Source organism: Oncorhynchus tshawytscha, linkage group LG32, assembly GCF_018296145.1.
Source record: "Oncorhynchus tshawytscha isolate Ot180627B linkage group LG32, Otsh_v2.0, whole genome shotgun sequence".
Classification (NCBI taxonomy): Eukaryota; Metazoa; Chordata; class Actinopteri; order Salmoniformes; family Salmonidae; genus Oncorhynchus; species Oncorhynchus tshawytscha.
The window spans coordinates 1,389,149-1,461,237 of NC_056460.1; the positions used below are offsets into that span (position 1 = coordinate 1,389,149).

Genomic DNA, 72,089 nt, shown 5'->3' on the forward strand with positions numbered 1-72,089 from the left:
TTGCTATAGGGTGTAGGGTATTAGTATTAACTATAGGGTGTATGGTATTAGTATTAGTATTAGTATTATCTATGGGGTGCAGGGTATTAGCTATAGAGTGTATGGTATTAGTCTTAGCTATAGGGTGTAGGGTATTAGTATTAGGTATAGGGTGTATGGTATTAGTATTATTATTAGGATGTAGGGTATTAGTATTAATATTAGGGTGTAGGGTATTGGTATTAGCATTAGGATGTAGGGTATTAGTATTAATATTAGGGTGTATGGTATTAGTATTAGCTAAAGGGTTTATGGTATTAGTATTAGCTATAGGGTATAAGTATTAGTATTAGCTATAGGGTGTGGGGTATTAGCCATGGGGTGTATGGTATTAACATTAGCTATAGGGTGTATGGTATTAGTATTAGTATTATCTATGGGGTGTTGGGTATTAGCTATAGGGTGTGTGGTATTAGTATTAGCTATAGGGTGTAGGGTATTAGTATTAGATATAGTGTGTATGGTATTAGTATTAGCTATGGGGTGTGGGGTATTAGTTTTAGCTATAGGGTGTAGGGTATTAGTATTAGCTATAGGATTTAGGGTATTAGTATTAGCTATAGGGTGTAGGGTATTAGTATTAGCTATAGGATGTAGGGTATTAGTATTAGCTATAGGGTGTAGAGTATTTGTATGAGTATTAGCTATAGGGTGTGGGGTATTAGTATTAGTATTAGCTGTAAGGTGTAGGGTATTAGTATTAGCTGTAGGGTGTACGGTATTCGTATTAGTATTAGCAATATGGTGTAGGGTATTAGCATTAGCTATAGGGTGTAGGGTATTAGTATTAGTATTAGCTATAGGGTGTACGGTATTAGTATTAGTATTATCTATGGGGTGTAGGGTATTAGCTATAGGCTTGTCACGGTGCTGACTTTTGCCCAATACCTGCAGCAAAAGCCTCTACCCCGTCCTCTGGCTAGGCAGAGTACTTTAGGATTTTAGTTACTTCGCTGTGACAAGGGCCTTGCGTGCGGCCCTACCAACCTTCCTATGTATTCGTAATGGCCCTTCGCGTGAGTTGGGTTTGTTCCTTCTTTCACGTTGTCACTCCCTTATTTTCCGGTCTAGTATGAGGCCTTGGATAGATATACTCCTATTTAAATATTCTTAAGCGTTATGGATTCCTCCTATATTTCCTTACCCTCAAGTTATCTTTACCTATGTATATATCAATACCTAATAACAACTCTTAGTAGTTATTATGCTCGTCAGCTAGTAGTCACTCGGAAACTAGTATTGGTATATGTTTTGACTCTCTTAAAAATATATTATTGTCCACACAATGAAATATTCTTTAGTGCAATCACTTTAACCTATAACCAGGGTCACTTTCTGTTCAGTGAGAGTGTCAAAGGCGTTTGCTCTCCAGATCGTTAATCTGGCCTAGTTGTCAAAGTTTCAAGCTTTTATTAATTAAGTCACTCTGTTTTTTGTCTTATACACATCATTACAATTCAATGGTTATACAGTTTCTCAATACAACAATAATGCTCAATCAATCCTTAATGCTTTAAGCTATGCCAGATAATATTGCAAAACTTTAAATGCGTTAACACTTCTAACAATATTGACTAAATAGAAAAAATAGTTCAATTACCTTAAAAGCTCAGCCCCTTGGTCACGTTCCTGTAATCGGTATTCTCGCAGCTACGACGCTAGATTCCGAATTCTAATATCTTAATACACTTACAACTCTGTGTATGGACTCAATATATTGTAACTGGTACTTTGCTGTTTCCTTGTATTGCCAATCACATCTGTACCTGATGTCTCACTGAGTGACTGCCACTTCATCTGTATTCAAGAGGTGTTTAGACCTCTGTGTTTCGTAGACTCAGTCTCGGGATCACCAAATTCAACCAAGTATATTCAGATAGTGATCCAATAAGTATTTAGGCAAAGTAATCCAGTTCTCTAATATTGTTCTAGTCTAACAAAAAGAGTATAGTGCAATAGTAAATTTACCTGTGATGATTCTCCATATGAAGTCTGTCTCATATGTTAACGAGGATCATACTGTCTTATGATCTCTGTTCTCTTTATATATCTTTTTAAAGGGGAAGCTCCCACAGGGGCTGTAGACCTACGTAATCTTAGGCCTGTGTGTTAAACAGAAGCTTCCTATTATTACCATTTAAGGTCATGCACTACTGACTCTCACATTGCTGCTTCCGTGTTACTGTTGGCTGATTCTACTCAATCATACCAGCTGGTTGTTTCTACCACTGGAGGTGGCGTAGGGGGTATGTCAAGCGTCAGCTGGGAGAAGTCTATGATAGGTATCTCCTCTGCTTCCCCCCGTTGTCCAGTTTCTGCAGGTGCTGTCCATGGTTCCATGAGGTCCCATGAATGTCCTGTGTTGTTGTCCCCATTGCTTGATGGAGTGGGCAGATTCTTTTCATCTCTTGTCACAGGCTGTATGGTATTAGTATTAGCTACAGGGTGTAGGGTATTAGTATTACATATAGGGTGTATGGTATTAGTATTAGTATTAGGATGTAGGGTATTAGTATTAATATTAGTGTGTATGGTATTAGTATTAGCTACAGGGTGTAGGGTATTATTATTATCAATAGGATGTAGGGTATTAGTATTAGCTATAGGGTGTAGGTTATTAGTATTAGTATTAGCTATAGGGTGTAGGTTATTAGTATTAGTATTAGCTATAGGGTGTAGGGTATTAGTATTAGCTATAGGGTGGATGGTATTTGTATTAGTATTAGCTATAGGGTGTAGGGTATTAGTATTAGTATTAGCTGTTGGGTGTATGGTATTAGTATTAGCTATATTGTGTATGGTATTAGTATTAGTATTAGCTATATGGTATTAGTATTAGCAATAGGGTGTAGGGTATTAGTATTAGCTATAGGGTGTACTGTATTACGTATTAGCTATAGGGTGTAGGGTATTAGTTTTAGTATTTGCTATAGTGTGTAGGGTATTATATATTAGTGTTAGCTATAGGATGTAGGGTATTAGTGTTAGCTATAGGGTGTAGGGTATTAGCCATGGGGTGTATGGTATTAGCATTAGCTATAGGGTGTATGGTATTAGTATTAGTATTATCTATGGGGTGTAGGGTATTTGCTATAGGGTGTATGGTATTAGTATTAGCTATAGGGTGTAGGGTATTAGTATTAGATATAGGGTGTATGGTATTAGTATTAGTATTAGCCAAAGGGTATAGGGTATTAGTATTAGCATTAGGATGTAGGGTATTAGTATTAATATTAGGGTGTATGGTATTAGTATTAGTATTAGCTACATAGTGTAGGGTATTAGTATTAGTATTAGCCATAGGGTGTAGGGTATTAGTATTAGTATTAGCTACATGGTGTATGGTGTTAGTATTAGTATTAGCTATGGGGTGTAGGGTATTAGTATTAGCTATAGGGTGTAGAGTATTTGTATGAGTATTAGCTATAGGGTGTAGGGTATTAGTATTAGTATTAGCTGTTGGGTGTAGGGTATTAGTATAGTATTAGCTATAAGGTGTATGGTATGAGTATTAGCTATTGGGTGTATGGTATTAGTATTAGCTATAGGGTGTATGGTATTAGTATTAGTATTAGCTATATGGTATTAGTATTAGCAATAGGGTGTAGGGTATTAGTATTTGTATTAGCTATAGGGTGTAGGGTATTAGTATTAGTATTAGCTATTGGGTGTAGGGTATTAGTATTAGCTATAGGGTGTATGGGTTTAGAATTAGTATTAGTTTAACGGTATTAGTATTAGCAATAGGGTGTAGCAATAGTATTAGTTTCAGTATTAGCTATAGGGTGTAGGGTATTAGGTATTAGCTATAGGGTGTAGGGTATTAGTTTTATTATTTTCTATAGTGTGTAGGGTATTATATATTAGTATTAGCTATACGGTTTAGGGCATTGAAGATGAAAGGTGGCTGGGTCTTTCAGCATGACAATGATCCCAAACACACCACCCGGGCAACGAAGGAGTGGCTTCTTCATAAGAACCATTTCAAGGTCCTGGAGTGGCCTAGCCAGTCTCCAGATCTAAACCCCATAGAAAATCTTTGGAGGGAGTTGAAAGTCTGTGTTGCCCAGCAACAGCCCCAAAACATCACTGCTCTAGAAGAGATCTGCATAGAGGAATGGGCCAAAATACCAGCAACAGTGTGTGAAAACCTTGTGAAGACTTACAGAAAACGTTTGACCTCTGTCATTGCCAACAAAGGGTATATAACAAAGTATTGAGATAAACTTTTGTTATTGACCAAATACTTATTTTCCACCATAATTTGCTAATAAATTCATGAAAAATTCTACAATGTGATTTTCTGGATTTTTTTTCTAATTTTCTCTGTCATAGTTTAAGTGTACCTATGATGAAAATTACAGGCCTCTCTCATCTTTTTAAGTAGGAGAACTTGCACAATTGGTGACTGACTAAATACTTTTTTGCCCCACTGTATATACTGTATTCTATCCTATTCGGCTGTATCTTAGTCTATGCATTACTCATCTCATATGTATATACTGTATTCTATTCTACTGTATTTTAGTCTATGCCGCTCTGACATCGCTCGGCCAAATATTTATATATTCTTAATTCCATTCCTTTAGATTGTGTGTATTGTTAGATATTAGTTGTTAGATATTCCTGGACTGTTGGAGCTAGAAACACAAGCATTTCGCTACACCAGCAATAACATCTGCTAAACAAATGTATGTGACAAATAAAATGTGATTTGATGTTTAAACAGTTGAAGTCACAAGTTTACATATACCTCAGCCAAATACATTTAAACTCAGTTTTTCACAATTCCTGACATTTAATCCTAGTAAAAATTCCCTGTTTTAGGGCAGTTAGAATCACCACATTATTTTAAGAATTTGAAATGTCAGAATAATAGTAGAGAGAAGGATTTATTTCAGCTTTTATTTATTTCGTCAGATTCCCAGTGGGTCAGAAGTTTACATACACTTTATTAGTATTTGGTAGCATTGCCATTAAATTGTTTAACTTGGGTAAAACATTTCAGGTAGCCTTCCAAAAGCTTCCCACAATAAGTTGGGTGAATTTTGGCCCATTCCCCCTGACAGAGCTGGTGTAACTGAGTCAGGTTTGTAGGCCTCCTTGCTTGCACATGCTTTTTCAGTTCTTCCCACAAATGTTCTATAGGATTGAGGTCAGGGCTTTGTGATGGCCACTCCAATACCTTGACTTTGTTGTCCTTAAGCCATTTTGCCACAACTTTGGAAGTATGCTTGGGGTCACTGTCCTTTTGGAAGACCCATTTGCGACCAAGCATTAACTTCCTGACTTATCTCTTGAGATGTTGCTTCAATGTATCCACATAATTTCCCTCCTCATGATGCCATCTATTTTGTGAAGTGCACCAGTCCCTCCTGCAGCAAAGCACCCCCACAACATGATGCTGCCACCCCTGTGCTTCACGGTTGGGATGGTTTTCTTCAGCTTGCAAGCCTCCCCCTTTTTCCTTCAAACATAATGATGGTCATTATGGCCAAACAGTTCTATTTTTGTTTCATCAGACCAGAGGACATTTCTCCAAAAAGTATGATCTTTGTCCCCATGTGCAGTTGCAAACCGTAGTCTGGCTTTTTTATGGCGGTTTTGGAGCAGTGGCTTCTTCCTTGCTGAGCGGCCTTTCAGGTTATGTCAATATAGGACTCGTTTTACTGTGGATATAGATACTTTTGTACCTGTTTCCTCCAGCATCTTCACAAGGGCCTTTGCTGTTGTTCTGGGATTGATTTGCTCTTTTCGCACCAAAGTACATTAATCTCTAGGAGACAGAACACGTCTCCTTCCTGAGCGGTTTGACGGCTGCGTGGTCCTGTGGTGTTTATACTTGTGTACTATTCTATTTCTCTTGTGTGTGTTCTCTGGTGTGTTCAGATTAATTGACTGAGTAAAACTCTTCCCCCATTTATTACAGCTATAAGGCTTCTCTCTTGTGTGCAGTCACTGGTGTATTTTAAGTTTTGATGAATATGTGCAATGTTTCCCACAGTCAGAGCAGCAGTTAGATTTCTTCCCTGTGGGTCTCTGCTGGTGTGTCTTGAGGTGTTCTGATCTGGAGAGACTCTTCTCTGCCTCGTCAGCATCATAATGTTGTTGAGGCTCCCCAGAGGACCCACGGTAGTCACGTCTCTCTCCTGTGTGAATGACAAAGTCAGACAGATGGTTAAAGGCCCACAACAGCAGAAATCCACTGTTTATGACAGTCAAGTGAGCAACAATAATCACATTTTGTCTTGTTTTCACATTAGTAGTAACATCAATGAATGTAGGCTAGAAATAAGTTAACATTGTTGAAACTCTAAGCAGTGTGCCAGATTACGTTTGGTCTCCAATATAGACCCCTTTCTGTGTTTGTTAAAATTGTGGCACGTGTGCAATTTGGTCGTAGAAACTCCTCCATGCTAACGAGGAAACCTCTAGCTGCGTACCCCCTCTAGCTCCAGGGTCAGCGCACTCTCAAGTGTTGTTTTTTGCCATTATTGTTAGCCTGCCACAAACACACTATACACTACATTTATTAAACATAAGTTTGTCACAACCCGGGTGGTGGAAATTGACAGAGGACCAGGGCACAAATAACAATATAAATCAATCATTTTGCTCTTTATTTAACCATCTTACAAATAAAATCTTCTTTGTTCATTGAAAATTGTGAATAACTCACCACAGGTTAATGAGAAGGGTGTGCTTGAAAGGATGCACATAACTCTGCAATGTTGGGTTGTATTGGAGAGCCTCAGTCTTAAATCATTTTCCACACACAGTCTGTGCTTATATTTAGTTTCATGCTAGTGAGGGCTGAGAATCCACTCTCACATAGGTATGTAGTTGCAAAGGGCATCAGTGTCTTAACAGTGCAATTTGCCAAGGCAGGATACTCTGAGCGCAGCCCAATCCAGAAATCTGGCAGTGGCTTCTGATTAAATTACATTTTCACAGAACCGCTTGTTGCAATTTCGAAGAGGTTCTCTTGTTAAGATATCGGTAAGTGGACTGGAGGCAGGGCATGAAAGGGATAACGAATCCAGTTGTTTGTGTCATCCGTTTCGGGAAAGTACCTGTGTAATTGCGCACCCAACTCAGGTTCTTCGCTATAACACATTTGACATTGTCCGTAAGCTTGAGTTCAATTGCACACAACAAATCATACAATGATGGAAAGACCTGTGTGTTGTCCATGGTAATGCAGACAGAGAAGAGCTCCTACTTCTTAATAATAGCCTCAACTTTGTCCAGCACATTGTCCAGCACATATAGTTGCGGAGAGTCCCTGTAATCCTAGATTCAGATCATTCAGGTGAGAAAAAACACCACCCAGATAGGCCAGTCGTGTGAGAAACTCGTCATCATGCAAGCGGTCAGACAAGTGAAAGTTGTGGTCAGTAAAGAAAACGTTAAGCTCGTCTCTCAATTTCAAAAAAAGGTGTCAATACTTTGCCCCTTGATAACCAGCACACTTCTGTATGTTGTATGTCTGTATCTTTACATGGTTGCTGCCCATATCATTGCATAGTGCAGAAAATACACGAGAGTTCAGGGGCCTTGCTTTAACAAAGTTAACCATTTTCACTGTAGTGTCTAAAACGTTTTCCAAGCTGTCAGACATTCCCTTGGCAGCAAGAGCCTGTCGGTAGATGCTGCAGTGTACCCAAGTGGCATCGGGAGCAACTGCTTGCACGCGCGTTACCACTCTACTCTGTCTCCCTGCGCCATCAGTACAGATACCAATATGAGCAGCAGCTACGTTTGGCTACATACATTAGTGGAAATCCCGTGAGAGAGTAATGGTTAATGTGATTGGAAGTTAATTATTTGACAAGGCTACCTGTATTTGACATTGTGTTGCTAATTCGCTGAACACTAGATGGTTTAATTTTATTTTTTGCAAAGAAACGAGGCTACTCAGGTGAGAAAAAAACCTCACCCAAATGTATAGCCCCGTTGGAAAATATAAATTGACTGTGAAAATGTGAAGAAAATTTATTATTTGCACATTTAAAAAAATGTGAATCACATTATTACTTGGAGTACCCCTGACGGCATACTCCAGTTTGGGAATACCTGCCATAGACTTACTGTAGGACCTATAACTTCACCTAACAATAACATAGAACTACTGTAGGACCCATAACTTCACCTAACAACAACATAGAGTTACTGTAGGACCCATAACTTCACCTAACATAGACCTACTGTAGGATCCATAACTTCACCTAACAACAACATAGACCTACTCTAGGACCCATAACTTCACCTAACAACAGCATAGACCTACTGTAGGACCCATAACTTCACCTAACAACAACATAAATCTACTGTACGACCCATAACTTCACCTAACAACATAGACCTACTGTAGGACCCATAAATTCACCTAACAACAACATAGACCTACTGTAGAAGCCATAACTTCACCTAACAACAACATAGACCTACTACAGGACCCAAACTTCAACTAACAACATAGACCTACTGTAGGACCCATAACTTTACCTAACAACATAGACCTACTGTCAGACACATAACTTCACCAAAACATAACATAGACCTACTGTAGGACCCATAACTTCACCTAAACAATAACATAGACCTACTGTAGGACCCATAACTTCACCTATTCCCACCTATTCCCACTTAGAAAAATGTAATTCAACAGACATTGAAAACAAGACTATGCCCGACATCCAATATATGTTCGGTTGTAGTTGAAAGTGAAAGTTGAAAATATGTATTTTCGCGTCGTTTTTTCAATGATTTGAAAACAACTTAATTTCAACACACTTGCAGCCTAAACACATGGACGCAGTATAATAAATTGGTCTATAATCAATTTTATTAACTATCTTACATCACTCCAGCATTTCTTTACAACATCCAAGTGCTAATTGTCTTTATTCCTCTACTGAAGAAGCATGACTCAAATCACCTCATATTTCAAACATATTTCAAACATTGGGTAGATTTAGTTGGTCTCATGGTGGGTGTCTTTTAGATCCCAGTTGTTGTTACTAGTCAATTTTCAGTTGATGCCCCCATAGTGTCTTTCAGAGCTCCTCCTAAAAATAAGCTTATATTTTGAAGTTGGATGTTGCATCCAATTAATATTTGAATCAATAGCATTTCCCTAAAATGTTCTTTCATCTTTCAGTTGTTATTCTTCTGTTTTTAATCCTCTTATGTTTGTGTACTAAATATTTATGTTTATTTTCATTGTTTTTTCCCGTGAAGCCATTGTGTTGCATCCATGTCTGAAATGTGCTGTATAAATAAAGCTTGATTTGATATGAACATATTGCAAAACAAATTAACCCAATGACTGACCAATCAACAGACTCTTGGTCCATGAGTCTCTTAGTATGAAAAACAGTATCAATCCCACTCTTCAAGCCTGCTGAAGGCGTGGTGGAGTGGTAAACACCACCCCTGGCTCTACCAGGGGCTTGAGGTGGTCTTCCACAGGTCTGCCTGCTTATGTCATGTTCTGTGGCCTTGCTGTTCCATTTCTTGACTGCCCCTGCAACACAGAAAGAATCTATGGCCTCAGTTACACCTGGCACCTAAATGTGACTTCTGATCACTCCAAACTGCATTAGGTATGGATGCACAAAAGTCACAATGTGCTGCATTAGGTTTAGATCTGCCAGGATGGGCAATGTGTTCAGAATTTCAGTCAGGCCACCGAATATGCACAAGCAATGTAAAGAGATGGGGTGAATGAGTGGGGAAAAGACCATTTGACACAAATTACCTTCATAATATCAAAGAACAAATGTGTGTGCCTGAGTGGAAATTAACTTTCATACAGCCAAATGTGGTGAGAAATTACACCAATATCAGTGGACAATTTGCACTCATGTAAATAAAAATGGATGGAACATATTCCCTTTAGCTAACGTGATGAACCACTAAGAGGACATAAATATTTACCAAAAATAACTGTCATACAGGTGGAAGGGGGGAGAAATTACACCCATATCAGTGGACAATTTGCACTAATGTAAATAAACATAGATGATGGAACATATTCCCTTTTGCTTACGTGATGAACCACTAAGGGGACATAAATATTTACCATCTAAACCATGTGTGACCTCTAGCTTTCTGGCTGTAGAACTGTTCCTCCTAACCAGTCCCTCAACAGCTCTCTGACAGCTCCACCCTCACCGGGTCTTCAGAGGAGAGGAAGGCTAAGGAGCAGTGGCATTTTAGCATGTAAATCTTGGTGGGCAAACGCAGCACTAAACAATACATTAATTGCATGATAACGGTGACAAACGGTGCCCACAGAGTGTTAAGGCCTACATAAAGCTGTCCCGACACCAGTACCAACACCTTACCACTGCTACACCTGGCTATCAGCGGAGCCTTGTCTGGCAGCGAAACAGTTCATTCAGCCTCATTTACTGCCTTTAAAAAAAACACAGCTGATTTGGCTGACTTGCTTAAACAAAATTTCTATTCTATAATTTCGATTAAGACATTAATGAGCGAGCTAGGACGGACATCGTCAATATAACTATTTGTTTAGCACTGTTGAAATGAACAGAAACAGTATTCAGAACATGGGCCGTTCTTACAGTGTCCTCCCTGTACATCAAGTCAGAACCGTAGGATAAATAAAGGGGGTGTATCAGCAGACAATGAACGCTCTTACAATATTCAATGATTACATTTCTCTAAAACAGGTTATAGGCTACATGTGCACCACCAAGTCAGAACTGTAGGCGAAATTAAGAGGGGAAAATAGACCAAATTATTAGGGTGACACATGGGTTAATAACATCTTACTACACAACATACACTTAGTATTACTTTCTTAGCTACAGTATACATACCTCCCTGGCATATTACATAATTTCTGAAGCTGCATGCAATATATTTTTGAACTCACTGTGTTTTTCTGTGTTCACTTGAACAGAAATGTGATACCTGGTATAGAAAAGTCCAATCTTAGGAGAGTACATGGGAGGCACGATACTGTGTGTCTGCAGGTGTCTATCTGGTCAGAACCACTGATACAGGTGCCCCTCCACCCTCTGGTGGGATGGATCATGTCTACAGAGAAATCTAGATTCAAATACTTAGATGTGTGTGTGTTGGGTATAAGTTGTGAAATTGTTAGATATTACTTGTTAGATATTACTGCACTGTTGAAGCTAGAAACACAATCATTTAGCTACACCCGCAATAATGTCTGCTAAACATGTGTATGTGACCAATAAAATGTGATTTTGATTTGTAATAAACATCCTATTTATCAAAGGCACTTTTGGCTGGGGTCAAAATGACTCCAAAGGATTTGAATTTGTTAAAGTCCATTTTGACACAGAAACACTTAACCATGATTTAGATTTATTAAGAACAAGTTGATTGACAAAGTCGTGAAAATTTTGAAGATTGAATAACCCACGTTTTGGCTATGCCTCTGGGGTCAAAATGATGTCAGAAGTATGGTTCAAGGCAAATGTGTAGTGGGTGTAAAGTTTGTTTTAAATTCTCACTCATTAAACACGAATTAATTTACACATGCTTCTCTTCGAACGACTTAATATAACATTAAACTTTTATGAAATAAATGAAAAATAAACGTTTGGTTCCTCAACTGCGTTGCCCACTCCAGTCAGCAGATGGCGATGTGCGTCTTTTAGGTTCAGGCGACACTGCCAGTGTGACGTATAATCTAGTGGACGGGACGCTCCTTCAACAACAACAGCTAGTCAGACACCTCGGTAGCTTTCTAACAAACATAGCTACAACATTCAAGCTCTTTACACTGTTTTGGTGTATATTAGTCGCTGTGTATGAAGTACACTTCTGTCGTATGTACTTGTTGGCCCATTTAATTATATATTTACGTTGTTTGTCAGCTAGCTGGTTTGCTAAGTTAGCTTAGAACTAGGCTAGTCGCTAATGCTAGCTAGCTAACATCCCCGACCATGAGTTCACTAAGCTACTCTCCTCCTGATAAAGAAGAGGGGGTCTACTGGACGGAGGAAGAAGCTCTTGTCAAAGAGGAGGAGGAAGAGGGGGCTGTTACAAATAAAAAACAAGTAGAGGGTGAGGCTGTTACCGTGAAAGAAGAAGATAAATACTTTTCAGTGAAAGAAGAGGAAGACACGTTCAGAGTGAAAGAGGAGGAGGATGTTACAGTAAAGGAAGAGAAAGAGGAGGATGCAGTTTTTGGAGTGAAAGAGGAGGAGGGGGAGATGACTGTCACATTGGAGGAAGAAGAGGAGGTTGGAGATCAGTTTAACACCAGTAAGTACCGTCTCTGCAGTCGTTGAACCAATATGCAGTAAAGGGGTTCTACTCTTTAATGTTGTTCTGTAGGAATGGCTGAAGCTACACTACAAAACTATCAACAAAACGTTAACAATTGATCAAATGCATCCAATGACAATGCCTGAAATACTGAAGTCCTCAATATCTCCTATTAGATTAGCCCAAGATGTAGTCTTAGAGGGGCAATCAGCCGTTGTTACATCCATTTTGGGACTTGTACATTGATGATATGTACCCAATCGGTTTCTTGAAGAATTCTCTTATAGATGCCTCAGGAGCTTAGTTCAACTGTCATACCCCAGCAGAACCCCAAATATAAGCTTTTTTAAATTCTAATGTTTGTCAGTAAATATAAACAAACACTTTATATCCTCAAAACATGGTCAAAACTAGAATGTTGATATCATGGAGGGTTGCAATTTCTCCAGCCCCATCCCTCAGCTTTTTACCGAAACGGGCAGGGTGTATGCTTTGTTATTGTTTCTACTGCTGATTGCTGCCCCCGTTACTCCTCAAGGTCCAAGGACTGTATGTTTTTCAGAGGTAGACTGGCTCTGGCAGGTAAAATGGTCAAATAATCCACCTAAATGTGAATCGATTCTCAATTGTGATACGTTTCTGGAAACATAAATCGTAAATCATAAGTCAACATAAGTTCACACAATACTTAAATATCACATCAAAATAATTTCACACAATACTTTAATATCACATCAAAATAATTCCACACAATACTTTCAAATTACATCAAAATAGGTAACCAGTCGCGAAGCCCCAAAAAGGTAAACCAAATTATTTTCTCGACATTTCTCCTTCCTTCAAGCCTCTTTTTCTTCTTTGGACTTTATATGGCGGTTGGCAACCAACTTTAAGGTACATTACCGCCATCAACTGGACTGGAGTGTGGACCTCAGTTCATCTTTCAATCACCCACGTGGGTATATACCAAAACAGTCATGAAGAGGGCACAACAAAACCTTTTCCCACTCAGGAGACTGAAAAGATTTGGCATGGGTCCTCAGATCCTCGAAAGGTAATACAGCTGCACCATCGAGAGCATCCTGACCGGTTGCATCACCCCCTGTTATGGCAACTGCTCGGCATCTGAACGTAAGGCGCTACAGAGGGTATTGCGAAAGGCCCAGTACATCACTGTTGCCAAGCTTCCTGCCATCCAGGACCTTTTTAATAGGCTGTGTCAGAGGAAACGACAAGCGGTACCGGAGCACCAAGTCTTGGACCAATAGTCTCCTCAACAGCTACTACCCCCTCAAGCCATAAGACTGCTGAACAATTAATAAAATCGCCACTGGACAATTTACATTGACCCCCCCACCCCCTCCCTTTTGTGCACTGCTGATATTCACTAGTTGTTTGTTACCTATGCATAGTCACTACTCCCCCACCTTCATGTACAGTTTACCTCAACTAGCCTGTACCCCCGCACACTGACTCGGTACCGGTTCCCCCTGCATATAGCCTCGTTATTGTTATTCTCATTGTGTTACTTTTTATTACTACTTTTTATTTTAGTCTACTTGGTAAACATTTTCTTCTTGAACTGCACTGTTGGTTAAGGGCTAGTAAGTCAATCATTTCACGGTAAAGTCTAAGTTGGTGTCTTGATGGATTTGTGAAAAACGGTTTATCATAAAACACATATATATATACATACATACATACATACAGTGGGGAGAACAAGTATTTGATACACTGCCGATTTTGCAGGTTTTCCCACTTACAAAGCATGTAGAGGTCTGTAATTTTTATCATAGGTACACTTCAACTGTGAGAGACGGAATCTAAAACAAAAATCCAGAAAATCACATTGTATGATTTTTAAGTAATAATTGCATGACATAAGTATTTGATCACCTACCAACCAGTAAGAATTCCGTCTCTCACAGACCTGTTAGTTTTTCTTTAAGAAGCCCTCCTATTCTCCACTCATTACCTGTATTAACTGCACCTGTTTGAACTCGTTACCTGTATAAAAGACACCTGTCCACACACTCAATCAAACTGACTCCAACCTCTCCACAATGGCCAAGACCAGAGACCTGTGTAAGGACATCAGGGATAAAATTGTAGACCTGCACAAGGCTGGGATGGGCTACAGGACAATTGGCAAGCAGCTTGGTGAGAAGGCAACAACTGTTGGTGCAATTATTAGAAAATGGAAGAAGTTCAAGATGACGGTCAATCACACTCGGTCTGGGGCTCCATGCAATCTCTCACCTTGTGGGGCATCAATGATCATGAGGAAGGTGAGGGATCAGCCTACACGGCAGGACCTGGTCAATGACCTGAAGAGAGCTGGGAACACAGTCTCAAAGACCATTGTGCTTCTAGTTCCGATGCAGTAATAACGAGCAAGTAATCAACTAACAATTCCAAAAAAACTACTGTAGTAACACACTACGCCGTCATGGTTTAAAATCCTGCAGCGCACGCAAGGTCCCCCTGCTCAAGCCAGCGCATGTCCAGGCTCGCCTGAAGTTTGTTAATGACCATCTGGATGATCCAGAAGAAGAATGGGAGAAGGTCATGTGGTCTGATGAGACAAAAATAGAGCTTTTTGGTCTAAACTCCACTCGCCGTGTTTGGAGGAAGAAGAAGGATGAGTACAACCCCAAGAACACCATCCCAACCGTGAAGCATGGAGGTGGAAACATCAATCTTTGGGGATGCTTTTCTGCAAAGGGGAGGGGACGACTGCGCCGTATTGAGGGGAGGATGGATGGGGCCATGTATCGCGAGATCTTGGCCAACAACATCCTTCCCTCAGTAAGAGCATTGAAGATGGGTCGTGGCTGGGTCTTCTAGCATGACAACGACCCCAAACACACAGCCAGGGCAACTAAGGAGTGGCTCCGTAAGAAGCATCTCAAGGTCCTGGAGTGGCCTAGCCAGTCTCCAGACCTGAACCCACTAGAAAATCTTTGAAGGGAGCTGAAAGTCCGTATTGCCCAGCGACAGCCCCGAAACCTGAAGGATCTGGAGAAGGTCTGTATGGAGGAGTGGGCCAAAATCCCTGCTGCAGTGTGTGCAAACCTGGTCAAGAACTACAGGAAACGTATGATCTCTGTAATTGCAAACAAAGGTTTCTGTATCAAATATTAAGTTCTGCTTTTCTGATGTATCAAATACTTATGTCATGCAATAAAATGCAATTGAATTTCTTAAAAATCATACAATGTGGATTTTTGTTTTAGATTCCGTCTCTCACAGTTGAAGTGTACCTATGATAAAAAATTACAGACCTCTACATATTTTGTAAGTAGGAAAACCTGCAAAATCGGCAGTGTATCAAATACTTGTTCTCCCCACTGTATATATATATCTATATTTTTTTTAAATGTTTGACACCCCTCCCCAGAGGTGTCTCATTATTGGGATTCATTGCTGATTTCTACCTGTAGCTCACAGTGAGGTGTCTAGTGATACAGGTTAAGGGCCCTGTTGGAGATTGTTGGTTGGTAGTGGAGTCAAGGGAACAAGCAGGGTTGGACACGGCCACATTATTATCCCCACACAGTCTCTGTGGTTCATATGAACCCCATTCCTGGGAATTAGATTTGATTACAAATCTCCCCTGTCTGTTACTACAGAAGGGTTCCCCCTGTCCCATTCCCAGCTAGGTTAAAAGGCGCTTTGTCGCCAGTACCTATGACTGGTTGATAGGGTAGTGGTTTCCGTCCGGCCACTCTACAATAAAGGTCTGATTGGTGGAGTGCTGCAGAGATGATTGTCCTTCTGGAAGGTTCTCCACAGAGGAACTTTGAAGCTCTGGCAGATTGACCACCAGGTTTTTGGTCACCTCCCTGACCAAGGCCCTTCTCCCCCAATCGCTCAGTTTGGCCAGGTGACCAGCTCTAGGAAGAGTATTCCATTTAAGAATGATGGAGGCCACTGTGTTCTTGGGGATCTTCAATGCGGCAGAATTTTTTTGGGTACCCTTCCCCAGATCTGTGCCTCGACACCATCCTGTCTTGGAGCTCTAAGGACAGTTCCTTCGACCTCATGGCTTGTTTTTTGCCCTGACATGCACTGTCAACTGTGGGACCATATATAGACAGGTGTGTGCCTTCCAAATCATATCCAATCAATTGAATTTACCACAGGTGGACTCTGAACAAGTTGAAAATACATCTCAAGGAAGATTAGTGGAAACAAGATGCACCTGAAAGCAATTTCGAGTCTCATTGCAAAGGGTCTGAATACTTATGTAAATAAGGTATTTCTGTTTATTACCAGTTTTCACTTTGTCATTATGGGCTAGGGTCATTATGGGCTGCTGGCCTTTATAAATTCTGATGTTATGCTCCTATAGTTTCTGGTAATAGACTACACCAGCAGTCGTAATGCTCCTATAGTTTATGGTAATAGGCTACACCAGCAGTCGTTATGCTCCTATAGTTTCTGCTAATAGGCTACACCAGCAGTCAGCAACCTTTTCCATTTGTAGTGCCAATTTATCTGACCATTTCTACTGATCTGGTGCCAGTTATGATTTTCATATTCACATTTTACTGGAACATTTTAATTTAATTTATAATAGTAATAATAATTATAATAGTCTTTGTATCTCAACATCATTCTCTGTGGTTAATCTACTTTCTATTTAAATGAAAATTATGAATACATTTTTTATTTCCATTGCTAAATTTCAATAACCTACATGAAGCTAAAAAATGCTAACATTGCAGCCTGCAGGTTGAAAATATCCTAATAAAAATAAATATCTTATAACTCAAATTGGCTGCACATGTCCTGTCTACAACGAACTTGAAACATTGTATCAATTATCAACTGGGTCGTCCCACAACTCGAGATTGCAAGCTTGCAACATTGTATAAAATATTCTGGGCCCTTAGTTTCCCTTGCCATTGAGTTCGGGACAGACACAGCTGTCGGCTATTTGTGCAAAGGATAAGAAGTATTTTATGGCATTTCCACTGCATCAGAGCACTACATTTTTCCCTTTCATGCTGAGTGGTAATCGAGTGGTAACTGAGTGGTGAGAGCTGGAAATATTTTACGAAAATACTTTGAGGAACTATTGTCATTAGCAATTGATTTTGATTAGACTTTGTTTACTTGCTGTTTGAGGTGTAGAAAGAAATACTTTGAGAAGCTCCACAACTCATTAGTGGTGGTGCGTTAAGACAATCAGAAATACTATAGACATCCCCAAATGTGCACATTTATAAGCCTACATAAGCACGCAGGACAGGTAGTCTAGTCCTACTTCTATATGTGTAATCGGGTGCCCGTCCTTACTCAACATTGACAGGAGTGTTTCAAACAAAAGACAATGAATAAATTGACAAAACTGACGCGCCTTGAAGGGTCAGGTCTGGGTGGTCGGCCAGGGGCCGTTTCGTTTAGTATCTGTTTGGGTCGGCATTGGGAATGATTGTATTTCCCCATAGTATGTTGTAACGAGGTTGACCGACTGAAACGGAGTGTAACTTTGATTATATTTACTCTTCCCTGAAGGAGGGAAATGAGGTACAACACCTGTTTGGCCCTTCCCTTTCCTGAGTCGGTGAAGAGCGGTATTACATTTAAGGAATAAATCCGAGCCTCACGCTCATCACCTGTGGAAGGCGGGGCTTCCAGCGAGGTGTGAATTTAATAGTATGTTGTACCTAGTTTCCCTCCTTCAGGGAACAGTAGTTATAGTCATAACATGTGGATTTAATTGTATGTTGGACCTAGTTTACCTCCTTCAGGGAACAGTAGTTATATTCATAACGTGTGGATTTAATAGTATGTTTTACCTCTTTTCCCTCCTTTTCCCTCCTCTTTTCCCTCCTTCAGGGAACGGTAGTCACAACGTTACGCTTGTCATATGATGAACTTAAACTTAAATACGGGATCTTGCTGTCGGACAGTTTTTTGTATTCTGAAATGCTCTCTAACTATGTAACATTTAGTGGCTCCTTATGTTATGCTGGGAAAACAGTTTTCATGGGCACAGAAATCCTAAATCATTTCAGGATTTGCAAAATCCAATGTTTCTAACCGAGAGTCACCTTAACTTTATTAACAACACCGAAATGGATACGGTCATTTACGCGGTTCTTCAATAATTACACATCATTCAACTCCATACATAATATCCACTGAAACACGGTAAACGTTGTTTAGAATCAATCCTCAACGTGTTTTTCACATATCTCTTCGATGATATATCGTTCGTGGAAGTGTGCGTTCTCCTCTGAATCTCAATGGAAAATGCCTCCAGTTGACGATTACGCACCAATTTAGACAAAGGACACCGGGCGGATCCCTGGCAAATGTAGTCTCTTATGGCCAATCTTCCAATGATATGCCTACAAATACGTCACAATGCTGCAGACACCTTGGAGAAACGATAGAAAGGGCAGGCTCATTCCCGGCGCATTCACAGCCATATAAGGAGACAATGGAAAACAGAGCCTCAAAAATTCTGCCCATTTCCTGGTTCAAGTTTCATCTTGGTTTCGCCTGTAGCATGAGTTCTGTGGCACTCACAGATAATATCTTTGCAGTTTTGGAAACGTTAGAGTGTTTTCTTTCCAAAGCTGCCAATTATATGCATAGTCAAGCATCTTTTCTTCACAAAATATTGCGCTTAAAACAGGCACGTTTTTTTATCCAATAATGAAATACTGCCCCTAGAGTCTCAAGAGGTTTTAACTCATAATGTGTAGAGAACTGTTCCTTGATGGATAGGCTATTACACAACACACAGAGCTATTTTCCTTAATTCAGAACATTTAGAATGACAAAACATTACAGAGTAGCCTAGTGGGATTATTCACAAAATTATCTGGTGATCAAGTTTTGAAGTGTCATGACAAAGACATTTTAGTTTCCATATTTCACCTGAAATATTAAATGATGTATAGTCTGAGGTCTACGTTGTTGTTAGGTGAAGTTATGGGTCCTACAGTAGGTCTATGTTATTGTTAGCTGAAGTTATGGGTCCTACAGTAGGTCTATGTTGTTGTTAGGTGAAGTATGGGTCCTACAGTAGGTCTATGTTGTTCAGTGAAGTTATGGGTCCTATAGTTGATGTATGTTATTGCTAGGTGAAGTTATGGGTCCTACAGTAAGTATATGTTATTGTTAGCTGAAGTTATGGGCCAATTTGCGTACACTTAGTTTACAAACGCTCATTGACAGACTGGTAGCAAAGCTAGCCAAAGAGCATTTTACTGGTGGAAGTGTTTTTTTTAAGTATACAGCAGTTGATTTGCGACAACACATATTATATTAAGCAGGACATTCAAAGGAGCGGTATGTAGTGTGAAAAGTAGTGTGAAATATACTCATAAGCAACCTGGAAATGAAGACTATTTTTGCTGTCAGCCTATGAGAAATCCCCTGAGTTTTCCCCCATGGTGGTGAATTAGTGAATAGACACAGAGTTTAATGTGAGTTTCCTTGAGTAGCACTCATGATCTTGCACTGTAATATTCAGAATACATTGTGAAAAACTAAAATCTTTGCTCACAGGCAGATATATTACATCCATAACTAGTGGTTTCCTCACTACCAGATATACTACATCCATAACTAGTGGCTTCCTCATTACCAGCACGAAGCAGCATAACTAGTGGTTTCCTCATTACCAGATATACTACATCCATAACTAGTGGTTTCCTCATTGCCAGATATACTACATCCATAACTAGTGGTTTCCTCACTAGCAGATATACTACATCCATAACTAGTGGTTTCCTCATTACCAGATGTACTAGATCCATAACTAGTGGTTTCCTCATTACCAGATATGCTACATCCATAACTAGTGGTTTCCTCATTACCAGATATACTAGATCCATAACTAGTGGTTTCCTCATTACCAGATATACTACATCCATAACTAGTGGTTTCCTCATTACCAGATATACTAGATCCATAACTAGTGGTTTCCTCATTACCAGATATACTACATCCATAACTAGTGGTTTCCTCATTACCAGATATACTACATCCATAACTAGTGGTTTCCTCATTACCAGATATACTACATCCATAACTAGTGGTTTCCTCATTACCAGATATACTACATCCATAACTAGTGGTTTCCTCATTACCAGATATACTACATCCATAACTAGTGGTTTCCTCATTACCAGATATACTACATCCATAACTAGTGGTCTCCTCATTACCAGATATACTACGTCCATAACTAGTGGTTTCCTCATTACCAGATATACTACATCCATAACTAGTGGTTTCCTCATTACCAGATATACTAAATCCATAACTAGTGGTTTCCTCATTACCAGATACAGTGGGGCAAAAAATTATTTAGTCAGCCACCAATTGTGCAAGTTCTCCCACTTAAAAAGATGAGGCCTGTAATTTTCATCATAGGTACACTTAAACTATAACAGACAAAATGAAAAAAAAAAATCCAGAAAATCACATTGTAGAATTTTTAATGAATTTATTTGAAAATTATGGTGGAAAATAAGTATTTGGTCAATAACAAAAGTTTATCTCAATACTTTGTTATATACCCTTTGTTGGCAATGACAGAGGTCAAACGTTTTCTGTAAGTCTTCACACGTTTTTCACACACTGTTGCTGGTATAGCAGATGGTATAGATGACATCCCAAACCGTAGCAGCATAGCTTTTATGTCATTATTATAGATGACGTCCAACACCCTAGCAGCATAGCCTTTATATCATTATTATAGATGATGTCTCACACTGTAGCAACATAGCCTTTATGTCATTATTATAGATGACGTCCAACACCCTAGCAGCATAGCCTTTATATCATTATTATAGATAGCGTCCCACACCTTAGATACATAGCCTTTATGTATATATTATAGATGATATCCCACACCGTAGCACGTAACAGCATAGCTTTTATGTCATTATTATAGATGATATCCCACACCGTAGCAGCATAGCCTTTATGTCAATATTGTAGATGACATCCCACACCGTAGCAGCATAGCCTTTATGTCATTATTATAGATGACATCCCACACCGTAGCACGTAACAGCATAGCCTTTATGTCATTATTATAGATGACATCCCACACCATAGCACGTAACAGCATAGCCTTTATGTCATTATTATAGATGACATCCCACACCGTAGCAGCATAGCCTTTATGTCATTATTATAGATGACATCCCACACCATAGCACGTAACAGCATAGCCTTTATGTCATTATTATAGATGACATCCCACACTGTTGCACATATCAGTGTAGCCTTTATGTCATTATTATAGATGATATCCCACACCGTAGCAGCATAGCCTTCATGTCAATATTGTAGATGACATCCCACACCGTAGCATGTAGCAGCATAGCCTTTATGTCATTATTATAGATGACATCCCATACCGTAGCACGTAACAGCATAGCCTTTATGTCATTATTATAGATGATATCCCACACCGTAGCAGCATAGCCTTTTTGTCATTATAATAGATGACATCCCACACCGTAGCACGTAACAGCATAGCCTTAATGTCATTATTATAGATGACATCCCACACCGTAGACGTAGCAGAAGAGCCTTTGTCATTATTATAGATGACTTCCCACACCGTAGCAGCATAGCCTTTATTTCATTATTGTAGATAACGTCCCACACTGTAGCACGTAGCAGCATAGCCTTTGTCATTTTTATAGATGGTATCCCACACACCATAGCAGCATAGCCTTTATGTCATTATTATAGATGGCATCGCTCACAGTAGAAGCATAGCCTATATATCATTATTATAGATGACATCCCACACCGTAGCACGTTGCAGCATAGCCTTTGTCATTATTATAGGTGACATCCTACACCGTAGCATGAAGCAGCATAGCCTTTATGTCATTATTATAGATGACATCCCAAACTGTACCAGCATAGCCTTTATGTCATTATTATAGATCAAATCAAATTTATTTATATAGCCCTTCGTACATCAGCTGATATCTCAAAGTGCTGTACAGAAACCCAGCCTAAAACCCCAAACAGCAAGCAATGCAGGTGTAGAAGCACACACAGTATCCCACACACCATAGCAGCATAGCCTTTATGTCATTATTATAGATGACATCCCACACCGTAGCAGCATAGCCTTTATGTCATTATTATAGATGACATCCCAAACTGTAGCAGCATAGCCTTCATGTCATTATTATAGATGGTATCCCACATACCATAGCAGCATAGCCTTTATGTCATTATTATAGATACGGCTACGGTGTGGGATGTCATCTATAATATTGACAAAAAGGCTATGCTGCTACAGTGTGGGATGTCATCCATAATATTGACATAAAGGCTATGCTGCTACGGTGTGGGATGTCATCTATAATAATGACATAAAGGCTATGCTGCATCTACATGCTATGTCAATAATGACATAAAGGCTGCTACATGTGGGATATCATCTATAATAATGACATAAAGGCTATGCTGCTATGTGCTACGGTGTGGGACGTCATCTATAATAATGTCATAAAAGCTATGCTGCTACGTGCTACGGTGTGGGACGTTATCTATAATAATGACATAAAAGCTATGATGCTACGGTGTGGGATGTCATCTATAATAATGACAAAGGCTATGCTGCTATGGTGTGTGGGGTGGCATCTATAATAATGACATAAAGGCTATGCTGTTACGTGCTAAGGTGTGGGACGTGATCTACAATAATGACATAAAGGCTATGCTGCTACGGTATGGGATGTCATCTATAATAATGACATAAAGGCTATGCTGCCACATAATACAGTGTGGGACGTGATCTACAATAATGACAAAGGCTATGCTGCTACAGTGTGGGACGCTATCTATAATAATGACATAAAGGCTATGCTGCTACGTGCTACGGTGTGGGACGTGATCTACAATAATGACATAAAGGCTATGCATCATTGGTTAAATGTCCATTTTGATAAAGAAACACTTATCCATGTTTTAGATTTATTAAGAACAAGTTGATTGATAAAGTCATGAAAAATTGGAAGAAATTAATAATTAATTAAATTGAATTGAATAAACCACATTTTGGCTATGATAAAAGATATGTCTCTGGGGTCAAAATGATCCATGTCAGAAGTATGGAAGTATGGTTCAATGCAAATATGTAGTGGGTGTAAAGTTTGTTTTAAATCCTAACTCATTAAAAACGAATCAATCAACATGTGCTTCTCTTTGAACGACTTAATATAATATTACACTTTTTTGAAATAAATGAAGAAAAAAAAAACTTTTGGTTCGATGTGCGTCTTTTAGGTTCAGGCGACGCTGCCAGTGTGACGTATAATCTAGTGGACGGAACGCTCCTTCAACAACAACAGCTAGTCAGACACCTCGGTAGCTTTTTAGCAAACATAGTTACAACATTCACGCTCTTTACACTGTTTTTGGTGTATATTAGTCGAAGTGTATTAAACACACTTCTGTCGTATGTACTCTTTGGCCCATTTCATTATATATTTACGTTGTTTGTCAGCTAGCTGGTTTGCTAAGTTAGCTTAGAACTAGTCTAGTCGCTAATGCTAGCTAGCTAACATCCCCGACCATGAGTTCACTAAGCGACTCTCCTCCTGATAAAGAAGAGGAGGTGTGCTGGACGGAGAAAGAAGCTCTCGTCAAAGAGGGGGAGGAGGATGTTACAATACAAAAACAAGTAGAGGGTGAGGCTGGTACCGTGAAAGAAGAGAAAGACGTTTCAGTGAAAGAAGAGGAAGACGCCTTCAGAGTGAAAGAGGAGGAGGATGTTACAGTAAAAGAAGAGGAGGAAGATGCAGTTTTTGGAGTGGAGGATGAAGTGAAAGAAGATGAAGACGTTTTTGAAATGAAGGATGAAGAGGGGGAGATTACTGTCACATTAGAGGAGGACGAAGAAGAGAAGACTGGAGAACTGATTAACACCAGTAAATGCAGTGAGTACTATCTTATAAAACAGTGACAAAAACTCTGCAGTTGTTGAACTAATGTGTGAATTTAGTAATATGTGATTTTAAAAGGGCGTTCTTCACTTGAATATGTTTTTGTACTGTGGGGAATTGTTCATGACGTCCTCCAGTGATGTTTAAAAATGTCCTGTTGAAAAGTGATATATAAATACAGTAAAGTATAAACACACTAAAGGGAAACAAATAAATGTTTTGAGTAAATAGTGTTTTTTTTTAATCAACTGCAAACTGGAAGGAGTGAGTGATGTCATAGTAAGGCATTCATGGAGTTGGCGTGATGGGAAGTAGTGATGTCATCCAATAGGTGACTGATCTTCATGTGAATATTCATTATTCTTTTTAAAATTCTTCCTGTTCTGTCAAGTTCGTTGTTGATCATTTCTAGAAAGCCATTTTCAAGTCATGCCATTGACTTTCAAGACAATTTAAGTCCAAACTGTAACTAGGCCACTCAGGAACATTCAATCTTGGTAAGCTCTTCCAGTGTAGATTTGGCCTTGTGGTTTAGGTTATTGTCCTGTTAGGACAGTTTTTTTGTATTCAGATCTCTGAAATGCACTCTACCTACTGAATCCTAAATCATTTCAGAGTTTGCAAAATCCAATGGTTCTAACCGAGAGTCACCTTAACTTTATTGACAACACCCAAATGGATACTGTCATTAATGCAGTTCTTCAATAATTACACATCATTTTTAATACTGTAGCTGTTTAGTTAGTCACATGTTCAACTATCATCAGCTGATCCAGGAAATCATTTTCTGAATGCCAGTCAAATGACAAACATCACAACATGCAACAACAACAACCAAAGTTCTTCTTCATTCATTACTCTGGTAAAGACCGTTATGCTGTGCTCCACATTGGATGCAACATCCCTAACAAATTGATGTTTATAATGTGTTATTGTCTGCTTGATTTATAGTAAGTTCTCATTAGTCTGTTTGGAGACAGAGATACTTTGCTCATAATGTGTGGAAAACTGTTCCTTGATGGATAGGTGAAGTTATGGGTCCTGCAGTAGGTCTATGTTGTTAGGTGAAGTTATGGGTCCTACAGTAGGTCTATGTTATTGTTAGGTGAAGTTATGGGTCCTACAGTAGGTCTATGTTGTTGTTAGGTGAAGTTATGGGTTCTACAGTAGGTCTATGTTAGGTGAAGTTATGGGTCCTACAGTAGGTCTATGTTGTTGTTAGGTGAAGTTATGGGCCAATTTGTTAAACACTTAATGTGCAAAGCCTCATTGTCAGGCTGATGGCAAAGCTAGCCAACGAGATTTTTAGTGGTTGAAGTATTTTTTAAGTATAAAGCAGTTAATTTGCGACAATAACACAAACATATTAAGCAGGTGTTTCAAGCGAGCCTTACAATTATAATCCAAAAGTAGTGTGAAATGCACTCATAAGCAACTTGTAAATGGAGGCTATTTTTGCTGTCAGCCTATGAGAACTCCTGTGAGTTTCCCCCATGGTGGTGAATTAGTGAATAGACGCAGAACTTTATGTGAGTATCCTTGAGTAGCACTCTTAATATTCAGAATACATTGTGAAAATCTAAAATATTCGCTCAACATTTTTGCTCCAGGCAGATATACTACATACAAAGCTAGCAGTTTCCTCATTAGCAGGGAGGAGTTTCTGCAAATAAATTGTGTGCGCATTGCCCTGGTGCCACAATTTTAGCAAACACAGAAGGGGGCCTATATTGGAGACCAAAAGTCGTCTGGCACACTGCTTAGGATTTCAACAACTTGAATAAATTATTTCTAGACTACAATCATCGACGTTACTACTAATGTGAAAACAAGACTAAATCTGACTATTGTTGCTATCTTGACTGTCTTAATTTTCAAATTTAACAGATGTCAATTGTTGTACAACTTCATGGGTACGCTCTGGGCAACACCTTTTACCTCAAATAAACAATTGATTTCTGCTGTTGTGGGCCTTTAACCATCTATCTGACTTTGTCGTTCACACAGGAGAGAGACGGGACAATCGTGGATCCTCTGGGGAGCCTCAACAACATCATGATGCTGACGAGGCAGAGAAGAGTCTCTCCAGATCAGAACTCCTCAAGAAACACCAGCATAAACCCACAGGGAAGAGAACTCACTGCTGCTCTGACTGTGGGAAAATATTCAACTCCTCAAACCTTAAAATACATCAAAGAATTCACACAGGAGAGAAATCGTATGGCTGTGATCAATGTGGGAAGAGTTTTACTCTGCTTCACACCCTGAAATCACACCAGAGATCACACACAGGAGAGAAATCGTATAGCTGTGATCAATGTGGGAAGAGTTTTACTACATCTATCAATCTAACTATACACCAGAGAACACACACAGGGGAGAAACCATATAGCTGTGATCAATGTGGTAAGAGTTTTACTACATCTAGCTATCTAACTATACACCAGAGAACACACACAGGAGAGAAACTTTTCATCTGTGATCAATGTGGGAAGAGATTTATTCTGCTACAAACCCTGAAATCACACCAGAGAATACATTCTGGAGATAAACCTTTTGGCTGTGATCAATGTGGGAAGGGTTTTACTACATCTAGCTGTCTAACTATACACCAGAGAACACACACTGGAGAGAAACCTTATATCTGTGATAAATGTGGGAAGAGTTTTACTACATCTAGCAATTTAACTATACACCAGAGAACACACACAGGGGAGAAACCATATAGCTGTGATCAATGTGGGAAGAGTTTTACGACATCTAGCTATCTAACTATACACCAGAGAACACACACAGGAGAGAAACCTTACGCCTGTGATCAATGTGGGAAGAGATTTATTCTGCTACAAACCCTGAAATCACACCAGAGAATACATTCTGGAGAAAAACCTTTTGGCTGTAATCAATGTGGGAAGAGTTTTTCTCACCCAAGCAGCCTGATAGTACACCAGCGGGGACACACAGGAGAGAAACCTTTTAGCTGTGATCAATGTGGGAAGAGTTTTTCTACATCTTGCAATCTAACTATTCACCTGAGAACACACACAGGAGATAAATCTTATAGCTGTGATCAATGTGGGAAGAGATACTCTGATAAAAGATCTCTGATTAAACATCGGAAAATACATACATGAAGGAGTTGTTTCATGATATCAATGAAATAATGTCACAATGCAGAATGTTTTAACATTGTAGTAGCAGTATTTGAATGAATGTCAGAATGTAGAATGAACCCTAAACGTTTGCCCCCTGTTCAGCGGAAAAATCAAGGCTCTGAATTGAAAGAGTACTATTTATGTGATTTAACATAAAGGGACAAAATAAATTCTGTTACACTTACCATGTTGGTGACCCACTTGAATCAAAACGCAACACTTCAACATGTTTAGGTTTTCAATATATCTCGAACTGTTTCTGCATATTGGTTATTGATTTGGACATGTTACAACTATTTTTTTGACATTGTGCTATTCCAATTTAGCAAAATGTAATTGAAAAGACGTTGAAAATAAGACTATGCCCGACGTCCAATATATGTTCGGTTGTTGTTGAAAGTTGAAAATATGTCTTTTTGGGTTGTTTTTTCAATGACTTGAAAACAACATACTTTCAGCATAAACACATGGACGCAGTATAATACATTGGTCTATAATCAATTTTATTAGCAATCCTACATCACTCCAGTATTTCTTTACAACATTCAAATGCTACTTGTCTTTATTCCACTACTGAAGAAGCATGTCTCAAATCACCTCATATTTCAAACATTCAGCCTGACAAAATATACATGTTTTATTATTCCATGCCTCACCATTAAGTTAATTATTGCCAATACACATTAACAAAGGGGTGTACTTTTGGTTTTGATATTTCATATTTACAATTCATGTAATAATTATTTATGCAAACAACTGACAATTTTTGGGTACAATTATATTGACATTGTTATCCTGCTTTTAGACTATCCGGGTTCATTCTCAGATTCTCAGTGCCAAACCAAATGTACTAGAGCATGACATTGGGGACTGGGCCCTGATCCAACAACATGCCTATCGAGTGAACCCTGAAAAGAGAGAGAAGCTCCGCAGTGAGGTTGAAAGTTACTACAGGTATTGCAGGAGTTTCAGGCATGTCTTTGGTAAGGACAACTTGGTTGCTGATTGTCTCAAGGGTGGGCAGTCAAAAATATTTGTGTTTTGCATTTAGCCAGTGTGTTACCATTGATACCAATTTATTTTGACATGTTTTTTCCGTGTTGGAGATTAGTTGTATCTCTTTTCTGCACTGTTGGTTAGGGGGCTCGTAAGTAAGCATTTCACTGTTAGGTTTACACCTGTTGTATTCGGCGCATGTGACCACAATTTTATTTGAGTTTTGTTTGGGCTCTTCCAAGGGGACGAGAGCTTCTAAAAACTAGTGAGTTTTAGGAAGAAAAGTGTTCTAGAAGCTTGTGGGTTCTAGAAGCTTGTGAATTTTAGGACTTGATAGAAAGAAAATGGGGGGAAAAATTATACGATTGTATGTTATTTAGAAATACTGTTTTTTTTCTTGTTTTTAATTGTTGACAGCAAGTTGTTTTTTGTTGGTGGTGAGCAAACATGTCCACCAAAAATATAGGATATATTTGTTGTCTTAAAGGGGAAGGTGTTACAGGCTTTGGTTTTTCCATTTATATTTTCAGGTTGGACCTTAGCGCGTTGGAAAGGGGGATACCTAGTCAGTTGTACAACTGAATGCATTCAACTGAAATGTGTCTACGGTGCACGTCTCGCTTGTTAGCACGTAGGACGCACTGATTGGTGTCACCTCGTTAGTCGGTATGTGTTACACCTGTGCTGGCTTGTCCATCTCGTTATTGGGAAGGTGTTTCACCTGAGCTGATCCAGGTTCTATTTAAGAGTGTCTGGCCCAGTGCTTCAGTTGTTTTGATAGATGTGGAGAGTCAACACATTTAGTTGCTCCACTTCCTGTCTTTAAGTTTTGTGTGGGTTTTTCTTTTGTTTGCCTCTTGGGCAGATTTAGTGGGTCTCATGGTGGGTGTATTTTAGGTCCCAGTTGTTACTAGTCAACATTCAGTGGACACCCCCATAGTGTCTTTCAGAACCCCTCCAAAAAACAAGCTTGTTTTTTGGGTTGGATATTGCATCCTATTAATATTTTAATCAATGGAATTTCCTTAGGGTGCCCATTGGTCTTTCAGTTATTAGTCTTCTGTTTGTTGTGTACTAAATATTTATTTTCATTCTTTTATTTGTTTTTTTCCTGTGAAGCCATTGTGTTGCATCCATGCCTGAAATGTGCTGTATAAATAAAGCTTGATATGATTTCAACAACAAAATGTTATTTTTTATTTAACCAGGTAGGCCAGTTGAGATAAAGTTCTAATTTACAACTGCGACCTGGCCAAGAAAAAGCAAAGCAGTGCGACAAAAACAACACCGAGTTACACATGGGATAAACAAAAGTACAGTCAATAACACAACAGAAAATCTATATACAGTGTGTGCAAATGGAGTAAGGAGGTAAGGCAATAAATAGGCCATATTAAAGTAATTACAATTTAGCAATCACTGGAGTGAAAGATGTGCAGAAGATGAATGTGCAAGTAGAGATACTGGGATGCAAAGGAGCAAAAATAAATAACAATCCAGGGATGAGGTAGTTGGGTGTGGCTATTTACAGATGGGCTGTGTACAGGTGCAATGATCGGTAAGCTGCTCTGACAGCTGATGCTTAAAGTTATTGAGGTAGATATTTATATATGAACCCAATGACCGACCAATCGAAAGACTCTTGGTCCCTCTTTAGTATGAAAATCAGTAGCAATCCCATGTCAAAGGATTCAACTACTGAAAACAGAAACAAACAAATGGATCAAACAGATCAATCCCACTTTTCAAGCCTGTTGAAGGCATGGTGGAGTGGTAAACACCACCCCCGGCTCTACCAGGGCCTTGAGGTGATCTCCCACAGCTCTGCTTATGTCATGTTCTGTGGCCTTGCCGTTCCATTTCTTGACTGCCTCTGCAACACATTTAGTCATTTTATATAAAAGACTCAAAGTGATGGATATGGAGCATGTATGGCGTCAGTTACACCTGGCACCGAAATGTGACTTCTGTCATCTGATCTCTCCAAGCTGCATTAGGTTCAGATCTACCAGGATGGGCCTTTGACATAGTCTGGATGCAGTCAGGCCACTGAATACGCATCAGCAATGTAAAGAGATGGGGTGAAATGTGCATTCTACACAAATTACCTTCATAATATCAAAGAACAAATGTTTGTGTCTGAAGGGAAATTAACTTTCATACAGCCAAAGGGGGTGAGAAATTACACCAATATCAGTGGACAACTTGCACTAATGTAAATAAAAATGGATGGAACATACTCCCTTTTGGTTACGTGATGAACCACTAAGGGGACATAAATATTTACCATCTAAACCATGTGTGACCTCTCACCTCTCTGGCTGTAGAAGTGTTCTTCCTAACCAGTCCCTCAACAGTTCTCTGACTGAGCTCCACCCTCACTGGGTCCTCAGAGGAGAGGAAGGCTGAGAAGGGATGAAAGGATGAATGGATCAGTCAGTCAATAAAGTATAGAGCTGCTGTCTGACAAAAACACTATTTTAGTAGTTCAATAAAGTAAATAAGGCTTTATGAATGCTGAATACCAACGATCAAACACTTAGATAATGTATTTTCAGGTAGATACATCCTTGGGACGTCCCTAGCCGGTTGAAGTTGACATTTAAAATGGTTAAGGTTAGGGGTTAAGGTAGGGATGTCCGAAGGATTCCAGAGAGCATTTACCATCATGCATTCCTATGTTTCTGTTACATAGCAGGTGTAAAATAAACAATAAACAGACAAGGCAAGTAGACACTCAGTGCATTATGGTCATTGTAGTTTAAAAAATAGCATCTGTATGTGGGGTTGATAGAGAAGAATGTGATTGACAGCCCTAACAATCCATTCTAGCACCTCATCATGCTCTGAAAAAAGCTTCATTGATGACGTGTTCCATCTATTCCAGGGCACAGCAGAGGAACTTAATCGATTCCACTCCATCAATACAAGCAGTGAACATCTGACATTCACCCTCACCTTTGATGTGTATGAAACAAGTTATCTGGACATTTTGATTAAGAGGGAGGGGGGTGGCTTTAGCACAGACCTATACAGGAAGCAGACGGACAGGAATTCCCTGTTATGCGGAGACAGCTTCCACCCTGCACCCCTAAAAAAGAACCTCCCCATCAGCCAATACAGTCGCATACACAGGATTTGTAGTACACAGAGTGACTATGACAAACAAGCCGAATGTCTGGATGAGTGTTTCAGACAGCGGGGTTACCCAGAGGAATGTCTGGATGAGTGTTTCAGACAGCAGGGTTACTCAGAGGAATGGCTGGATGAGTGTTTCAGACAGCAGGGTTACCCAGAGGAATGGCTGCATGACGCAAGGGATCGTTATAAAAATACAGTGGTGGAAAAAGTACCCAACTGTCATACTTGAGTAAAGAAACATTTAAAATGTCATTTTAATTTTGTAAATATAAAACAAAAACATAACTGTTTGTACTTATTGGTAACCAAACCGTGGCTACAACTCAGTCACTAAGTCTTTAATCAAAACCATCTTATGGCTAAGTTCACAGTTAGAACCATTGGATGCCTTAAGATGCGTTTGGGAAACCGGGCCCAGATATCCAGTTTCCTCCTCTTCTTATCCTCATTTTTCGATGTAACAGTCATCTCCCCCTCCTCCTCTTTCACTCCATAAACTGCATCCTCCTCTCCTTTTACTGTAACATCCTCCTCCTCTTTCACTCTGAACGCGTCTTCCTCTTATTTCACTGTAACAGCCTCACCCTCTACTTGTTTTTGTATTGTGACAGCCTCCTCTTCCTCTTTCACGACAATGTTCACCCACAGACCCTCTTCCTCTGTCCAGCAGATCTCCTCTTCTTTCGCAGGAGGAGAGTAGCTTAGTGAGCTCATGGTCTGGGATGTTAGCTAGCTAGGCTAATGCTAACTTAGCCAGCCCGCTAGTTGACTAATAACTACAACCCCGTAAATATGAAATTAAATCGGATAACTAACTAGACGACAGAAGTAGGTTTAAAACACGGTGGCTGATATACACGAAAGCATCTAAAGAGCTTTATTGGGTCGGCTAATTTGTCTAGCAAGCTACCGAGGTGTCTGACTAACTGTTGCTGCTGTTGAAAGAAACGTTCCGTCCACTAGATTATACGTTACACTAACAGCATTGCCTTAAAGCCGCACATTATGTATTGTTACACCTTGTAGGAGCAGTATAGACCTAGTCTGTTCATTATACACATCTACATGATGTATTGTTACACCATGTAGGAGCAGTATAGACCTAGTCTGTTCATTATATACATCTACATGATGTATTGTTACACCATGTAGGAGCAGTACAGACCTAGTCTGTTCATTATATACATCTACATGATGTATTGTTACACCATGTAGGAGCACTATAGACCTAGTCTGTTCATTATATACATCTACATGATGTATTGTGACGTCGCTGCTTATTTATTATTTTCTGTTAGTTTGACTGAATTAATCAGAAACTTCCTTAAAAATGCAGATGTCAAGTTGATGTAAAGTTTGATTCTCACTGTTTAAAATCTGCACTAATCAACACGTGCATCTATCTGTTAGTCTCAATGTAATTTATTATTTAATAATAAAACATTTAAAACGATTTGTTTGGAAAAACACAACTTTTCCCTCCACTGCGTCAGCAGGCGCGTCTGCAGATGGCCATCTGCGGTCTTTCAGGCGACGCTGGTAGCTACTCTCCTCCTGCTAAATAAGAGTTCTGCTGGACGGAGAAAGAGAGCCTGTGGCAGAACATTGTTGTGAAAGAGGAGAAGGAAGAGGAGGCTGTTACAGTGAAAGAAGAAAAAGACGTTACAGTGAAAGAAGAGGCGGAGGAACAGGGGAAGATAACTGTCACATCGAAAGAGGAGGAGGAGGAGGAGGCGACTAGGGATCTGATTAACAACATTCAGTACTATCTTGGAAACGGGCACAAACTGTCTGCAGTTGTTGAACTGATGCAGGTTTAAACTGTAAGTCCTACTCTTTATTATGTTGTTTATAATGTAGGAATTGGTTAAGCTAAACTGTAACGTGTGTATACCATCAAAGAGCGTGCCACCAACAAAACGCATTAATCATGCATCCAATATATTATTTTAGTTAAATACTGTAGTACACAATATCTATTATTATAGTTGTCTCTACAGCCTAAAAACTTCCCAAATAAATCAGACTTGTCATCAAATGTTTTTGGTTGCTGACACATATTTTGCAGATGTTATCAGAGGTGCAGCGAAATGCTTATGTTTATCGCTCCAACAGTGCAGTAGTACCTACCAATACAAATCAATACACACACAAATCCCCAAAATAACAAGAAGAAAATTAAGAAATATCAGAACGATGTCACACTGTGGAATATAAATATTTAAGCAGGGCCTCCCAAGTGGGGCAGCATTCTAAGGCACTGCATCTCAGTGCAAGAGGAGTCCCTACAATCCCTGGTTCTAATCCAGGCTGTATCCCAATTGGCCCGGTGTCGTCCATGTTAGGGGAGGGTTTGGCCGGCTGGGACGTCCTTGTCCCATCGTGTTCTAGCGCCTCCTTGTGGCGGTCAGGTGATTGAGGGATCTAGTGTAGATAAAACGTCATAGGAAGTTTATCATGTGAGGTTTCATTCATGTCTCTGTTTAATTAAAAAATATGTTGGTCTTTGACAGGAGAGAGACCAGACTCTCCTTCTGACAGCGGGAAGAGTCCTTCAGGGGAACTAGACCCTGAGACGTCCAAACCAGCAGGGCGACATCACTGCTCCCAGTGTGGAAAGAGTTTTACTCAGTTAGGGAGCCTGAAAACACATAAGAGAAGACACACAGAAGAGAAGCCTTACCACTGCTCCTTATGTGGAAAGAGTTTTAGGTGGTTAGGGAGCGTGGAAAGGCATGAGAGGACACACACAAGAGAAAAGCCTTTCCAATGTTCCCATTGTGGAAAGAGTTGTACCCAGTTAGGGAGCCTGAAGGAGCATGAGAGAATACACACAGGTAAGAAGATGTACCGCTGCTCCCAGTGTGGAAAGAGATTTACCCGGTTAAGGTACCTGAAAGCGCATGAAAGAATACAGACAAATACACAGGAGGAGAAGACATACCACTGCTCTTATTATGGAAAGACATTTTCCCAGTCAGAGGACCTGAAAACACATGAGAGAATAGAGAGACTGTGTTTTGACTTGTGTTTTTGACTGAGAATGTGTGTTTTTGTTTGGGCTGTCAGGCTTGAAATACCTTTGTGTAATGTTAGTGCACAATTTTTTAATTGCGATTAATCCATTGTCTGAAAGCATTGAAAATACACTGAAAGCATCCAAAATACATACTATATACCGCTAAAATCTACAATGCCATTTTGACACATCCACTGTGGGGCGCTGTTGAGTCATAATATCCATAACAACTAGAGGTCAAACAGGGAAATGGCTCCAATCATTTTTCCACCATTCATTTTTCCCATAGTGCTGTGTTTTGTTTAGGCTCACCCTGGTGTGACGTTTTGACAACCATGTAAATCTCTCTAGGACAAGGTGACAGGGCACACCGTGTGTTGTGAATGTATTGTAATGTTTTTAATATTGTATAACTGCCTTCATTTTGCTGGACCCCAGGAAGAGTAGCTGCTGCCTTGGCAGGAACTAATGGGGATCCTTTATTCACGGATTCCAATAATGCTAATTAGCATCAAAGTAGATGACATGCAAGACTACAAATAATAATAATAAACTTCTTCCATTAGGTATGATGGAGGCCACTAAGACTACAAATCCCTGCAGCTCCACGGATTCAGACTACAAATAATAATAATAACAAACTTCTTCCATTAGGTATGATGGAGGCCACTAAGACTACAAATCCCTGCAGCTCCACGGATTCAGACTACAAATAATAATAATAACAAACTTCTTCCATTAGGTATGATGGAGGCCACTAAGACTACAAATCCCTGCAGCTCCACGGATTCAGACTACAAATAATAATTATAACAAACTTCTTCCATTAAGTATGATGGATGTCACTGTGTTCCTGGGGACCTTCAATGCTGCAGAAATGTTTTTTGTACCCTTCCCCAGATCTGTGCCTCGACACAATCCTGTCTTGGAGCTCTACGGACAATTCCTTTGACCTCATGGCTTGGTTACCTGTGGGACCATATTTCGACAGGTGTGTGCCTTTTCAAATCATCTCAAGGATGATCAATGGAATCTGGGTGCATCTGAGCTCAATTTCGAGTCTCATAGCAAAGGGTCTGAATACGTGCATAAATGTAAAAAAAACTGTTTTTGGTTTGTCATGATGTGGTATTGTGATGTCATTATGGGGTATTGTGATGTCATTATGGGGTATTGTGTGTAGATTGATGAGGGAAAAAATCTTCAATTTTAGAATAAGGCTGTAACGTAACAAAATGTGGAAAAAGTGAAGGGGTCTGAATACATTACGAATGCACTGTATACTCCTGGTAGACTTTTCTACAACTGGCAGAGGTTTCTACCATTGGCAGATTTGTACACAGTCATGTGACACGTGGTATAGAAAATCCAATCTTAGGAGAGTACATGGGAGGCACTATACTGTGCGTCTGTAAGTGTCTATCTGGTCAAAACCACTGATACAGGTGCCCCTCCACCCTCTGGGTGTGTATTGGGTATAAGTTGTGAAATGGTTAGATATTACTTGTTAGATATTACTGCACTGTCGGATCTAGAAACACAAGTATTTCACAACACCCGCAATAACTTCTGCTAAACACGTGTATGTGACCAATAAAATGTGATTTTGATTTGAATTAAACATCCTATTTATCAAAGGTGCTTTGCCTGGGGTGAAAATGACTCCAAAGGATTTGAATTTGTTAAAAGTCCATATTGATACAGAAACACTAAACCATATTTAGATTTATTAAGAAAAAGTTGATTGACAAAGTCATGAAAAATTGGAAGATATGAATAAACCACATTTTGGCTATGATAAAAGATATGCCTCTGGGGTCAAAATGATCCATGTCAGAATTATGGTTCAATGCAAATGTGTAGGTAGTGGGTGTAAAGTTTGTTTTAAATTCTCACTCATTAAGCACGAATCAATCAGCACATGCTTCTCTTTGAACGACGTAATATAATATTAAACTTTTATGAAATAAATGAAAAATTAAAGTTTGGTTCCTCTACTGCGTTGCCCTCTCCAGTCTGCAGATGGCGATGTGCGTTTTTTAGGTTCAGGCGACGCTGCCAGTGTGACGTATAATCTAGTGGACGGGACGCTCCTTCAACAACAACAGCTAGTCAGACACATCGGTAGCTTTCTAGCAAACATAGCTACAACATTCACTCTCTTTACACTGTTTTGGTGTTTATTAATCGCTGTGTATTAAACACACTCCTGTCGTATGTACTTTTTGGCCAATTTAACTATATATTTACGTTGTTTGTCAGCTAGCTGGTTTTCTAAGTTAGCTTTAGAACTAGGCTAGTCGCTAATGATAGCTAGCTAACATCCCCGACCATGAGTTCACTAAGCTTCTCTCCTGATAAAGAAGAGGAGGTCTGCTGGACGGAGGAAGAAGCTCTCGTCAAAGAGGAGGAGGAAGAGGAGGATGTTACAATACAAAAACAAGTAGAGGGTGAGGCTGTTACAGTGAAAGAAGAAGAGAAAGACGTTTCAGTGAAAGAAGAGGAAGACTCGTTCAGAGTGAAAGAGGAGGAGGATGTTACAGTAAAAGAAGAGGATGCAGTTTTTGTAGTGAAAGAGGAGGGGAAGATGACTGTCACATTGAAGGAAGAAGAGGAGGTTGAAGATAAATTTAATACCAGTAAGTACCGTCTCTGCAGTCGTTGAACCAATATGCAGTAAAGGGTTTCTACACTTTAATTTTGTTCTGTAGGAATGGCTGAAGCTACACTGTAACGTGTAGAACATCAAGAGTGGACCATCAACAAAACGTTAACAATTGATGAAATGCATCCAATGACAATGCCTGACATACTGTAGTCCTCAATATCTCCTATTAGATTAGCCCAATATGTAGTCTTAAAGGGGCAATCAGCAGTTGTTACATCCATTTTGGGACTTATACATTAATGAGTGGTGTGCAGTAGCAGAGAAAACAGAAAACAGTCTATAACTTGGGTGACAGGAGTCTCTGACAATTTTGTCAAGGTGGGTTGATAGTGGAACGCCTGCGCCAGAAAGGTTAAACCTGGAGGTTCAGATTAAAAATCCTAAAGTCTTCAGACTAAACTGTTTTGGCTCTGGGAGTGTATAGTCTACAGGTGAACATGTCATTTAAAGTTATAGAAAATTAAAGTATAGAAAGACTGCCTAAAGAAGGAAGGTGAACAGAAAAGCAACACCCAAACAGGGACTTGAACCCTGGACCCTCAGATTAAAAGCCTGATGCTCTTCCAACTGAGCTATCCGGGCTCTGCATTTACTAATTTTCATACACCTAACCTGCCGGCCAGAGGCACGGACTGACGAGGGGGTATTGTCAGATGGTACATTACCCCAGAGAACCAGGCCTCCGTTTCAAATGATACAGTCAACGAAATATGAACTAGACATCTCCTCCAAAGATGCAATTTGTCCAAGACCTCGTGGCGCATTGGTTGCACGGCTGACACCACATCAAAAGGTTGCGTGTTCAAATCATGTTGTGGTCAGGGGTTTTATGTGTTTAATCTCTGCCTTCTTTACACAGCGAAGTCAATTAATCAGCACAAGTACAAATCTCGCACTCAAACAACCAAACCAATGCTGCTTTAGATGACAATTGTCTCTCACAAGCCTGGCTCACTGCAAATTCCGAAATCAGATGATGCTGTGTGATTGACAGACGTAAATCAGTCTTCGAACAGGGAGTTTAAATTAGTTTTTTAAAACTTTAATTTAGCTAATTTATTTGGCACGCCTGCATTTGTGGAGTTTCTCCCATCCTTCTCTGCAGATCCTCTCTAGCTCTGTCAAGTTGGATGGGGAACATCACTGCACAGCTATTTTCAGGTCTCTCCAGAGATGTTAGATCGGGCTGAAGCCCGGGCTCTGGCTGGGCCACTCAAGGACATTCAGAGACTTGTCCCGAAGCCACTCCTGTGTTGTCTTGGTTGTGTGCTTAAGGTCGTTGTGCTGTTGGATGGTGAAATTTCGCCCCCAGTCTGAGGTCCTGTGCACTCTGGAGTAGGTCTTTCATCAAGGATCTCTCTGCACCTTGCTCCGTTAATATTTCCCTCGATCCTGACTAGTCTCTCAGTCCCTGCTGCTGAAAAACACCCCCACAGCATGATGCTACCACGACCATGCTCCACCGTAGGGATGGTGCCAGGTTTCCTCCAGACGTGAATCTTGGCATTCAGGCCAATCTTGTTTCTCATGGTCTGAGAGTACTTGAGGTGCCTTTTGGCAAACTCCGAGCAGGCTGTCATGTGCCTTTTACTGAGGAGTGGTTTCCATCTGGCCACTCTATCATCAAGGTCTGATTGGTGGAGTGCTGCAGAGATGGTTGTCCTTCTGGAAGGTTCTCCCATCTCCACAGAGGAACTTTGGAGCTCTTAGTTGCTCTAAACTTCTTCCATTTAAGAATGATGGAGGCCATTGTGTTCCTGGGGACCTTCAATGCTGCAGACATTTTTTGGTACCCTTCCCCATATTTGTGCCTCGACACAATCCTGTCTTGGAGCTCTACGGACAATTAGTTTGACCTCATAGCTTGGTTTTTGCTCTAACATGCACTGTCAACTGTGGGACCTTATATCGATAGGTGTATGCCTTCCAAATCATGTCCAATCAATTGAATTTACCACAGGTGCACTCAAGTTGTAGATACATCTCAAGGATGATTAATGGAAACAGGATTCACCTGAAGTCTCATAGGGTCTGAATACTTACGTAAACAAGGTATTTGTTTTTTAATTTTTAATAAATAAGCAAACATTTCTAAAAACCTGTTTTAATTTTTGGCTATTTTGTGTAGATTAATGAGGATTTATTTTAATTGTAATAATTATTAGAATACGACTACCAAAACAAATGTGGAAAAGGGGAAGGGGTCTGAACTGGTTGATTCGAACTGTAGTGACGCCACAAGCTCTGAGCTGCAGTGCCTTAGACCGCACCTAAAATATATCTTGGTCAACCAAGAGTCGTCTGTTCATTCTTCCAAACGATTGGTTGAAATGTTATAACGTGTATTTTTCCATATATAGACACACACCATGTGTTTAATAAATCAACTATCTAAATGAAAATTATACAAATCTAAAGGTCATTTTGTATTGTAAACATAAATAAAGCAAATAAAAACATTGCAGCCTGCAGTTAAATATCCCGTTAAAAATAAATGTCCTTTATAAATCACATTATTGGATGCACATGGCCTGTCTACAATCAACTTGAAACATTGTATCAACTATCAACTGGGTCATCCAAAACTAGCAATAGCAAGCTTGCAACACTGTATAAAATATTCTGGGCCCTCAAGTTTCCCGCTCCAGTGAGTTTTGTACAGACAAAGCTGTCGGCTATTTGTGCAAAGAATAAAAAGTAATCAGGGATTTTATGACATTTCCACTGGATCAGAGCATTTCATTTTCCTTTTCAATGCCGAGTGGTTATCGAGAGTTGGAAATATTTTTCAAATACTTTGAGCAACTATTGTCATTTGTAATTGATTCTAATAGGACTTTGTTTACTTGCTGTTTGAGGTGAAGAAAAAATTACTTTGAGAAATCCTAAATAATTTCAGTTTGCTAAATCCAATGGTTTTAACCGAGAGTCACCTTAACTTTATAGACAATGCCCAAATAGATACTGTCATTAATGCGGTTCTTCAATAATTACACATCATTCTTAATACATTCTAGTGTTCAGTTACAGTCACATGTTCAACTATCCTCAGCTGATCCAGGAAATAATTTTCTGAATGACAAACATCACGACATGCAACAACAACCAAAGTGTTTCTTCATTCATTACTCTGGTAAAGACAGTTATGCCGTGCTCCATGTTGGATCCAACATCCCTAACAAATTGATGTTTATAATGTGTTATTGTCTGCTAGATTTACAGTCTCGTTAGTCTGTTTGGACACTTAAGATCCTTATCTCATAATGTGTAGAGAACTGTTCCTTGATGGACAGGCTATTAGACAACACACAGAGCTATTTTCCATAATTCATGATATTTAGAATGACAACACATTACAGAGTAGCCTAGTGGGATTATTCACAAAATTATCTGGTGATCAAGTATTGAAATGTCATGACAAAAACATTTTAGTTTCCATATTTCACCTGAAATATTAACTGATTTATAGTCTGAGGTCTATGTTGTTGTTAGGTGTGGTTATGGGTCCTACAGTAGGTCTATGTTGTTGTTAGGTGTGGTTATGGGTCCTACGGTAGGTCTATGTTGTTGTTTGGTGAAGTTATGGGTCCTACAGTAAGTATATATGTTGTTGTTAGGTGAAGTTATGGGCCAATTTGCGTACACTTAGTTTACAAACGCTCATTGACAGACTCGTAGCAAAGCTAGCCAAAGAGCATTTTACTGGTGGAAGTGTTTTTTTAAGTATAAAGCAGTTGATTTGCGACAACATATTATATAAAGCAGGACATTCAAAGGAGCCTAACAATTATAATCCAAAGTAGTGTGAAATATACTCATAAGCAACCTGGAAATGAAGACTATTTTTGCTGTCAGCCTATGAGAAATCCCCTGAGTTTTCCCCCATGGTGGTGAATTAGTGAATAGACACAGAGCTTAATGTGAGTTTCCTTGAGTAGCACTCCTGATCTTGCACTGTAATATTCAGAATACCTTGTGAAAAAACAAAATCTTTGCTCTCCATTTTTGCTCCAGGCAGATATACTACATTCATAACTAGTGGTTTCCTCATTACCAGATATACTACATCCATAACTAGTGGTTTCCTCACTAGCAGATATACTACATCCATAACTAGTGGTTTCCTCATTACCAGATATACTACATCCATAACTAGTGGTTTCCTCATTAACAGATATACTACATCCATAACTAGTGGTTTCCTCATTAGGAGATATACTACATCCATAACTAATGGTTTCCTCATTAGCAGATATACTACATCCATAACTAGTGGTTTCCTCATTACCACGTATATTACATCCATAACTAGTGGTTTCCTCATTACCAGATATACTACATCCATAACTAGTGGTTTCCTCATTAGCAGATATACTACATCCATAACTAGTGGTTTCCTCATTACCAGATATACTACATCCATAACTAGTGGTTTCCTCATTACCAGATATACTAGATCCATAACTAGTGGTTTCCTCATTAGCAGATATAATACATCCATAACTAGTGGTTTCCTCATTACCAGATATACTACATCCATAACTAGTGGTTTCCTCATTAGCATGGAGGAGTTTATACAACCAGATACAATGCTTTGCGGAAGTATTCACTCCCTTGGCATTTTTCCTATTTTGTTGCATTACAACCTGTAATTTAAATTGATTTTTATTTGGATTTCATTTAAAAAATGAAAAAGTAGTGCGTGCGTATGTATTCACCCCCTTTGCTATGAAGCCCCTAAATAAGATCTGGTGCAACCAATTATTTTCAGAAGTCACATAATTAGTTAAATAAAGTTCACCTGTGTGCAATCTAAGTGTCACATAATCTCAGTATATATACACCTGTTCTGAAAGGGCCCAGAGTCTGCAACACCACTAAGCAAGGGGCACTACCAAACAAGTATCACCATGAAGACCAAGGAGCTCTCCAAACTGGTCAGGGACAAAGTTGTGGAGAAGTACAGATCAGGGTTGGGTTATAAAAAAATGTCAGAAACTTCCCACGGAGCACCATTCAATTCATTATTAAAAAATGGAAAGAATATGGCACCAAAACACACTTGCCAAGAGAGGGCCGCCCACCAAAACCCACGGACCAGGCAAGGAGTGCATTGATCAGAAAGGCAACAAAGAGACCAAAGATAACCCTGAAGGAGCTGCAAAGCTCCATAGCGGAGATTGGAGTATCTGTCCATAGGACCACTTTAAGCCGTACACTCCACAGAGCTGGTCTTTACGGAAGAGTTGCCAAAAAAAGCCCCTGCTCAAAGAAAAAAATAAGCAAACACGTTTGGTGTTCGCCGGAAGGCACGTGGGAGACTACCCAAACATATGGAAGAAGCTAAAATTGAGCTTTTTGGCCATAAAGGAAAACGCTATGTCTGGCGCAAACCCAACACCTCCCCTCACCCCCAGAATACCATCCCCACAGTGAAGCATGGTGGTGGAAGCATCATGCTGTGGGGATGTTTTTAATCTGCAGGTACTGGGAAACTGGTCAGAATTGAATGAATGATGGGTGGCGCTAAATACAGGGAAATTCTTGAGGGAAATCCGTTTCAGTCTTCCAGAGATTTGAGACTGGGATGAAGGTTCACCTTCCAGCAGGACAATGACCCTAAGCATACTGCTAAAGCAACACTCGTGTGGTTTAACTTCATTGGGATAGGGGGCAGTATTTTCACGTCCCGATGAAAAGCGTGTCCAAAGTAAACTGCCTGCAACTCAGGCCCAGAACCTACGATATGCATAGTATTAGTAGATTTGGATAGAAAACACTCTGGAGTTTCTAGAACTGTTTGAATGATGTCTGGGAGTATAACAGAACTTATTTGGCAGGCGAAACTCAGAGGACAAACCATTCAGATTTGTTTTTTTAGGTCACGCTTTTCAATGAGGTTTCATTGGGATTCCAGATTTCTAAGGGGCAGGCTTGCAGTTCCTATCGCTTCCACTGGATGTCAACAGTCTTTAGAAATTGGTTGAGGTTTTTCCTTTGAGAAATGAAGAAGTACCACTGTTCAGAATGAGGCTCGAGGGAAGTGTACTCTTTGTTAGAGGCGCACTACCTGAACAGCACGCTCCGCTTTCTTTTCCTCCGGTATGGAACACAGTTTATCACGTCATTAAATTTTATCAATTATTTAGTTAAAAATACCTAACGTTGTATCAGGAAAGTTGTTTGAAATGTTTGGACAAAGATTACAGGTAACTTTTGAGATTTTTTATAGTCATGTCACGCGTTTTGGTACCGGTGTTTTTTTTCAGAATCAAGCGCGCCAAATAAATGGACATTTTGGATATATATCAACAAAATTAATCGAACAAAAGGACAATTTGTGATGTTTATGGGACATATTGGAGTGCCAAGCGAGGATGATCTTCAAAGGTAAGGCACAAATTATATCATTATTTCTGTGTTTTGTGTCGCGCCTGGCGGGTTGAAATATGATTTTCTGTGTTTGTTTGCGGAGGTGCTACACTCAGATAATAGCATATTATGCTTTCCCCGTAAAGCCTTTTTGAAATCTGACATGCTGGCTGGATTCACAACAATTGTAGCTTTAATTTCGTGTATTGTATGTGTGATTTCATGAAAGTTTAATTTTTTTGGTAATTTATTTGAATTTGGCTATCTGCATTTTCAATGGATGTATGCCGTTTCCATCCCACCTATCCCAGAGAGGTTAAGGGGAAACATTTAAATGTCTTGGAATGGCCTAGTCAAAGCCCAGACCTCAATCTAAATGAGAATCTGTGGTATGACTTAAAGATTGCTGGACACCAGCTGATCCCATCTAACTTGAAGGAGCTGGAGCAGTTTTGCCTTGAGGAATGGGCAAAATCCCAGTGGCTAGATGTGCCAAGCTTATAGAGACACACCCCAAGAGACTTGCAGATGTAATTGCTGCAAAAGGTGGCTTTACAAAGTATTGACTTTGGGGGGGTGAATAGTTATGTTTTTTTGTCTTATTGTTTTTCAGAATAAAACATATTTTGCATCTTCAAAGTGGTAGGCATGTTGTGTAAATCAAATGATACAAATCCCCCCAAAATGTAATTTTAATTCCAGGGTGTAAGGCAACAAAATTGGAAAAATGCCAAGGGGGGTGAATACTTTTGCAAGCCACTGTATACTACATCCATAACTAGTGGTTTCCTCATTAGCATGGAGGAGTTTCTTTAACTAAATTGTGTGTGTATCACCCTTGTGTGGCAATTTTAGCAAACACAGAAAGGGGCCTATATTGGTGACCAAAAGTTGCCTGGCACACTGCTTAGGGGTTCAGCAACTGCAATAACCTTTTTCTAGTCTAAAATCATCGATGTTACTACTAATGTGAAAAAAATACAAAATATTTTTGCCTACTTGACTGCCGTAAGACAAATGTAACATTCATTACAGACGTCAATTGTTTACAACATCATGGCTACGCTGTTGGCATCACCTTTTATAGTGGATTTCTGCTGTTGTAGGCCTTTAACCATCTGTCGGACTTTGTTCACACAGGAGAGAGAAGTGACTACCGAGGATCCTCTGGGGAGCCTCAACAACCTCATGATGCTGACGAGGCAAAGAAAAGTCTCTCCAGATCAAAACACCTCAAGAAACACCAGCAGAGACCCACAAGGAAGAAAACTCATTGCTGCTCTGACTGTGGGAAGAGTTTTGTTTCTTCAGGACATTTAAAATCACACCAGAGAACACACATGGGAGTAAAACCTTATAGCTGTGCTCAATGTGGGAAGAGATGCACTCAGTCAACAGACCTTAAAAAACATGAGAGAATACATACAGGAGAGAAACCTTATAGCTGCTCTGACTGTGGAAAGAGTTTTGTTTTTTCAGGGCAGTTAAAATCGCACCAGAGAACACACACTGGAGAGAAACCTTATAGCTGTGCTCAATGTGGGAAAAGATTCACTCAGTCAACAGACCTTAAAAAACATGAGAGAATACATACAGGAGAGAAATCTTATAGCTGCTCTGACTGTGGACAGAGTTTTGCTTATTCAGGACAGTTAAGATTACACCAGAGAGCACACACGGGAGAGAATCCTTATAGGTGCGCTCAATGTGGGAGGAGTTTTACTCAGTCAAGCAGCTTGATAGTACACCAGAGAACACACACCGGAGAGAAACCTCATAGCTGTGATCAATGTGGGAAGTGTTTTGTTACATCTAGCACTCTGACTACACACCAGAGAACACACACGGGAGAGAAACCTTATAGCTGTAATCAATGTGGGAAGAGTTTCTCTCAGCCAAACGGCCTGATAGTTCACCAACGAGTACACACAGGAGAGAAACCTCATAGCTGTGATCAATGTGACAAGAGATACTCTGATAAAAGATCTCTGATCAAACATGGGAAAATACATACATGAAGGAGTTGTTTCATGATATCAATGAATTAATGTCACAATGTAGAATGTAAATTTAAATGCATCACTCCCAGATGTAGCTGACTGTCTTTTGCAGGTTGTCCTCTAATCAGTGAGGTAGAATATATCTCCCATTTCCATATGTTTTTTAAAAGTTGTGTTAGTTTCAACAGCACATACAACTGGATTTTCCCCTAATTGATATCAGTGATTTATTGTGACTTATGCAGCCAACTGACAATTTTTGGGTACAATTATATTAACATTGTTGCCCTGACTTTAGAATATCAGGTTCATGTATCAGGTTCATTCTTAGATGTGCCAACCCAAATGTACAAGAGCATGACATTGGGGACTGGGCCCCGATCCAACAACATGTCTATCGAGTGAACCCTGAAAAGAGAGAGAAGCTCTGCAGTTAGGTGGAAAGTTACTTCGGATATTGCAGGAGTTTCCTCTTGAAATCAGACATGTTCGTGGTAAGGACAACTCGATTGCTGATCGTCTCAAGGGTGAGCAGTCAAAAAGATTTGTATTTTATGTTCCAAGAGGACAAGAGTTCTAGAAACTAGTGAGTTTTAGGAAGACGAGAGTTCTAGAAGCTAGTGGGGAAAAAATTATAGTTTTTTCTTGTTTTTAATTGTTGACAGCCAGTAGACACCATGTTTATATTGATGAAGCATTGTAGTTGATTTGTGAAATGGAAGTTGTTTTCTGTTGGTGGTAAGCAAACTTGTCCAACAGAAATATAGGATATATTTGTTCTCTTAAATTGTTCTTTTTCCATTTATGTTTTGAGGTTGGACGTTAGCACATAGGAATGGGGGATACATAGTCTGTTGTACAACTGAAATGTGTCTTCGGTGCACTGATTGGTGTCACCTCGTTAGTCAGTATGTGTTACACCCTTGCTGGCTTGTCCACCTCGTTAGTGGGAAGGTGTTTCACCTGGGCTGGTCCAGGTTCTATTTAAGAGTGTCTGGCCCAGTGCTCCAGTTGTCTTGATAGATGTGGAGAGTCAACACCTTTAGTCGATCCACCTTTTTGGTTAAAGATGTTTTCATTTCAGGTTGAAGCTTCTTTCTGAAGAGAGCTTATTTTTTTAAATGAATCAATACAAGCAAACAAGATCGGTTCCGGGGATTGGTATGGCAAATACCTTACGATTTGCCTGGACTGAAAAGGAGATGGAGCCGTGGAGTAGAGAGACATTTGGAAGGACCATTTTGATGGGATGCCTCAGGATAGAGGTGAAGGAAGTGCTCTGCCTTCAAGGGAACCCGAATGAGAAGGCTTTCGATGTGACGTTTCACAAAGAAGAAAAACATGACGAAGTAATGAAGATGGCAAAGGAAGCGGAGAAAACGGGACCCCTGTGCCATTATGCGGTGACCAGCCTGGCGAAGAACAACTTCAGGGTGGTCACCGTAACCATGTACAATCCGCATGTGAAAGATGAAGAGGTGAGGGCCTTTCTGGGGAGGTACATGGACAATGTCTCCTCAGCGAGGTACCTCAGGGACTCCCTGGGTTTCTGGAATGGGAGGAGAGGGTTCCAGGCGTTACTCAGGGAGTCCCCGAAGAGTGTGGATGGCTACCTCCATCCTCCGGTGATGTTCTCCCTGGGGGCTGACAGGGGAACACTCTACTATGCCTGTCAGCCCCGTTCTGCAGGCGTTGTATGGCCTACGGCCATATCCTGGCCTCGCGCAGAGGTGTCGCCAAAGAGCACGAGGCCAAGGTGTGACGATTTTGGGTGTGGCTCAAGAGCACACCTGTGGCGTGATTGCCCGGCTCGTCACAGGTCATACGCGTCTGCAGCTGGGGGGGGAGCGGGGGATGGGGGGAGGAAAGAGAGGACGCATGCGGATTGTACGGATGGCACAGGGGAAAGGACGGAGAAGGACGAAGAAGGGAAGAAGGAAGAGGCGAAAAGAAAGAGGAGAGAAGATGGAAAGAAGGAAAAAGAAGGAGAGATTAAAAAGAAGGTGGAAGAACGTGGAGGAGCTGAGAAGAGGGAGAAGGGGACAGTGGTACGAGAAGGAGTGGAAGAGGGAACGGGGACAGTGACGGAGAAGGAGGGAGGAGTGGAGGTGGGAGGGGAGGGGGTGGGAGGGGGGGGGAGATGGGGGGACAGCAGCCTGCCAGGCTTCCTCGAGGTCGAAATGAGGGATTTGGTGGAGGAGTTAGCGGGGATGGGACGTTGTGTCTCCCCGCTACCTCCTTCACCAAAGAAGAAAGGGATAAAGAGGGGGAGCTTGGCAGGAAGTGAGAGGGAGGGGGTGTGGAGGGGGAGGGGGGGGGGCTAAGAGAGTGGCGGGGGGAGGGGAGGGTGGGTATTTTGTCCTCCCGGTTTGCCTCAGCCCCTTGCATTTTAGTGGATGACTCCAGTGAGGGGTCGGTGGGCTGTTTGCTAGAGGGATCCCAACTCCTGTTTGGGAGGTGGGGTCCCCTACATGCAGCCCGAGGCAAACAGGGAGGGGGATGGTGGGTGGGGAGGGAGGACCCAACACACTGCCTGGGTCATGGGTTGGGATGGAGGACGGGGGCGTCAGGAGAGGAGAGGACGTCCCCGCCGGTGGAGATGGACCAGGGGAGCATCGGGTGAGTCTCCTGGTTTTTCTTTGGGTTTTGGGTTTTTTATTTGTTGTAAATAATTAAATGAATACTTCTGTTTCCTTTTTTAGTTTAAATGTTAGGGGTTAAGGGATTTTGTTAAAAGGAGGGCGGTTTTTTGTTATTTAGAGGGTGTGGGGTTTGATTTCTGTTTTTTACAGGAGGTTCACCTGAGGGATGGTGGGGATGTGTGTAGATTTAAGAGAGAGTGGGATAAGGGGGAATCTTTTTGGGGCATAGGAGGGGTGCACTCAACAGGAGTAGGGATTTTGTGTGGGCATAGAGAGGTTAAAATAGAGAACACTTTTGTAATAATGCAGGGTAGAGTTTTGGGGATAGATGTTAAGTTTAGAGAAGCTAGATATAGGTTAATTGGGGTGTATGGGCCACAGGTGGCGGCAGACAGGAGGGAGATGGTGGACTTTCTGGCGCCCCTGTGTGTTACAAACAGGCACTTGGTGATAGGAGGAGACTTTAATATAGATTTAGGGGTAGGCGGTGATAGCAGTGCAGGTGCCATCTCTGGGCTAATGGCTTGCCATGGTCTGGTTGATGGTGGCCTGCACACTACTCCGGCAATGGTCGGTCCTACATGGCGCAACTCCAGGGGGGTTGCGCGGAGGCTCGACTACATTTTTGTATCCAGGTCTTTGGGTCAGTTGTCTGGGCGGCTGTTGCCTGTTTTCTTCACGGATCACGACGGGGTGTTCCTGCAGGTGGGGTCGCCAGTCTGCCTCTTCGGTAGGGGGTACTGGAAGTTAGATCGGGATATACTGGAGGAGCAGGCTTTCGTTGACGCATTTTTGTTTCTTTCGGAGGCTTGACGGCCTCCGGTCCATGTGCGAGGGGGTGTTAGAGTGGTGGGATTTAGTCAAGGGGAGGATAAGGGCTTTTATAATAGGATATTGTAGAAGGAAAAAAAGGGAGGAAAGGAGGGAGGTGGATCGTATCCAAAGGTTAATTGAACTCGAGTACGAGGCAGGCAACCTCGGCGGGTCGATTGACTGGGAGAGATTCGCAGCCCTAAAGGCGCAGCTCAGGGAGCTGCAGGAGCAGAAGGCTCGAGCTTTCCTGGAGCGTGCGCATAGTGGCTTTCTAGAACATAATGAGACTTGTTCCGCTATGTTCTTTAAGTCGGTTAGGGCCAGACAGAGTAGGAAGGTAATGCAGGGAGTTAGGGAAGAAAATGGTAGTATAGTAAGTAAACCAGAGGAAATGGTCAGGGTGACAACTGATCATTTCCAAGGTTTATTTAAGGAAAGGGAAATAGATGTAGAGCAGGGAAACGTGTTTTTAGAACACTTGTCCCGGCGGTTGCCAGAGGACATTAGAGACGTGATGGAGGCCCAGATCTCACTAGAAGAGGTTGAGAGCGCTCTTAGGAGGATGGGAAAAGGGAAGGTGCCTGGGATGGATGGGCTGCCGGCTGAGTTTTACCTCAAGTTTTGGGGTATACTTGGACCAGTGGTTCTCGAAGTCTTGAAGGCCATCCTTGAGACGGGGGGTCCCGGGGATCAATGGCTGTTGGTGTGCTGTCACTTCTTTATAAGAAGGGGGAAAGCAACTGACCTTGGCAACTGGCGGCCATTGACCATGCTGTGCGTAGATTACAAGATTCTTGCAAAGGTTTTAGCAGACCGGTTTTCCCTACGTTGTCCACGAGGATCAGACGTGCGGGGTAGATGGGCTCTATAAGATGGAACCTACAGTTGATCAGGGATTCCATCGCTTGGGTTGAAGATAGAGGGCTGCCTTTAATGGTAGCAGCGCTAGATCAGGCGAAAGCTTTTGATCGCGTGAATAGATCTTTTCTATTCAGGGTGTTAGGTAGATTAGGATTTGGGGAGAAGTTTATAGGATGGATCCGTACTTTATATGTCGGAGCGGGGTGTCGAGTTAGTGTAAATAGTCACTTAGGTGACATTTTTTGACCTCTCGTCTGGGGTCAGGCAGGGATGCCCACTCTCGGCTCTCCTCTTCGTTCTGTACATGGAGCCTCTGGGGGCTGCCATTAGGGCAGACACAGGGGTGGAAGGCTTGTTGATCCCTGGAAGCGGTGGGCTGCGTGTTAAGATGACGCAGTACGCCGACGACACTTCCTTGCTGTTGTGCAAGGACTCGTGCCTGACAAGGTCCCTTGCCATCTTTGGGGATTTCACCCGAGCGTCGGGAGCAGTTCTGAACCATGCAAAGTCTTCCGTCAAGTTTTTCGGAAGATGGCGCGGTAGAACGGATGTGCCTGGGGGGTTATCTCTCTGTGAAGGGGCCCTGAGGATTCTCGGGGTTCATTTTGAGACCTCCGGCTCAGCGACGCTAAACTGGAACATGCGTATCGCAGTGGTACAGAGGAAGCTAGCAATGTGGAAGGCTAGGTATTTGTCTTTTATGGGCAAAGTCCTGGTCCTAAAGGTGGATGTGTTGCCGTCTCTTTTGTATTTGGCATACATCTACCCATTGCCGGCTTGTCTGAGGAGGCCTCTAGTGAGGCTTGTGTTTCAGTTTATGTGGAGTGGCAGGTGCGAGTGGGTCGCCAGGGCACGCATGATCTGTCCCATCGGGGAGGGAGGTAGGGGGGTACCACATTTCCCCCTCAAGCTGGACGCCATTTTTGTTTCTTTCTTGTTGACGGAGCTTGCTCGTCCGGTTATACACCCGTCCGGTTACCTCCTGCGGGTGTTCTTCTCGTATAAGGCGAGAAGCGTAATGGTGTGGTCTAACGCGGGTCCTCGGGCGGAACAGCTGCCGTGGCACTTTGGCCATGCGGCCAAGTGGCTGCGTGCGCACCCCGAGGTTGAAGTTGCCCGAGTAGGTTTAGACCACAGGCACCTGTACGAGGAGGTCAGGCAGGCAGGGAGTCCTGCGCCTGTAGCGGGCATCTCGTCAGTGGTCTGGGAGGGAGTGCAGGCGCGGGGCCTGGACAACAGGCTCAAGGACCTGAATTGGTTGGGCCTCCATAAGCGCTTGCCGGTACGTGCCATCTTGTACCGGTATAGTTTGGTGCAATCCCCCACCTGTCCAAGATCCTCTTGTGGCAGGGAGGAGACTGTGCGCCATGCCTTCTGGGACTGTGCCTTTGCCGGACTAGTCTGGGCTAGGGCACGGGTGATGCTAGGTGTGGTTAGGAGTGATTTTGTTTTGACATGGGCTAGGCTAGAGAGAGGCGTAGGGAGAGCAAAGGGAACGGATAGGGACAGGTTTCTGCTCTGGCTTCTCATGAGTCTCTTTAAAAGGGGACTGTGGGAAGCCAGGCAGAATTTAGTCAAGACAGGGAGAGATTGGGGGTGGAAGGGATAGTGAGAAGGGTGGAAGGTGATTTGAGGGGGAAGATGAAGAGGGAGGAGAGGAAGTGGGGGAAGCATGCGGCACGGGAGAGGTGGAAAGGGGGTTTAGGGCTGGGAGTGTTAGAGTGAGTTTGGTAAGGGGATAGATTAGGGAAGGGGAGATAGGGAAAGGGTTAGGTATTGGTTAGGTATGACGGGGAGGGACGATGCTCCCCTGAGGTTTGTTTTTGTTTGATGTTTTTGTAAATAGAATTAATTAAGAATGAATGAGAATTATGATTGAATGATAAATTATTTTAACCACCTTTTTGGTTTGCTTCCTGTCTTTAAGTTTGGTGTGGGTTTTTCTTTTGTTTTCCTCTTAGGCATGTTTAGTGGGTCTCATGGTGGGTGTCTTTTTGGTCCCAGTTGTTGTTACTGGTCAATTTTCAGTCGACACCCCATAGTGTCTTTTAGAACCCCTCCTAAAAACATTTGGTTTTCAAGCTAATATTTTATTTTGGGTTGGATATTGCATCCAAATAATATTTTAATCAATGGAATTTCCTTAAGAATGTTCATTAGTCTTTCAGTTATTATTCTGTTTTTATTATTTATTTTTTTATATTCTTATGTTTGTGTACTAAATATTTCTGTTTATTTTCATTGTTTTTCCTGTGAACCCGTTGGTTTGTATCCGTGTCTGAAATGTGCTGTATAAATAAAGCTTGATTTGAACATATTGTAAGACAAATGAACCCAATGACTGGCAATCAACAGACTAGCAAAACCAATGAAGAAATATGTGCAAAAGCAAAACATATCTTAGTATGATAAAACAGTATATCTTCCACTATGTTAAAATAGTGCCTGGTATGTAAGTTTAGTTTCAACCAACTCAGTTCATTTGTTGAAACTGAAATGTTTTGAAATCAACAATATGTCAAAGGATTCAACTACTGGATCAAACAGATCAATCCCACTTTTCCAGCCTGCTGAAGGCGTGGTGGAGTGGTAAACACCACCCCCGGCTCTACCAGGGGCTTGAGGTGGTCTCCCACAGATCTGCTTATGTCATGTTCTGTGGCCTTGCTGTTCCATTTCTTGACTGCCCCTGCAACACAGAAACACATTTAGTCATATTATATAAAACACTCAAAGTAATGGATATGGAGCATCTATAGCCTCAGTTACACCTGGCACCTAAATTGACTTGTGTCATCTGATCACTCCAAGCTGCATTAGGTTCCGATCTACCAGGATGGGCCTTTAACAGTCTGGATGCAGTCAGGCCACTGAATATAAATAATCAATATAAAGAGATGGGTGAATGAGTGAGGAAAAGTACATTTGACACAAATGACCTTCATAATATCAAAGAACAAATGTGTGTATGAGGGGAAAGTAACTTTCATACAGCCAAAAGGGGTGAGAAATTACACCAATATCAGTGGACAATTTGCACTAATGTAAATAAACATAGATGATAGAACATATTCCCATTTGCTTACATGATGAACCACTAATGGGACATAAATATTTACCATCTAAACCACATGTGACCTCTCACATCTCTGGCTGTAGAAGTGTTCTTCCTAACCAGTGCCTCAACAGTTCTCTGACTGAGCTCCACCCTCACTGGGTCTTCAGAGGAGAGGAAGGCTGAGGAGGGATGGAAGGATGAATGGATCAGTCAGCCAATAAAATGTTGAGCTGCTGTCTGACAAAATCACTGTTTTAGTAGTTCATTAAAGTAAATAAGGCTTTATGACTGCTGAATACCAACTATCAATCACTTAGACCATGTAATTTCAGGTAGATATATCCTTGGGACGTCTCTAGTCGGTTGAAATTGACATTTCAAATGGTTAAGGTAGGGGTTAAGGTTAGGGTTTAGGGTAGAGATGTCCCAAGGATCCCAGATAGCATTGACCATCATGCATTCTTCTGTCTCTTTCACATAGCAGGTGAAAATGACAAGGTTCTGGATTATGGTCATTGAAATTATGTTTTATACGCTAAACTAAGGAATATTGAATGAAACTATCATATAATTCAGGCTGGATCTGATTTATGAGAAACTACAATCTACTCCATCACAGTTCATGGGTTTGATATGACTCGCTTAGACACACCCATAAGACAGGCCATGATGCCCCAATACAACCGTTAATCTATTCAGAGGAACTGTTTCTATATACCTCACTGGTAAACTAGAATAACTAACTGTTGCTATATATTTAATTAGTCTGTGTCTCGTGACACATACCAAGATACGTTTTTCATATTCACAAGATAGTTTGACTATTTAAGGCTTCAGAACTCCTTGTGTTAACATCAGAGTGTACTGACCAGCTCTCAATTCTTTTCAAATAAATGTTGATTGTTTGAAGAAATTACAAAATATCTCCTAATTGGTTAGAATTTCCACCACAATGTGCAGTAAGGCTTTTTCAATACCAACAATGTTAGACCAGACTCATAGTACAGAATGAATGACTGACTGCCAGATTCAACATCAGTTCACCGTCTCACCTCATTCCGCCCGGTTTAACGTCAGTTCACTGTATCTCCTCATACTGTATTGGAGCAGCAGCAGCTGACTGCCCAGTTCAACATCAGTTCACCGTCTCACCTCACACTGTATTAGAGCAGCAGCAGCTGACTGCCCGGTTCAACATCAGTTCACCGTCTCACCTCATACTGTATTGGAGCAGCAGCAGCTGACTGTCCGGTTCAACATCAGTTCACCGTCTCACCTCATACTGTGTTGGAACAGCAGCAGCTGACATGATTGTTGATGATAATCAGCATGTTTTGAATCTGAGAGTAAATAGAGCTGACGACACTCTCAAAATGAAGGGTTCAACTGGAGTTGTTCTCAGATCCCTTAAGAACCGTAGGGTTCTTGGTCAATGAAACTTATTCGCAATTACAACTGAAAATGATGGTGACAAGTTTGGATGTGACAACAGTTAAAAAGGTTAAGTTGGGTTGATGTTTGGCTCTGAATATGTCTCGAAATAATGTATTATTATAATATAACATACTAATAATGAATAACGAAGACAATGGTGGTTTTCTGTGAATATCTTCCATAACGTTACTACTAGTTATTACTAGTTAATTACTAGTTAATTACCGTAAATATTAGAAAGCCGGGTTTGACCATCGGCATTGTATGAGCTACAGTACAGTACCGTTATCTAGCTAGATAAAGTTATGTTCTAACTAGGCACAACTAGGTTTGGATTATTTCCCTCAACTATATTCTTTCCCATACATTGTATATCGTTTCCATAAAGCCAACATGGCTTTACACTCATTAATGTAAGTTTCCAGTCTTGAGCAGTTCTTACTTTTGTGATAATGAACTAGCTAACTAACTAAGGACGGTGACTTGTCCAGATGAGATGTTACAACGAACTGAATCGTCAATGGAGGTCTCCCTCTTTATATAGCCTGCAACAGCATGCAATACTATTAACTCACAAGGGGGCATAACGTTACATGGACAATAGTATCCCATTTTGGAAACGTTATATGTACAATAACATCCCATTTGGAAACATTATATGTACAATACTATCCCATTTTGGAAACGTTACATGTACAATACTATCCCATTTTGGAAACGTTACATGGACAATACTATCCCATTTTGGAAACGTTACATGTACAATACTATCCCATTTTGGAAACGTTACATGTACAATACTATCCCATTTCGGAAACGTTACATGGACAATACTATCCCATTTCGGAAACGTTACATGGACAATACTATCCCATTTCGGAAACGTTACATGTACGCCCCCTTCTGGAGGGAAATTAATATCTTAGATGGAAGCTGTAGATGGGATTCAAATGCATAATGGTATTAATACAGTGTCTAGACTACCTCTATTGTATAAATGCCCTTCAGAATCCAAACACAGTATTCCCACCCAGCAAAATGTTGCATATAATCTTTCAAGTCAGCCTGATTGATCAAATTTGGAACCATTTGTGTACAAAGATACCTTGAAATGTGATATTAGGCCTGTATGGCAGTACTGTTACTGTATGGCAGTACTGTATTGGCTAATGCTTTCTCCAATATGTTCTTCTATTTTACATTCAATTGTATGTCGATGCCATTTATCTTTCAATATTTATTTTATATATATATATATATATATATATATTTGTTTTAATGCTTGTAAGACTATTCTTTGACACATTTTCTCTTCCTTTTAAATTCTTTAGGACAGAACATGGACACAATGCAATTGGGATCAAGAAGAAGGTACAGATATGTTGTAGGACAGCTGCATTTGAAGTGTACATTTAACCTACATAGCAGTCAATACAAACTGAAATCTATTAGCATACAAATGTGTGCAAATGATCTTTTCAGATATTCTCAGAAATGAATCAAGTCCATTGAATGGATAAAGACAAAAAGATCATTCAAGAACTATCAGAGGTAGAGAGGCGAGGCAGGGGAGAGGACATCATCCTGCTATTTTAACAGTCCCTGAAGGACAATACAGAAGAGGTATTTGCTCTTATTCCTTCCCTTTCTCAAATGTATTTTGTAGAAAAATTAGCAAGATCATTGGTTTGCAGTGATTCTGCTCTTGCCCTGCCTCTGTACCTTGGGGCGGCAGGGTAGTCACGTGGTTAGAGCGTTGGACTAGTAACTGAAAGGTTGCAAGTTCAAATCCCATAGCTGACAAGGTACAAATCTGTTTATCTGCCCCTGAATAGGCAGTTAATTCACTGTTCCTAGGCCATCATTGAAAATAAGTTTTTGTTCTTAACTGACTTGTCTAGTTAAAAAAACACTAAAAATGTTTGTTTTTTTACACGAGGACCCACGTGGACTTTATGTCCATGACAAGCTATGCTTATGCTCAAATCATCTGTTTCTTCTTTATATAAAACGACATCTGCATTTTTTTATGTTAATGGTATTAATCTTTTCTTACTTTTGTTGACACAGATTTCACCGCTCTTCACTCCTTTACTGCACATCGGCGGAAATCCATTTCACCATGAGAGTGAAATCCCACTGGCCTTTGATGGAGAGAACATCCACGCCCTCGAGGACGTCCCCATGGGACCTGGGGGTCTGCTACGGCTATATTTTTTATTTTCCCTTAAATTTCCCCAAAAATGTCAGAAAAACACTTATGTTGTTAAGTTACTGTGTTCTGGGGATAAGAGAAGTTGGGGTGAAGTTACTAGGGCCGGTCATAAAGATGGCAAACTTCCTAACATAACTAAGTGAATATGATATACACACCAATGCTGAAAAATCTGTATTTAGCATCAAGTCTACAATATTGTTAGTTTACCTATGATTCATTTTTAATGTATGTTGTTTTTATAGTACATCATTATTTTATTTTTATTTTTAAATGTCATGAAAAGCACTATATAAAGTGTCATGTCTGCAGAAGTGTTGCAATTTTGTAATGTGTTTTGTTTGGTACATTTTTTTGGAAATATTAATTCACATTTGTGGTGCCACTAAATAAACAATGAATTATTTAAATCAATATTGTTATTATTATTAAAATAGGGAGTTAAAAAAATGAACCCCAAAAGGTTATTCGAGGAACAATGACAAGGGGTTCTTTGAAGAACTTATAGGGGTTCCCACAAAAGGTTCTTCAAATAACTTTTAGGGGGCTGCCACAATTTCAATTTGAATAACCCCTACAGGATACTCCTGGAACCTATACTTTTTAGAGTGTATATTGATAAAAGTCACCTTGTCCGAGAGACATTTACTTAGTTATACACAGCCCAATTTGGGATGACTATTTTGGGGTGAAATAGGGACCACAACAGACAGACCTGATATCGCCCATAATTCGACGTCCTTGGACGTCACGTGCTGAGTGGGTATGACCAAAGTTATTATATTTAGCTACACTTTGTAGTACATTTTTACACTATAATAAATGTTTCTGATGCCACATAGCCCGTTTTCAAAGGGAGTCGTTGGTTTTTAGGGGCAGTCGCTTTTTAGCTTTTTGTCTGAAAGTATTTTCTCAACTGCGATACCAACTCCATTCAGCAGATGTCGATGTGGGTCTTTCAGGTGATTCTGCCACTGTGATGTATAATCTAGTGGACGGGACGCTTCTTCAACATCAACAGCTTGTCAGCCACCTTGGTACCTTGCGAGGCAAAACATTGACGTTTTTGTTGGACTGTGTCGGTGTATCGCCACTGTGTAAACAACACAATCATATTGCATCTACTTTTCATTTCATATTTCAGTTGTTGTTCGTCAACTACCTTAGTTGGCTTGATAAATTAGCCTATCACTATGCTAATGCTAGCTAGCTATTATCCCCGACCATGAGTTCACAAAACTAATCTTCTGTTAAAGAAGAGGCGGTCTGCTGGACGGAGAAAGAAGCTCTGGGGCTGAACATTGTCGTGAAAGAGGAGAAGGAAGAGGAGGATGTCACAGTAAAACAAGAAGTAGAGGGTGAGGCTGTTACAGTGAAAGAAGAAGAGAAAGACGTTCCAGTGAAGGAATAGGAAGACGGCGTTCAGAGTGAAAGAGGAGGAGGATGTTACAGTAAAAGAAGAGGAAGAGAAAGAGGAGGATGCATGTTTTTGGAGTGAAAGAGGAGGAGGGGGAGATGACTGTCACATCGAGGAGGAGGAAACTGGATATCTGGGCCCGGTTTCCCAAACGCATCTTAAGGCATCCAATGGTTCTAACGGTGAACTTATCCGAAAGATGATTTTGGGAAACCGGGCCCTGATTAACACTAGTAAGTACTGTCTTAAAAACAGAGGCACAAACTCTGCAGTTGTTGAACTGATGTTTGGTGTTAAAGGGGAAATCTGCAATTGCTACATCCATATTTTGACTCTTAAATGATTTATTTACCATTGATTCTTGAAGAATATAACACATGCCTCATGAGCTTAGTTCAACTGTTGTACCCCATCAGATCCCCAAATAAGCTTTTTTACTCCAATGTTTAGAAACAATGTAAATCAACACTGTATCGCCTCAACATGTTTTTATTTATTTATTTGACCTTTTATTTATACCGTTTTTGTCTCATTGAGATAACATCTATTTTCCAAGAGAGACCTGGTCCAATAGCAATGTTGACAAAAACAAACACTGTATCCTGTATCCTAAAAACAGGGTAAAACTATGTAAACCAACACTGTATAGCCTCAACATGCTTAAAACTATAATGCTGATATCATGGATGGTCAGTCCTTGCATCCATAGGTCTGCCTATGAATTTGAGACCAGTTACATTTCTCCAGCCCCATCCATCATCTTATTACCAAAACAGTGGTGGAATTACAGCTTTGTTATTGTTTCAATTGCAGATTGATTGCTTGTTGTGTGGCTTTTTTAAAGGGACAACCTAAGAGAGACTTGGTTTGGTAAACAGCTGAGGGATGGGGGCTGGATAAATGTAACCACTCTCACATTCATAGAGAAAGCTATTGTATCAACCTTAACACAAAACCTAGGGACCTCGTCAAGAAGTTCAGGCATCTTGGCGTAACAGTTATAAGGTGTTGGCTTGACAGTCAGTCGACCCAGGTTTGAGTTCAGCTCAGGGCTCCCCCTGAATTCACTACACTATGAATACAAGGACTGGCCATCCATGATGTCATAATGATAGTTTAACCAGGTTTCTAGGATATATAGTATATTCTAGAATTCATCCATGATGTCATAATGATAGTTTATCCAGGTTTCTAGGATATATAGTATATTCTAGTATGATAAGTGTAGATTTCCTGTGGGTGTCAAATTGTTAGAGCTTTTGACAAGTCATTGTATAATATTCAGCCAATTTATTTTCATGCCATTACATCAATATGGCCCATCCAGAAGAGAAGTAACTCACCCTGAACCACCTCCTCCTGCTGGCCTTCATAAATTCTGACGTTGCTGGTAATAGGCTACACAAGCAGTCGGCAAGCTACATTTGGAGTGCAAATATATCTGACCATTTCTACCAATCTGCTTGCCAGTTATTATTTTCATATTCACATTTTACTGGAACAGTTTAATTTAATTTATAATAGTATCTCAAAATCATTGTCTGTGATTAAGCTACATTCTATCTAAATATAAATGAAAATTATACAATTCAAGTACTTTAAAACTATTCTCATTTGCAATTGATTTTGATTAGACTTTGTTTACTCGCTGTTAGAGGTGAAGTGAAATTTGCTTTGAGAAGCTCCAGAACTCATTAGTGGTGGTGCGTTAAGACAATCAGAAATACTATCAGACATCCCCAAATGGGCACATTTATAGGCCTACATTTGTGTGCAGGCCAGGTAGATTAATCCTACTTAGATATGCGTAATCAGGTGTGCTTCCTTACTCAACATTGACAGGAGTGTTTCAAATGAAAGACAATGAATAAATTGACAAAACTGACGCATCTTGTGTCTCCTTATGCTGGGAAAACAGTTTTCATGGGCACAGAAATCCTAAATCATGTCAGAGTTTGTTAAATCCAATGGTTCTAACCGAGAGTCACCTAACTTTATAGACAACACCCAAATGGATACTGTCGTTAGCGCGGTTCTTCTTTAGTTACACATCATTATTAATACTGTAACTGTTTAGTTACAGTCACATGTTCAACTTTTATCAGCTGATCCAGGAAATCATTTTCTGATTGCCAGTGAAATGACAAACATCACGAGATGCAAAAACAACTAAAGTGCTTCTTCATTCATTACTCTGGTAAAGATTGTAATGCTGTGCTCCATGTTGGATCCAACATCCCTAACAAATTTATGTTTATAATGTGTAATTGTCTGCTTGATTTAGAGTAGCGTCTTCTTTGTCTGTTTGGACACAGAGATACTTAGCTCATAATGTGTAGAGAACTGTTCCTTGATGTATAGGCTATTGTATAACACACAGAGCTATTTTCCTTCGTTCAGGACATTTAGAATGACAACACAAAGAGTAGTCTAGTGGGATTATTGACAAAATTATGTGGTGATCAGGTTATGAAATGTCATGACAAAGACATTTTAGTTTCCATGTTTCACCTGAAATATTAGATTATTTATAGTCCTAGGTCTATGTTGTTGTTAGGTGAAGTTATGGGTTCTACAGTAGGTCTGTTGTTGTTAGGTGAAGTTATGGGTCCTACAGAAGGTCTATGTTATTGTTAGGTAAAGTTATGGGCCAATTTGTTAAACACTTAGTGTACAAACCCTCATTGTAAGGCTGATGGAAAAGCCAAAGAGCATTTTACAGGTTGAAGTATAAAGCAATTGATTTTCAGCAAAAACACAAACATATTAAGCAGGAGATTCAAATAAACCTTACAATTATAATCCAAAAGTTATGTGAAATGCACTCATATTCAACCTGTAAATGGAGGTTATTTTTGCTGTCAGCCTATGAGAACTCCCCTGAGTTTCCCCCACGGTGGTGAATTAGTGAATAGACACAGAGCGTAATGTGAGTTTACCTGTAGCACTCCTGGGACTATCATGGGTCCTCTGGGGAGCCTCAACAACCTCATGATGCTGACGAAGCAGAGAAGAGTCTCTCCACATCAGTACACCTCAAGAAACACCCGCAGAGATCCACAGGGAAGAAATCTCACTGCTGCTCTGACTGTGGGAAGAGATTCACCTCCTCAGCAGGCATTATAATTCATCAGAGAATCCACACAGGAGAGAAATCTTATAGCTGTGATGGATGTGGGAAGAGTTTTGTTTCATCTGGCCTTCTGACTGTACACCAGAGAACACACACAGGAGAGAAATCTTATAGCTGTGATCAATATGGGAAGAGTTTTAGCCATTCAACCAGCCTGATATCACACCAGAGAACATACACAGGGGAGAAATCTTATACCTGTGATGAATGTGGGAAGATTTTATCAACGTCTAGCAATCTGACTCTACACCAGAGAACACACACAGGAGAGAAACCCTTTAGCTATGATCAATGTGGGAAGAGTGTTACTCCGCTATGGAACCTGATATCACACCAAAGAACACACACAGCAGAGAAATCCTATAGCTGTGATAAATGTGGGAAGTTTTTTTATACATCTAGCCATCTGAAGATACACCAGAGAACACACACAGGAGAGAAACATTTCAGATGTGATCAATGTGGGAAGAGTTTTGTTCCATCTGGCGATCTGACAGTACACCAGAGAACACACACAGGAGAGAAGCCTTATAGCTGTGACCAGAGATAATCTGATTAAAGATCTCTGATCAAGAATTAGAAAATATGTATACGAAGAGTTGTTTTATGATATCAATTAATTAATGTCACAATGGAGAATGTTAACACTTTGTAGTAGGAGTATTTTAATAATGTCACAATGTAGAAGCCTAAACGTTTGCCCCCTTATCAATTGATTTCAACATGATATGGATATTAGCCTCAGGGGAAAAATCCAGGCTCTGAAATTGAAGAGTACTATTTATGAGATTTAACAAAAAGTGACTAACAAAAAAAGAGTTGTGTTACACTTACCACGTTGGTTACCCACTTGAATCAAAATGCATTACTTCAAAATGTGGTGATCTGTTTTCTACAAATTTCCTCTAACCAGGGATGTACACATTATTCCCAGATTCCGTGTGGTTTTTGAGCTGTTAGTTTTAACAGGATGTGCAACCTCATCTCCCTCCTCTCGCACAAATTATGTTAGCATGATATTGATGAGTTATGGCAAATAAGTGTTGCGTTCCTTTGTTTAGCGACCCCTACATTTAAATGCATCACTCCAAAATGTAGCTGACTGTCTTCTGCAGGTTGTCCTCTAATCAGTCGAGGTAAAAGATGAGAGTTCTAGAAGCTTGTGAGTTTTAGGAAGACGAGAGTTCTAGAAACTATTGGGGGGGGGAAATATAGTTTAGCACGTCTAGCTCTTGAGCACGTATAGCTCGTTAGCATGTATGACGCACTGTTTGGTGTCACCTCGTTAGTCAGTATGTGTCACACCTGTGCTGGCTTGTCCATCTCGTTAGTGGGAAGGTGTTTTACCTGAGCTGGTCCAGGTTCTATTTAAGAGTGTCTGGCCCAGTGCTCCAGTTATCTTGATGTGGAGAGTCAACAACTTTAGTTGCGCTATACTTTTGGTTTGCTTCCCGTTTTTAAGTTTGTTGTGAGGTTTTCTTTTGTTTGCCTCTTCTTGGGATAATTTCGTGAGTCTCATGGTGGGTGTCTTTTATGTCCCAGTTGTTACTAGGCAACTTTCAGTGGACACTGAGAGCAAAATTGCAAGATTATGTTATAATACTTTTATTGCATCAAATGGTTGTTTTATGCAACAGAATAAAGGGTTCTTAGAACTTTTGTGTCTGTGTGTTCTACTGAGGATGGGCCTCTGGGAGAAAACACTGACAGGAGATTTACAATGTCTTTTGGGTGGCAGAGTAGCCTAGTGGTTAGAGCGTTGGACTAGTAACCGGAAGGTTGCAAGTTCAAACCCCCGAGCTGACAAGGTACAAATCTGTCGTTCTGCCCCTGAACAGGCAGTTAACCCACTGTTCCTAGGCCGTCATTGTAAATAAGAATTTTTCTTAACTGACTTGCCTGGTTAAATAAAGGACATTTTTTTTAAATATTTAAAAAAGAGACCGCATTCCAGAGCATGAGTTAATGTTTCTATTCTATATGGTACCAGGGAGAGATGACCCCAGGGCCAGACCCTGGTCTCTACACAAAGAGTACTGTTTTTACAGCAGATACCTGTAATTCTCAGCAGGCTGTATCTTTCATACAAATCTTAACCTTGTGACCCATTCTATACATATGTTGTTGGTCATGTAGGTTGAAAGAGGTGCATCTTAGCTATAAAAGACCTTTGTACTTTTGTCTCGTGGCTCTCAACGAATCATCGAGGGGTGATTTGTCAACCATCATTATCATAGAGCACTCAATTGATTCACTTTATGTGTGTGTTATATTGACCTGCTCCCTTATTAATGAGTGAATAAATATTTAGTTTCAGAATAACTCTGACTTGTGTGATAATTTTGTCTCATTTGATATTAAAGGAATTATCCACATTTGGCGACCGCTCCTGACGACCTGGGTAAATGGTGCACGAGGGATCCCTTTAACTTGGGATCTCAGGGAGACCACACTTCGGGAACGGAGCAGATGGACCTACCTTTGATCTGAGAGGCAGCGAGCCGAGTGGATACAACATCTCAAACGTAGTTTTTTTTTTCAAGAAAGAGGTGCGCGAAACACGCAAAGTAGAGTTTTTAGAAAAGCCTCGTAGGCTCGGAGTGTGTATTCCTGTGTGGAGGTGTAAACAGGACCCAGTCAGATATCTGTGTAAACTGGATGAAAACTAGAATCTGTGTTTACTATTGTTTTAAACCTGGACCCCATTTTAGAAGTATTGAAAGATGTAAATGTATGAGTTACATTATCCTAGGAACTAACCATGAGATAGAAATGTGAAATTATTCCTGCAGGTTAAAATATTGTTGAACCATAACTAATTGATTAGGTATGTTTGGGAATAGCATTGTGTGACTGATATGAGAGTTGTGTGACTGTGATTTGAGAGTTGTGTGAATGTGGAAATGAGTCTTAATCTGACATTTGGATAGTAGCATATAGAAATATGCTTAATTAGATGATTGAAATTTGGATGATATTTTAGAAAGTAACTGGGAGGCTTGATTTTGCCGTGGTCTCTGGGAGGTTAGAGAACCATTGAGGATCCCATGGTCATTGTCCGGGAAACAAAAGTTTATTTTTGGATCCGCTGGGAGTTTGGAGAGCTGCGTCGTAGCTATGGAGAGTCCTTGTAAAAGCAAATGGAATGGTTGTCGTGAGTACCTGAGAGTTTTTTACATTTTATATGGATTCTGTGAATATATGAAAACATGATGAATTGTATGTGTGTATAGTGATTACTAGTGATATGATAAAGTAATGCTGGGAATATAATTAGATACAAATTAAACAACCCATATGTAGACAAACGTAGGTTTTGAGTTGGTATCTTAAATGGATAATTTGATAAAGATGAGGGTTTAAGCATTATTAAACAGTCTACAAAGTCTGGGCAGTTGTCTCAGAAACTGGTGGGAGTGGGTCCACTTTAGGGTAAGTTACCCTAACGATGTAACTATAAAATGCTTATTGGACTTTCTCTGTCCGGTTTCTACATTTGAAATAAAACTGCCCTTAATGCCTAGGGGGTTCTTCCCATTATGAGAGGAGTTGCTAGACTTATTGAATAAACCTTTTTCCATAAAGTTAGAGTGAACCAAGGTGGCTGACTTACTGTTGATGTTGAAGAAGCGTCCCGTCCACTAGATTATACGTCAAAGTGGCAGAATCACCTGAAAGACTCACATCGCCATCTCAAATCAAATCAAATTTTATTTGTCACATACACATGGTTAGCAGATGTTAATGCGAGTGTAGCGAAATGCTTGTGCTTCTAGTTCCGACAATGCAGTAATAACCAACAAGTAATCTAACTAACAATTCCAAAACTACTGTGTAAAACTACTGTACACAGTGTAAGGGGATAAAGAATATGTACATAAAGATATATGAATGATTTATGGTACAGAGTAGCATAGGCAAGATACAGTAGATGGTATCGAGTACAGTATATACATATGAGATGAGTATGTAAACAAAGTGGCATAGTTAAAGTGGCTAGTGATACATGTATTACATAAGGATGCAGTAGATGATATAGAGTACAGTATATACATATGCATATGAGATGAATAATGTAGGGTATGTAACATTATATAAGGTAGCATTGTTTAAAGTGGCTAGTGATTCATTTTACATCATTAAAGTGGCTGGAGTTGAGTCAGTGTCAGTGTGTTGGCAGCAGCCACTCAATGTTAGTGGTGGCTGTTTAACAGTCTGATGGCCTTGAGATAGAAGCTGTTTTTCAGTCTCTCGGTCCCAGCTTTGATGCACCTGTACTGACCTCGCCTTCTGGATGATAGCGGGGTGAACAGGCAGTGGCTCGGGTGGTTGTTGTCCTTGATGATCTTTATGGCCTTCCTGTAACATCGGGTGGTGTAGGTGTCCTGGAGGGCAGGTAGTTTGCCCCGGTGATGCGTTGTGCAGACCTCACTACCCTCTGGAGAGCCTTACGGTTGTGGGCGGAGCAGTTGCCGTACCAGGCGGTGATACAGCCCGCCAGGATGCTCTCGATTGTGCATCTGTAGAAGTTTGTGAGTGCTTTTGGTGACAAGCCGAATTTCTTCAGCCTCCTGAGGTTGAAGAGGCGCTGCTGCGCCTTCTTCACGATGCTGTTTGTGTGAGTGGACCAATTCAGTTTGTCTGTGATGTGTATGCCGAGGAACTTAAAACTTGCTACCCTCTCCACTACTGTTCCATCGATGTGGATAGGGGGGTGTTCCCTCTGCTGTTTCCTGAAGTCCACAATCATCTCCTTAGTTTTGTTGACGTTGAGTGTGAGGTTATTTTCCTGACACCACACTCCGAGGGCCCTCACCTCCTCCCTGTAGGCCGTCTCGTCGTTGTTGGTAATCAAGCCTACCACTGTTGTGTCGTCCGCAAACTTGATGATTGAGTTGGAGGCGTGCGTGGCCACGCAGTCGTGGGTGAACAGGGAGTACAGGAGAGGGCTCAGAACGCACCCTTGTGGGGCCCCATTGTTGAGGATCAGCGGGGTGGAGATGTTGTTGCCTACCCTCACCACCTGGGGGTGGCCCGTCAGGAAGTCCAGTATTCAGTTGCACAGGGCGGGGTCGAGACCCAGGGTCTCGAGCTTGATGATGAGCTTGCTGACTGGATTTGGTAATCGCAGTTGAGAAAACACTCAAAAGCGACTGCCCTTAAAAACCAACGACTCTCTTTGAAAACGGGCGATGTGGCACCAGAAACATTTATTATAGTGTAAAAATGTACTACAAAGTGTAGCTAAATAGAATAACTTTGGTCATTCCCACTCAGCACGTGACGTCCAAGGAGGTTGAATTATGGGGCGATATCAGGTCTGTCTGTTGTGGCCACTATTTCGCCCCAAAATTGTCATCCCAAATTTGGCTGTGCATAACTATGTAAATGTCTCTCGGACAAGGTGACTTTTATCAATATACACTCTAAAAAGTAAAGGTCCCTGGAGTATCCTTAAAAGTTATTTGAAGAACCTTTTGTGGGAACCCCTATAAGTTCTTTGAAGAACCTTTTGGGGTTCATTTTTTAAACTCCCTGTCCCCCCTCCCTCCATTATAAAAACATATTTTAATAACAATATTGACTTAAATAATTATTTATTTAGTGGCACCACAAATGTGAATTAATATTAACCAAACAAAACACATTACCAAATTGCAACATTTCTGCAGACATGTCAGACCATAACGAATAATACATTTACTTTGTATAGTGCTTTTCATGACTTTTAAAAATATTTAAAAAAAATAATGATGTACAATAAAAACAACATACATTAAAAATGAATCATAGGTAAACTAACAATATTGTAGATTTGATGCTAAATACAGATTTTTAAGCTTTAGTGTGTATATCATATTCACTTAGTTATGTTAGGAAGTTTGCCATCTTTATGACCGGCCCTGGTAACTTCACCCCAACTTCTCTTATCCCCAGAACACAGTAACTTAACAACATAAGTGTTTTTCTGACATTTTTGGGGAAAATAAAAAAATCCAGCCGTAGCAGAGCCCAAAGTCCCATGGGGACATCCTCGAGGGCGTGGATGTTCTCCCCATCAAAGGCCAGCGAGATTTCACTCTCAATGGTGAAATGGATTTCCGCCGATGTGCAGCAAAGGAGTGAAGAGCGGTGAAATCTGTGTCAACAACAGTAAGAAAAGATTAATACACATACAATTAACAAAGAACATAACAAATGTTCAGCAGTAGTTTTATATAAGCATGCACACCTATGTTTATGAAGAAGCAGATGATTGGTGCATAGGCATACCTTGTCACGGACATAAAGGCCACTCGGGTCCTCATTGAAGAGGTTGGGCAAGAGCAGGATCACTGCTGTGGTCTCCAGTCCTAGTAAAGTAAAGCAATGATCTTACTACACTTGCTAAGTTTAGGATAAAATACATTAGAAAAAGGGAAGGAATAAGAGCAAATACCTTTTCTGTATTGTCCTTCAGGGACTGTCAAAATAGCAGGGTGATGTCCTCTCCCCTGCCTCGCCTCTACCTCTGATAGTCCTTGAATTATATTTTTGTCTATATCCATTCCATGGACTTGATTCATTTCTGAGAAGATAATTTGCACACATTTGTTTGCTAATAGATTTCAGTTTGTATTGACTGCTATGTAGGTTAAATGTACACTTCAAATGCAGCTGTCCTACAACATATCTGTACCTTCTTCTTGATCCCAATTGCATTGTGTCCATGTTCTGTCCTATAAGAATTTCAAAGGAAAAGAAAATGTGTCAAAGAATAGTCTTACAAGCATTAAAACAAATATATATGTATATATATATATATTAAATAAATATTGAAAGATAAATGGCATCGACATACAATGTAATGCAAAATAGAAGAACATATTGGAGAAAGCACTAGCCAATACAGAAACAGTACTGACATTTTATTTAACCTGGCAAAGCAAAGCAGTTAGACACAAATCAAATCAAATTGATTTATATAGCCCTTTGTACATCAGCTGATATCTCAAAGTGCTGTACAGAAACCCAGCCTAAAACCCCAAACAGCAAGCAATGCAGGTGTAGAAGCACGGTGGTTAGGAAAAGCTCCCTAGAAAGGCCGAAACCTAGAGAGGAACCAGGCTATGTGGGGTGGCCAGTCCTCTTCTGGCTGTGCCGGGTGGAGATTATAACAGAACATGGCCAAGATGTTCAAATGTTCACAAATGACCAGCATGGTCAAATAATAATAATCACAGGCAGAACAGTTGAAACTGGAGCAGCAGCCCGGCCAGGTGGACTGGGGACAGCAAGGAGTCATCATGTCAGGTAGTCCTGAGGCATGGTCCTAGGGCTCAGGGCCTCAGAGAGAGAGAAAGAGAGAATGAGGGAGAGCATACTTAGGGTCACACAGGACACCGGATAGGACAGGAGAAGTACTCCAGATATAACAAACTGACCCTAGCCCCCCGACACAAACTACTGCAGCATAAATACCGGATGCTGAGACAGGTGGGGTCAGGAGACACTGTGGCCCCATCCGATGACACCCCCGGACAGGGCCAAACAGGATGGATATAACCCCACCCACTTTGCCAAAGCACAGCCCCCACACCACTAGAGGGATATCTTCAACCACCAACTTACCATCCTGAGACAAGGCCGAGTATAGCCCACAAAGATCTCCGCCACGGCACAACCCAGGGGGGGCGCCAACCCAGACAGGAAGATCACATCAGTGACTCAACCCACTCAAGTGATGCACCCCTCATAGGGACGGTATGAAAGAGCCCTAGTAGTAAGCCAGTGACTCAGCCCCTGTAATAGGGTTAGAGGCAGAGAATCCCAGTGGAAAGAGGGGAACTGGCCAGGCAGAGACAGCAAGGGTGGTTCATTGCTCCAGAGCCTTTCCGTTCACCTTCACACTCCTGGGCCAGACTACACTCAATCATATGACCCACTGAAGAGATGAGTCTTCAGTAAAGACTTAAAGGTTGAGACCAAGTTTGCGTCTCTCACATGGGTAGGCAGACTATTCCATAAAAATTGAGCTCTATAGGAGAAAGCCCTGCCTCCAGCTGTTTGCTTAGAAATTCTAGGGACAATTAGGAGGCCTGCATCTTGTGACCGTAGAGTATGTGTAGGTATGTACGGCAGGACCAAATCAGAGAGATAGGTAGGAGCAAGCCCATGTAATACTTTGTAGGTTTGCAGTAAATCCTTGAAATCAGCCCTTTCCTTGACATGAAGCCAGTGTAGAGAGGCTAGCACTGGAGTAATATGATAAAAAATGTTGGTTCCAGTCAGGATTCTAGCAGCCGTATTTAGCACTAACTGAAGTTTATTTAGTGCTTTATCCGGGTAGCCAGAAAGTAGAGCATTGCAGTAGTCTATCCTAGAAGTAACAAAAGCATGGAATAATTTTTCTGCATCATTTTTGGACAGAAAGTTTCTGATTTTCGCAATGTTACGTAGATGGATCAAAGCTGTCCTTGAAACAGTCTTGATATGTTCTTCAAAAGAGAGATCAAGGTCCAGAGTAACGCCGAGGTCCTTCACAGTTTTATTTGAGATGACTGTATAACCATTAAGATTAATTGTCAGATTCAACAGATCTCTTTGTTTCTTCAGACCTAGAACAAACATCTCTGTTTTGTCCGAGTTTAAAAGTAGAACATTTGCAGCCATCCACTTCCTTATGTCTGAAACACATGCTTCTAGCGAGGGCAATTTTGGGGCTTCACCATGTTTCATTGAAATGTACAGCTGTGTGTCATCCGCATAGCAGTGAAAGTTAACATTATGCTTTCGAATAACATCCCTAAGAGGTAAAATATATAGTGAAAACAATAGTGGTCCTAAAACGGAACCTTGAGGAACACCGAAATTTACAGTTGATTTGTCAGAGGACAAACCATTCACAGAGACAAACTGATATCTTAGCCAGAACTTGTCCGTGTAGACCAATTTGGGTTTCCAATCTCTCCAAAAGAATGTGGTGATCGATGGTATCAAAAGCAGCACTAAGCTCTTTCAGTAGTTTAGTTGGAATAGGGTCCAGTATGCAGCTTGATGGTTTAGAGGCCATGATTATTTTCATCATTTGTCAAGAGATATAGTACTAAAACACTTGAGTGTCTCTCTTGATCATAGGTCCTGGCAGAGTTGTGCAGACTCAGGACAACTGAGCTTTGAAGGAATCTGCAGATTTAAAGAGGAGTCCCTAATTCACTTTCTAAGAATCGTGATCTTTTCCTCAAAGAAGTTCATGAATTTATTACCGCTGAAGTGAAAGCCATCCTCTCTTGGGGAATGCTGCTTTTTAGTTAGCTTTGCGACAGTATCAAAAAGGAATTTCTGATTGTTCTTATTTTCCTCAATTAAGTTGGAAAAATAGGATGATCGAGCAGCAGTAAGGGCTCTTCGATACTGCACGGTACTGTCTTTCCAAGCTAGTCGGAAGACTTCCAGTTTGGTGTGGCGCCATTTCCGTTCCAATTTTCTGGAAGCTTGCTTCAGAGCTCGGGTATTTTCTGTATACCAGGGAGCTAGTTTCTTATGAGAAATGTTTTTAGTTTTTAGGGGTGCAACTGCATCTAGGGTATTGCGCAAGGTTATATTGAGTTCCTCAGTTAGGTGGTTAACTGATTTTTGTCCTCTGGCGTCCTTGGGTAGACAGAGGGAGTCTGGAAGGACATCAAGGAATCTTTGTGTTATCTGTGAATTTATAGCACGACTTTTGATGTTCCTTGGTTGGGGTCTGAGCAGATTATTTGTTGCAATTGCAAACGTAATAAAATGGTGGTCCGATAATCCATGATTATGAGGAAAAACATTAAGATCCACAACATTTATTCCATGGGACAAAACTAGGTCCAGAGTATGACTGTGACAGTGAGTAGGTCCAGAGACATGTTGGACAAAACCCACTGAGTCGATGATGGCTCCGAAAGCCTTTTGGAGTGGGTCTGTGGACTTTTCGATGTGAATATTAAAGTCACCAAAGATTAGAATATTATCTGCTATGACTACAGAGTCCGATAGTGTTAGAGGAAATTATAGTTTAGATGATTAATTATGTATACATTATTGATTAGAACCATTTATTCTAATACTATTATGTTATGGTATGAAAAGTAAAAGTTATTGGTTAAGCTGTTACTGAAAATGTAAGCAGAACGAATTAATTGTCTGGGCCTCCTGGGAAGTTAACGGAGGAGCGAGGCTATGGCTTGTCAGACAGATAAGAAATGTCTGGGAGACGTTCGAGGCCTAATGAACAATGGGCTCTTGTGAGAATCGGAGAGAGGGGGGATAAACTGATGATGTCATGTTCAGTTTATAACCTGTGGAAAAATGTGTATGCTTCAGTACTCTCTTGAAATAAACGCTGTTACTTTTGGCTTTTAAGACTGGTCTCAATCTACTTCATGCATAATTAATGAACTTACAACTCATTAATGAATTAGAATGAGTGAGAATCTGGTTTTGGCTACAAAACATACAGGAATTTAGAAATTCCACTAACATTTGGTCCTTCGATGCCGGATCTAAATACCCCTCCCTGGTATCTTGAGGTAGTACGCTGAAAATCGTGCACGGACGAGTTTTTGACTCGTTTTACTAAAGACCTGACCTCTGAATTGAGGTTAAAATTAAAACAGGCCTGCGTATTATCACAGATTCCAGGAAAGGTGACTAGATTCAAACGAACAATGCTTTCCCAGCCGGCAGCCAGGTAAAGTAGCCTTTATTCTCGATTTTGGGGGGATTTGAGTTCTTTAATTGATGTTCTGAGAATTCATCAATGGTGAGAGCTTTGCTATCCCCACAGGGGTGTATGACCATCATACAATGGGTTTTGTAGAACCGATATACACGGAAGCAGGTTCGAAAATAACCTGTGGTAATGTGCACTACCGCAAATAAACTAAACTT

At 40.6% G+C, this 72,089-nt stretch overlaps 1 protein-coding gene, 1 long non-coding RNA gene and 1 other non-coding gene across 3 annotated transcripts; 1 reads left to right on the forward strand and 2 right to left on the reverse strand.

Annotated features, from left to right (window-relative positions):
* The first annotated feature begins 12,175 nt into the window (after window positions 1-12,175).
* LOC121841590 (zinc finger protein OZF-like) lies at window positions 12,176-29,166 on the forward strand. The gene is made up of 2 exons (XM_042310864.1): window positions 12,176-12,312; window positions 26,271-29,166. Exons 1-2 carry the CDS (start codon window positions 12,261-12,263, stop codon window positions 27,395-27,397), a joined length of 1,179 nt encoding a protein of 392 aa, XP_042166798.1. The 5' UTR covers window positions 12,176-12,260; the 3' UTR covers window positions 27,398-29,166.
* Window positions 29,167-37,751: 8,585 nt separating this feature from the next.
* On the reverse strand, window positions 37,752-37,824 carry trnak-uuu. Its single transcript has one exon. It is a non-coding gene; the product is annotated as a tRNA-Lys (tRNA).
* An 8,787-nt stretch (window positions 37,825-46,611) lies between these two features.
* On the reverse strand, window positions 46,612-51,877 carry LOC121841614. Its single transcript, XR_006080634.1, has 2 exons — window positions 51,831-51,877; window positions 46,612-46,669 (listed from the first exon to the last, which is right to left on the reverse strand). It is a non-coding gene; the product is annotated as an uncharacterized LOC121841614 (long non-coding RNA).
* Window positions 51,878-72,089: the final 20,212 nt, after the last annotated feature.

Bases quoted from the DNA above. Each gene is read 5' to 3' on its own strand.
- LOC121841590 (XM_042310864.1), top strand. From the start codon at position 12,261: ATGACTGTCACATTGGAGGAAGAAGAGGAGGTTGGAGATCAGTTTAAC. The intron at 12,313-26,270 runs GTAAGTACCGTC...TCGTTCACACAG, and splicing joins TGGAGATCAGTTTAACACCA to GAGAGAGACGGGACAATCGT.